At 42.7% G+C, this 72089-nt stretch overlaps 1 protein-coding gene across 1 annotated transcript; it reads left to right on the top strand.

Moving 5' to 3' along the window:
• Positions 1–34591: 34591 nt before the first annotated feature.
• On the top strand, positions 34592–71868 carry sema3aa (sema domain, immunoglobulin domain (Ig), short basic domain, secreted, (semaphorin) 3Aa). Its single transcript, XM_030045867.1, has 17 exons — positions 34592–35284; positions 49301–49461; positions 51095–51157; positions 54412–54531; positions 55540–55630; positions 55724–55843; positions 58805–58947; positions 59168–59282; positions 59407–59476; positions 62152–62296; positions 64014–64233; positions 64837–64928; positions 65073–65114; positions 65301–65458; positions 67688–67755; positions 67876–68024; positions 68710–71868. The coding sequence occupies exons 1-17, from the start codon at positions 35179–35181 to the stop codon at positions 69439–69441; spliced, it is 2595 nt and encodes an 864-aa protein (XP_029901727.1). The 5' UTR covers positions 34592–35178; the 3' UTR covers positions 69442–71868.
• Positions 71869–72089: the final 221 nt, after the last annotated feature.

The raw sequence follows: 72089 nt of genomic DNA, 5'->3' as shown, positions 1-72089 counted from the left end.
GAGCAAACAAGAGAGTAAAAGGGGTGAAATCTGTGTCAATTACTCATGTAGAGACAGGAATCTTTTGAGAGGTGAAACTCTTATGTAATTAATGTTATTTCGCTTCTATTCTGTCTTCTGAGTGGTCAGCGTTTATTGTAATCATATATGACTGCAGTGATATCAAATTCCTTTGCTTATGTTCAATGCAGTTATCTGCATTAAAAGAATGTGGGAGAGGATAGGGGCTGGATTTAGAGGGGAAGGACATACTTGCTCCAGATGTGTTGATATACTGTCAAGTTGCTTGATTAGGCACCATGTCACTCTGTCTGTCTCTTGCTTGTTCTTTCACCCATTCACCTTACCTATAGCCTTTACTTTCCCTCTCTTCTGTTTTACCTCTTTGCATTTCATCCCAGTGAGGGACTCGACCTGTCCCCCCCTGCAAGCAGTTTTCCTGTGTGTCCAAAAAGAGAAAGGGGATCCAGACAATGGAAATGAGCACATTCCAGCTGTTGGTAGCGATCAGCTTGCGCTTACCTCAGCCCAAGATCAGACCGCAGCACAAACACGAAACAGAAACCTGATGCTGATTCCTTTTCAGGAGATTCTCAATTGCTTTTGGCACAGCTTCAGCAGAGGCCTCTCTTTCATGCACACACGCAGATTTATGAAGTTCCAGCACATGATAAAATGTGATGGATTTCCTTTGGCAGAGACAGATTGTGAAAAACAGACAGAGTTTTCTTTGAGAAATACCATAATGACCTTTTTGTTTATATATTATCTTTATTCAGCACCTTCAAGCCTGGATGTCCCAAACGGATAACTGTGTTAGGTCTGTAATGCTTTGTTGTTTGGATAAATCAACATATTCACTTTCAAGACATTTCAACCCCTTTAAACACATGAATTCAATCATCTCCTATTGCGTTATTCATAATACGCCTCTCTACGACTATCTTAAGTTTATATTCACTCTGTGGCTAAGTGTATCTCCATAATGTATCTGGGTTTTCCCCCCTCGTGCAGTTTATGTGTCTAGACACAATTATAATTGTTTGCAATGCCCTTCATTAACAACTTGTATTAGGACTTTCCTGGCAGGAAACAATAGTTAAAATGCCAGCTCAATAGCATGGCACAAATCCACACAAAAGCAGCTGGGCCCACCCAAATCTAGCCCAATTCACAGTAGAGGAAGAAGGCTGTATTTAAGGAGGAACAGTCCAGGCACAGCACAGCCTAACAGTCTTTAAACATTCTCAAGGGAAAATATGCCCACACTTAAAGTCAAGAGTAAGACTCGTCTGGGAAGGGTCTCAGTAAGGCAGAGCAAAGATGTATGATCCTGGTTTTAGTTGCACAAGCATGTCAAGATTCCCCCGATTATCATTCTGCCAAAACCCTGGATGTTATCTGTGAAGACGATGATGACTGACAACCTTGGCAGCTTCTCAAGCTGCCCAATCAGCACAATTGGAATTGAGACTTGGCAACACCTCACAGATTTTTAACATCCCTGTAATCATATTGATTGGCCTTCAGTTCCAAAGGCCCACATTGATTAAATCATAAATAATACGCACGTCTTTGCAAGAGGAATACTCCAAACAGCCGCTGAATATGAAAGGATAAAGTCGGTGGATGGAATCGCTGTGCATTTGGTGGAAGATTGACCAAAGGGCTGGAGTCACCAATGCTAAAACTATAATCTCTACACCAGGGTGCTGTTGGGGTTAGCCCCTTGACTGAATAATCGAAGAGGCGCCAGAAGGAAATGAGAGAATCAGTTTAGGGGGATTGGGTTATCTAAGTAGAAAATTACACTATTGATTTTCATTAAAGCGCCTTGCTGCTTGTAAGAGTGAATTCATTAAGAAGAATTCTTTAGGTTGGTCTATCTGCACGTCTATCTTTCCACACCTTCTCTGTTGCACTTCTTTCATTCTTTAAGTGTGTCTTGCTCTCTGTCTGCCTTATAGCCTCTTTTGTGGATGCTTTCTGGGAAAGTAGTCGTTACTAAACTGTAGCTTTCATCGAGTACTCCTTCATGAAATGCTACAGGTAAACACAGTATATTCCCATAAAAGAAACAAAATGTATATGCATGGAACTTCTAAGCCCTTCTTTGTAAAGCTCTGCTATCATACAGTGCAGAGAAAGTTATCATGACTGCCTGCTTAGGTTTCCAATCTTCAAAGGGTTGACTGGCATTCCTTTGTGTTATTGGGAATATTTTGTGTCGGCGAACATTCCCACCTCTGTGTCCGGTTTCATGTTTCTGTCCATTATGAAACCGCCCTCTTAGTTCAACATGAGTGACAGCACAGTACTAATGCAAGGTTATTCATACTGAAAACAGTGGAGATACCAGATCAAATCTCACCATGTCATTCCCAGCACAACTCGGAGTCTTTTAAAATGTGTTCGTTGTATGAGTGAAGAGGTTGTTATCAAAGAAGTACTCTCAAGATAAAGAGCTATTACAAATACAGTGCATCCTTTGTACTTTTGCCTGCCTGTAAAGCGATCCATAAAAGCCAGTATCAGTTTCACAGTAGCTTCACTTTGTATGATTTCGATCCGGTTTTTGAAGAACCATTGCCACTGAAGGTGATGAGGTTTTTTTTTTTTTTTTTTTTTTTTTTTTTTTTAAATGAAATAGATATATCAGCAACTGAGATTTCACCCAGGACAGGATGTATGGGACAGATAGATAAACAAGTCTTTCATGTGCTTTACCCCCAGCGCCCCTGTAACCTTTGCAAAGCGTTTCCTCAGAGGATTTCAAATACCAATAATTGAACTTGAGTCAAACAGATAGACCTCTTGAGCAGAATGATGAAACAGCACCTTCTGACCTTTGGGATTGTTCAAGTCGCTCTCTATTTTACTATCGCAGCAGGGTGTAAGTCATGATGTCAAGCTCCCTAAGCCAGGGTCCATGCATCTTCCACTACAGATGAACCAGCCCCTCTCAAACCCGTTGACCCCCGCACCAATACAGGTTAACACTGTGGTAATACCAGCGCTGAGGCAGCCTTGGTTGTAGGTATTGAGAGGCAAGCAAGGCAAACAGAAAAGTGTTTGGCTGGGGCATGGGGATCAATGGCAAGGCGGACAGAAGGCCGATGCAATCAGGGAACCGAATGAGCCGGACTCAGAGCCTGCTGAGCCAGCACCAATACAGAGGAGGAGCGAGAGAGGGAGAACGGGAGAGAAAGAGAAAAAGAAAGAGAGAGAGATAGAGAGCTCATTGGGGACTGGGTGCCTTCTACTTGTCCTCTGAGCTGGTGTTTCCAGCAAACACATATCCAAACACAAAAAGCATTCACTTTTTCTCGCACTTTATCTTTTAACCCATACACACTCGTTTAAGCGTGCACACATGAAGTCTCATGCATAGACATACACACACAGCACTCAACCCATGTTGTGGAAGTATTTATTAATCAGGGCCCCCGAGACAGAGATGAATGAATTCCATTTTGATTCCAAAGCAGTTTTCTTTGAGTGTAGAAGGAGCTGCAGCAGGGAAAAAAATAAGCATTTTTCAAATAAATGTCTCTGGTGTTGTTTAGAGAACTGCTGCTAAAGGAGAAAGCTCCCATGTATTTTCAGTTTGAGGTCACTTGGACAACGGTTCTGCAATGTCGTCATTCCTCTGTGTGTGTGTGAGTGCATGTGTGCATGCTTGTGTCCATGTGCTGCGTGCTTATGTTTTTTGTGGTATCCAGTCAATATGTATGTGTTTGTGTATGTGTGTGTGTGGCGGATTCTGCAGAGGCTTGTTAAAGGTGGAGACAAAAGCTCTTTACTTACACACATCAGGAACATGGATGTTCTGCAGCTGCGCTTTCCTGGCCCTGAACAAAAACAATGTTTCAGTATGGGAAAAGTCAACATAGGCGTCTGACAAAGATATGCATTTCATATAAGGTCTCAGATTCAGACACTTTAATTTTCTCGGGGAGCTTTCACTTAAGGGTGGTCTCATGCGGATGCAGTGAGGTCACTTCTTTCATTTATTTCCAATGAAAGCATGGGCAGTGTGGTTATTGTAGACCACAGACAGTAGTAGTTACTGTAAAATCAGTCAAAGACTAAACAGGTCTCTGCTCCAGAACAGGCAAAATGGGTAATATGGGCTCCTCTGTGTGGAATAATACAGGGCTGTTTTCTTTGTGAGACTTATACTGGCTAGCCAACGTGACGGCGTGCTGTTTTCCTGTTAAAGCTTGGTTGAGGTCTCTGTCCTCTGGCTCCATTGTGTATTCAGCCTCATGTGTGAATGGTGGGGGCTTGTCATGAGAAGTTTGTGTGTGTGGGGGTGTGTGTGTGTGTGTGTTCATGGGTATGTGACCTTAAAAATTTGCAACCACATGGGAATTATGTATCTGTGCATCTGCGGTTCGGAGCTCAGTGCCTGATATGCATGTGTTGTAGGCCAGCGCCTGACCTTGTGCAGGAAGAGCCATTGTCGTTCTGACATTTTCTGCGGAAATTAGTATTTATGAACAAAACAGTTTCAGGTCAGATAACCTATGGAGATACTAGGAACCCTAACTAATTATAACTTGAATGACATTCTCCCCCTATTTGACACTTTGACACAAAGAAATCTTAAGTAAACAAGCATATTCTTCAGACTCTTAAGTCAACTTCTCCTGATGTTAATTACCTCCGCCAAGGAGGTTGTTTTTTCCCCGTAGATAGTTTGTCTGCATGTTAGCAGAAAATACTAAAACCAGAACATGAATGTCTGTGAAATTTCGAGGACAGGCAGGCCAAAATACCTCAATGTCGATATTGTGACGATGACTAGTGGTGTTGTCATAACACATATACAGAAGAGATTTTTGATAAACAATCATTAGTAATTTGAACATGATGACCAAGCAGGTATAGAAAAATAATATGATGGCTACAGCAGTCTAATAAGTTCAGAGAAAAGTGTCATCTCTCTGCCCTATGTTGCAGCCTTTAAAACCAGGGCAGGATGACACTTGCGTCAGATCACGATGCTACGATATCCAGAATCCCAGATGATATCTAGTCTCATATGACGATATTGATATTATATTGTTTTATTGCTGAGTCCTAATGTTTAGCCCACTGCTACTTTAAATGTGTGTGTGTGTGTGTAAATATGAGAATATACCTTACAATAATAGACTGTGTGGTATAAGTGAGTATTTTTGCCAAGCGCATTCTATGTATCACAAAATTAATTTACATTTAATAACTAATTAATAACATTTTCTAGAGCTGCTGCATAATGAAAGGTAAACCTACTTTGTGGATCTCTAAAATGCTTGAATTTATTACCTGTTGGTATTCATGAACCACAAACTGTGCCTTTATCTCATGTAAAATCCTCTTGGTAACCTGCACAATATGTCCCAAAGTTATCAATTTTACTATTGAAACAGCTGGGCTGCTTGTGTTGGCTTTCTTGTTTAAATTTTAGAGGATCACTTGTTCATGTTGCTAAATCTGTCCTGGGTCTCAAGAATAAGACAACAATAGCTTTTTTTTGGAGAGGATATTCATGTTGGATTTGTTTTAAATTAAAATTTGGCAAAGTTCACATAACTTTTTTGAACTTTGTTATTCCATCTTAGAGGACTATTAAGACTGTCAACTGGGTTGTATTGACTCTGTGTGTCTGTGTGACTTGTGTGTGTGTGTGTGTGTGTGTGTGTGTGTGTGTGTGTGTGTGTGTGTGTGTGTGTGTGTGTGTGTGTGTGTGTGTGTGTGTGTGTGTATGCGTGCAGGGTTGGATGACCGACTGGGCAGCCTGAAAGCACATTGTGGTAACTCCACTCAGGTCAAACTCTCTCTGGGGACTGGAAGTGGAAAGTGAATGCTGCCAGTTTGGACATCAGGCTATGACAACTGCTCTCAGCAGCATCTCATCTGACAGCCCTATTAGTACAGATGCCAACACACACGAGCCGAAACAGTGGACAGACACACAACAGGATACGCTTAAGGCGATGCCATACTTTAAAACAAAGTAGTTTGTGTGAGAGAAAAAATAACTTCCTACTACTTTGGCCATTGTCTTTGCTTTGTAACACGCAACATGCACACATCACCGATGGACAGTGACAGGGCACACAAGGTGAAGGGTGCTTTTCATAACGTACCTCCTCACGCACATCACCAGCCTCGGACCACAGGGTGAGAGACATTTGTGTTTCATTTCCACTCACATAGTATTTGCCAACAGCTGCCTCTTCCCCACACAGAGGAAATTGAAACATCAAGCCCTTATTATCCAAAATATAATTATTTTCACTTGACATTTACAAAATTGAGATTGGCCACCCTTGGTTGAAGTCTAATTTGGTTTTCATGAAGACTGCATGAATTAAGAAATATTTCCCTTCTCGCTGGTTACACATCAAAAATTACTCACAACTTGGGGCGTTTGGTTGGAGTTGCCTGTGGCACTTAAACATCTTGGTTTTAACATTCTTTTGTGACCTTTTTGCATTGAGGGAGATGGGTTTGGAAATGCCGGCCAAGGATTAGTCAAGTTCCAGCCCTTTTGCATTTCCTTGCGCCTCATGAGATTGTTTTGAGTAGACATTTCCCTAATGATTTCAATTAAATATTGCAATGCAAAAGCACTAAAAGAACCCAGTGCCCCATGCTAAATGATTTATGACACAATCAAAAGAGACAGAAAGGGGGTCAGAGACAACCGCATGGAAACACATAGATGAAATGATGCGAGTAGCCTGTACAGATTCTTTTGGAAGTGGCTTTATTGTGTGTTTTGTTCTTGGTCGGGCCTCTTTTAATTCCTAGGAGTGTGTTGGGTATTGCTTTGCCTGTGAGTTAAGTTCTTTGTGGTTTTAGAACTTGGATCGTGATTTTGTATGCAGGCTTCAATTTGTTTATTCGGTGTTTACTACCAAGATTTTGATTAATGTCTTCAGTTTTATGTCGTTCATCTTTTCTTTTTTGTTCTGCCATTGGTGGCATCTGTGAGGTTTCATTCCAACATCCGCGGGTCAGGAAGTCGTGTGCATTTTCAGTTCTGGACTGTGTGATCAGGTCTTCGTTTCTGCCGCCCTCACCCTCGATCATCTACTCTGGCTTTGATTTGCCTGGCTGACGTTGTTGCGCAGACATCCAGGTGTTTCTCATCAGTTCCGTAAAAAGGAGTTTACTGCTCACCTAAACCTTTCCATACGAGGACGTGCCCTTTTTCCTCTCCTCAGGTTTCAACTTACCAGCACTGATGAACCTTGCACAAAAAGCACAGCGCCATGAGAGCTGGAGTGAAGGCTTTAGAAAGAAACTCTATAGAAAAAGGGGCTGTGAGTTGTTAGAAGTTAGTTATATGTTATGGACACACAGACTACTCATTAGCCTCACACAAGAAAGCCTACTGAACGAACTGAACTGAACTGCATAGTCATACTGCAGCTTTTGATTTCATTGTGAACTTCCTCGTAAATAGTTAAATTTGAAAACATGGTATGGTATGCATCAAACAAAGATCTTGCCTAGCCTTGAAGCTGAGTCTTATGTAACCATGTGCATCAAAAAATGTAACTCATCATATCTCGGCACCATTTTATCTCTCAAGGAAAATCACAGTATTATTCCTGTAACAATCCTGTAGCAACTTATTATATCTCCCTGGTTCTCAATAGTGAGGTTACAGCAACCTTACTGTGCTCTCTCAGGTTATATTACTATAGTATTTTTTTCTGGTATAATTGCAGTTACATGATATTTCAAAGATTTGACATTTCATACATAATATAGCATTCTTTTATAGTAGAATTTATCATAGGATTACTTATTATAAAATCATTTTTCATAATTGATGTGACATCAATGAGGCTTTTCCCATAATAATAACAAAACAATAGTACATCTGTATTTTAGTTAATCTTGTGCCGTTTATCCATGTTTCTGCCATATGTATGAGACATAATTAACCTGCCATATACTTTGATAGTTAGCAGACACCTGTCAATAAAACACGATTAGGTATTGTGAGAGAGGGCACTCAGCCTTCACCGGGACCACTGGCCGGTACTTTGAGCCATTACAAAGCCTGGCTGAATTCACACTTCCCATTTAACAGCCCTTGGCCCCACTTTTGGGGAAATGGGCCCGTCCTTTTCATTAGTGCACCTGGAACAATTTTATTTGGCACGGCTGGAAATATTCAAGGTGCAAGGAAAGAGGACATTTGTGGAACTGTGGTGGAAATGAGTCTCTTGGCTTCCTTATATTGTTCCAAACGATGCCAGAGAACTTTCTCAGTACTTCCCTAAACAGAAATTATTTTCTGTTGCTCAATATGGTTGTTAAACCAACTGAGTTTAGATTCAGGCTGAACAGTTCTGAATAGAGTGAACATTGTTTGGCTGCTGTGGGAGACACAGAGCGTTTTTGGGGCAGTCATTTATGTAAGATGACTGTTTCATGCAGGTCATCCATGGGTTGATATCTTGGCCCCATGCTTTGTTAGAATGATGTGAATTCAGGATGTCAGGCTTTGACATATTCTCCTCCTCCAGTGAGGCCTTTATTGTTGTGTCATGAACGTATTTTTTGGGATGTATGCTATTCTTATCCTCCTCATATCCTTTTCCCTGCTCCCTGGAAGAAGCAAAAGGAATAAAACTAAATCACATCAAAACCTCAAGCAGTGTTTCTTGCTCTACCGTGTTACTCATTTTATTCTTTCCTTTAATTGTACCAAACATACTCCTTTGAAAACCACAAACTCTTTTAAAAAATCATTGGCCAGGCAATGGCATGGCCAGCACTCTTGAAAAAAGCACTGCATACAGTACATGCACATACACACACTCACACGCACACACTCGTATGCACACATCTGGTTTCTGTTTCAAATGCCTTTCCTTATATATTTTTCCCTGGTCATCTTTACACACACAATAGCCTTTTTATCCCATCTAAATCTGGCGCAGCCACTGAGTCCAAATAGGCCAATGAATTGCACCCTCTCATCAGAATAATTAAGCCATTAAGCAGGGAGAGCTGGATGTGTCACAAACTTCTTATGGTGCCCCACATTTCCTCATGCAGCTGAGGTAAAATATTTTAGTTGTGCTTTATGGGAGGTAGGATGGAAAATAGAGAGTCTTCCACGGCCGTGTCATTTCACAAAAAGCAATTACCATCTATCATTTTGAATTCTGTGTCAAGGTGGCCTGGAGTTGATTCTTGTACCACGGGGAGAGAGGTTTGACAGTGACATAAGATCCTGTATTGGCTACAAGCGGGAAAACGGAAGATGAAAGATCCTATTGGACCTAATGGGGGCCATGTTCTGAAATGTAATGCATGGCCATTGACTGTCATTACGCCCTTGAAAAGCCAATAAAACGCTGTAGGACACAAGCCATTATATGTCATTAGAACTCTGCACATAACCTTCATCTTAGCACAGCATTAGGTTGTCCCCCTTTGGCAACTAGCTGTTGGTCTTTGGAACAAAATAAATAAATATATGCAGCATGCTTTTCAGTAAAATGAGGTGCACGTAAACAAATATACATGCATGAGCAGGCAGGCAAACACACAGAGGCAATAACACCATGACACATGCAGAGACTGTTCGGGATGTTTTCACCAAATTTACCACCAACATAACCACAGTGTGCTGTCTCTCCTCCCAGGGTACCCCAAACCAACTCCTCTTTCTCCTCTGCAGTTTGCCAGGTCTCACACTCAGTTCCAGCTCTGTATTGTGCACATGAGGAGCCCAGTTACACTTGACTGTACACACACAATCATCTGCAGTCCAAGCTAAGGGAACTGACAGATCCCACTTCTTTTTTTTCCCCCGCCGTCAGCACAGAACATTCCACAACTCCATAGAGGTGTTGACTAATTAGTCACCTGACCTTTAGGTCAAAGGTCGCCAGGTCCACCTAGCCCAAGGGGTACTCAGTGATATTTTAAGGGTTTCTGATTGTGGATACTTAAAAGGAAAAATACCCTTAAGGGGATGCAGACTGTCTAAGTGCATTACCTGGGTCACATAATGACAGGTGATGGGTACTGAGACAGGGCTGTGTTGTTGTTTTGACCCCTGATGCTCGCCTTCACTGGACTCTCCCAGAGCTCTCAGATCATGGGGATGAACTGTCAGTGATGATGACCTGACTAGAGTCTGTGTCTGATGATGCTAGAGGAAACGGGGCAGGTCCTTCAAAAGATGACCTGAAATAGTTTCTTCAGGCTGGGTTAGGAATTGAAGCATGCTCCCTGCCTGGACTGGAGAGGCCCGGGGGACGGCGAGGGATAATGGCTTACTACAGCACCTACAGCCTAATCACAGCTCCTCCTCTTCCCTTAAGGGTCATAGACAGAGGTTAGACTTGGTTTCCTCAAATAAAAGCAGTAAGAAAGAAAATGACACAGATTGTGCAGGTGGAGTAAGGTAGTTCACAGAAACATCTCACTGCCAAAGACAGAAGCAAACAGAGAAGGAAAAAAAGAGAGGGAAAGAGAGAAAGAGCAGGTGTGCTAAAGGAAAAAAAGACAGTCTTAACCCTTAATGCAATGGTGGGACCCTCATTTACAAGCCCTGGCTTCTTCATTATGAAGCTCTGTCTGTATATCATCCCGTCTTTTTGACAGGTGATACTTGACATGTAAAAATCCATAACATTCCTCGCCAATGATCTCCCACCCTTTCTTTCTTTACTCTCCACCACCCAGGTGGACGATCTTGCTGTACATATGTTGGCTGCTATACATTGAAAGGGTGTTCTCACTCTCTTTGCCCTAAGGGTGTTTCAACATTGTGCAGATGACCTGTCACACCATTAAGCTCACCGATCCTTCAAACAGCATATTCAGGCACTGTCTTGAAAGTGCGGGCTGTGATTTACTTCAAACCTGCTCCATCGCTTATGGCTTTTGGGGTGATAGCCACATAATTCAAATAATTCAGGTATTTGCCAGGATTCAATCTTTGGCACACCCACAAGACACTTGAAAGATAGATGCATCTCTGTGGAGCAGAGACCTGGGCTGATTGTTTAAACTGACTCAGTGTAGCTTGAATGGAACAGTTCATTGCGTGCTGAGACCACAGTTTCAGTGGAGGGAAAAAAAATATATATATATTCCAGTCGCCATTGCAGTGCTGCTGCATCCTTGATAAGTGTCCTTGTTCTTTTGTTACTGCAGCCCCAGCCCCAGTCTTTCTGTGTTGACCGCAGTGCAGTACATTGTTTTATTTTCCTATGGTTGCAGAATACCCGTGTGTGTTTGGCCATTGTCCACCAAATCAATTAATTCTCTGAAGGAAAAACAAAATGAAAAGGAAAACACAACGAATCAAAAAATGAAGGCAGAAGCAGTCATTTTTTTGCATTAAAACACCCTTGATTGTGATATTTAAAATTGTGTTCACAGCATTTCACCCACAGCTCATATAAAGCCAAACAGTGATATTAACATCTCACTTCTTGCTAATGTTTTTTGTTGTGTGCAATATTCAGAATTCATTGTCATCACTGATTATTATCTTTTGGAAAAAATAAGCACATTTTACCGCCACAACCCCTGAATTTGCCTCCCGCTGTTTTAAAATACAAGTTTTAAGCAGTTGCCTTATTGCACAGTGTGGAGGGCCAGCAGGGGGTTTACAGAGTGTGTAAAGCATTAGGAGGCCACACAGACAGTAATAACTCTGCTCCCTCCTGACTGATGGCTCCACTTTATTACCACGACCAGAGAGTGGTGGAGACCCCTCGGGGGACGCATACCTATCTGCATGATTGATGAAGATTTTAGTCACAAAAGAGACCCTGTTCACTTTGGGGAGAAAGTTGCTCACTTTTATTGAGGAGGATCTTCGAGCATCAGTGTTGGGGCCGCATATGAGCAATTAAAGTGCAAGTGGAAAGTCGAGAGTTCACACTGATAAGGCATTCTGGGGGATTGTGGATTTGTAGAAGACAGGCTTCCCAGGGTTATTTGTTTCCTCTCTGTCCACTGAGGATTGAAGTGAATGAGCTCCACTGTGCATGGAGGCTGAGCAGTTAGGAAGTTTGGAAAGTGTGAAAGTAAGTTGAAGGTGCTAAGTTGTCAGCCAGCCGTCAGGCAGTAGAGTGGATGTAATGAGGCGGCTGTGTGTGTGTGTGTGTGTTTGTGTATGTGAGTGCAAGAGAGAAAGGCTTGTGGGTGTGTGTGCATGGATGTGTAAGCCTTTGCGTGTGTGCTCCAAAGTTGCCATTCCGGTCCCTTAACCCCCTTCCCCTTCCCTCCTGTCCCTGATGGCCTTTTATCCCCTTAGCACACACATACACACATATGCACACACAGCACTCAAAAAGCTTTCTTTGTGTGTTTGCAAAGGAAAGAGACTCAAGTAGCTCACCGAACACTGCAGATTTATCAAGCATAGCTATTTTACTGGCTGTGTTTGCCACCACGATCAATACACTTTACAGAAGTCATACAAAACCTTATTTCCTACTTGCACACAGTGGCCTACAGCACTGTCCATCAATAACAGGAAGGCCATCTATCTATAGAAGACTGTCTTGATTGTCATAGTGTTTGAGGTCCTTGAACGGAGGTCACTGCTGGTGTTAGCAAGTGTGCTTTTGCATATCGACAGCGCAGAATGTTTGAAAACATGACTTATCGATTCATATTAGGCTGTTAGATTTGTAAAAGTTCAGCATTGATGGATGGTGGTGCTTTGCTCAAAAACATGTCAGGCTGACTGATGGATGTTCGGCTTGGGTAACATGTCTGTATTGACGGGGAGGGATTGAGGGATTCTGCGTGAAAACATGTGTGCGTATCGATTGGTTGATGCAGATGAACTCTGTGTGAGGGTCAGAGTGAGCCCTCGGGGGGAATGGATGTGTCAGTGTGAATGTCAGCCAAGGTCGGATCAAGTCATTCTGCAACACGTGCATGTATAAGAGCTGGGGGCTGTGTGAATGTGTGTGTGAGTCAGCGCAGTGTAGGGCTTGTGAGTGTGTTTACGTGTTATAATAAACATGAATGCATATTGATCACACACATCAATGCTTGCCACTTCATACTGGAGTGCTTCTGGTGTGAGCACAAAATTTATTTCCTGAATGTTTGTACCAGGGATGTAAGCAGTTATCTAGATACTTGATAACCTATTACAAATTAAAAGTTGGTTAATGCAAACCAACAGCAATTTTCCATTTTAATGTCTGATAGTCTATCTATCTATCTATCTATCTATGCTATGGATTTTTCATGCTAAAATGATATGAAAATTGACATTACACCTCGTAAAACACACTAAGTCAATATTAAACATGAAAACCTACCCAGCAAAGCTTGACTATTGTCCTCATAAACTAGTTTAACATAAGTTTGTCTCCTAACCATGCACACCATGCAGAGAAACCATTGCATGGAGTTGTTTCATAAAGCCCAACAACACTGTAAAGTGTAACTTATGCAGTATTGTTTTAAAATATATAGATGGAACAAGCAGTATGCATAACCACCTTATAAAAGGAAAAAACTTCTATCATCAGTAGCACAGAGGCATCACCTCAGCCATTGGTGCTGACACTCCCTCAGAATAAACCAGCGCACACTGGAAAAAAGTAATCAAATATTATTGGGTTAGAAAAACCAAGTACCAAGTATTTTCTGCCCTATACTGTATGAGTTTAGGTTGGTGCCAAAAATTGTGCAATAAACTGAGAGCACTATTGCATGGCTATCAGGGCCATGGCTTATGGCCATACTAAGATATATTTGCGGAGAAAATGATTTCATAAGGTTGTATACACTGTAATTAAAATGTGAGCAAAATCAAACCACTGAAATCCATCTAAAATGTTGTGTTATTCTCACGATGCACTTAAATTGTCAGAGATGTGGTAAGCCTCACATTTTCCAAATAAATATTTTTCTGACATCTATGCTGCATGATTTTCCCCAGTTGTGTTGGAATAATAAACTGGTGTCTGAAAAAGATAAGTACTGATGGAGGAAAAAGGGACACATGAGGTAGATAAAGAAGGGGGAAAAAAGAGGTCCAGAGAGGAATTTTCCATTAAGTGCTCTGTAAAGTGGAGGCATTTCTCCTTGACTTCTGTAGACACCTCGCATTGTTCCTTGATTCACAAGCACTTCGAGCTGAAAGGAGAATGCCTACCTTCAATGGAAAGGCTGACTTTTTTTTTCCTTTGGTAATTTTAGATAGATGTGAATGTTTGGGGCAAAAACAGTCTTTGTTGCAGTGGCACATGCAGAAAGAAGTATCAAGAACAACATTCCTTTCAAAGCCCCAAAATATATTCATTTTTTATGCCAGTTTTGGATTGAATTTTGTTCTGCATAGTGGGAGAAGTATATGAAAACAGATAGTGTCCTATAAGTCTGTAATAGACATTTTCCTCCATGAAGGAGGCCACGCCTGTCTCTCCCATCCTTCAGTATCAGTGTTTGGAAATCTGAGTCTGGTATAGATTTCCCCTGATATTTGGTCAGTAATTACTAACACAGTAATCCTTGTAAGTAATGTTACAGTTATCATGTTAGTTTTGTCACTATATGGCCATTAGTTTTATCTAGACAAACCTCTAGGCGATGTGAATCTGTTGAATATAGTCATTCGATCCTGATGATCTCACAGAGCGGCCTGTGATAGCCAGATAGCAAAGGTTAACACACTCTCCAATGAATACAGTTCCTGTTTGGATAGCATGTACTGCGTTCCCTGGTGCTTTGGATAATATTGTGACAGTTGGTGTTTATAAAATACCTGCTCCCTCGATCCTGCTCTGCCACAGATCACAATGATTACATTTTGACCCTTCTGTTCAAGCTCACTTTTGTCTTACAAACCTGTAAATACATCTGCATCACATCCCGCACGTTGTGTGTATCTGACCTACAACCCTGGAGCGTGTTGTATTTACTGCACTATATGTCACAGCGGGCTAACCTGTCAACCTGGTCTGAAAAAATAGAAAGAGAGAGAGAGAGAGAGAGTGAAAAGGTGCAGTGCAGTGTACCTCTTATATCCTCACACCTGCACTTTCCATAGAAAAAAAGGGAGCGAGGGAGAGAGAAAAGCAACGGTGGATCACATGTCTTCATGGCTGTCCGACAGTAAATTAAAACGAGGAGCAATTTCCTGAAGCCCAATTAGCAGAAAATTGGTCCTGTCTGTTGGAGTGACTCCCTTGGGAGAAGGGGGGTGGAGGGGATTGCTGAAAGAGAGAGAAAGACACAGAGAGATAGAGAGAGAGGAAAGGTAAGATCTGCACAGACTGCCACATTAGAGTGTGTGAATTGTGTGTGAACTAGAAACGGAGGGAAAGACAGAGAGAGAGACTAAACCAGGAGAAGAATTGACAAGGAAAACATAGAGTGAGACTGCATGGGTGAGACATACAGACAAAAACGCATGGCAGAAAGTGAAAGTGGACTGAATGCAGAGGGAGATTTAGACAGGCAGGGTGAACAAGACGTGTAGGCAAACAGAAAGGAGGGAAACAGGGAAATGAATGGAGGAAATTGGCCCTCTCAGGTATGGTTAGACCCAATGTGAGATTGGAGTCACTTTTACTTACAAAACATCCAACACTTCCTTTCCACCCTTCATTTCAAGTATGTTTGCACTTAAATCAAGAACGACCGCATAACTAATGAGGCATAATGTTTGACTGGGAACCTGCTGAGCCTTAATTCCACCGTAATGGAGAACTGATACGGAGGCAGCACAGTGATGGATGTTGGTATTTGGATGAGGTCCAGTGCCTCCATGAGTATTGCTCTGCATGCACCCTCCCGCTCTGATCGATCCACACACGTTCTGCCTCCGGGGACTTTGGCTTTTGATGGCATTGATGATGGACTTGGGTAGACACAGAACTCGTGTAGGAGGGAACTGGGTCAATGTCAGTCTTGGTTCTGGATCGACCCGTCTCAGCCACCACTCAGTGTTAATGGAAGTCCCCGATCGATGGCAGGCAGAGTCCTGTCATGCCAGCAGAACTCATCAACCCAGCTGAAGGCATTGACCGACAGAGGCCATTGATGAAATCACTCGCTCTGGTAATTAAGTAAACATTTGTCTGAGCCGTTCTCCCTGCTACAATTTACTCCAAGGAGGAAAAACTGAGCCACAATGCAAAGTGGTGCCTCTCAAAAACCTCTCTGGCTGTTTCCATGGTAAATACCCATTTGGGTATTTACACACACCACAGAGGATGATAAGCATCTTTTACAGCTCAAGCTGATTATGTATAATCCAATAGAAACAATGAGATGAAATACTTTAATTACTGACCTTGAGCTTCTTTTACTAACATATTGATGTCAATAATTACATCAGTAATTTTGTAAACAATGCCATAAACCTTTTTTTTTTTCTCTGGACCAGTATTCCTGTAATTTCTCCTAAAATTGGTGACCAAAATAACTTTTGTTGTGTGTATTTCTTCATTTGTTCATTATCAAAATATTGTGGTCATACCATTTCTCGAAATTTAAAAATGATATATTCTCCTATCTATATACCTATAAACCCTTTGTTAAGGACTGGAACCATCATCAGACAAAATCTGTCAACTTATTGCAGTTTCTTTTTGAATAAGATTGAGAGAAATTAGAGAAATTGTCATACACTAAATACAATGACACAGTTTTTTTTTCCATTATTAAAATTATTCAGTTTAATAACTGATTTGGTGTAGTGAGGATTTCTGAAGTCTTTCTAAACGTTTAAGACCAGAGAACGAGGAGGCAAGAATAGTTTCTGTTCTGAGGATCTTAACTGTCTTTTTGGTTCATTCATCCTTTTCCTTTATTTAAATAAATGATGGCTTGTCCCTGTTAATGAAGTTCATGTTATCAAAAAATCATCCCAGTCCTCTGAGGTGGAAAATATTGTGCTCTTATAGAATCAGAGCCAGTCACTATGTGTGTGTGTGTGTGTGTGTGTGTGTGTGTGTGTGTGTGTGTGTGTGTCTGTGTGTGTGTGTGTGTGTGTGTGTATTTAATTTGACAAATATTAAACGCCACATTTCCTCAAAATCCATCACAGTTTGTTGTAGGTGAAATTAATGAGAACATGAGTATGCATGATTAAATCCCCTTTGCAATATGATCCAGGACGAAATGCACAGAATTCTAAATGCCTGAATTCCACTCATTCGAATCAGTTAAGAATGAAAACTGTTATAGTAATAGCACTCGAATGATGAAAGATTAAGTCCCAGCTTTTTTCCTGCTCTCTGTTTTTTCAGACTCTCTGTGTATTCCATTTATTATTATCTTTACCTAAAACTATTTCAAACCTTTGCGCAAATTTAAAACATTTATTTTGCAGTCCAGGAGCAGGTGTTCCATTTATAATATACGGTGTATGGTCATTATAACTATTTTATAATTATGGGTCCTTTGAGGACCCAGCAAATGAGCAACGCATCTCTCCTGTTTCATCTGCCCCCCTGTTCTTTGTTGATAAGATCCAGGTCTGTGTCTTCTCATCCAGTTATCTATCTATCTGTCCATCGCCACCCTGCTCTATTGTTATTAGCTCCAGGCAGGACAAACATGACTTGCTGACCTCTGGCCGTTTGACTTGTCCATTAGAGACCCTCCAAGCAAAGAAGAAACCATGACCCTTTTCACCTGTAGCGCTCAGGGTCAGCGAGCGCCACTGTTTAAACACAATGTGGCAACCCTTCATTCGAAAAGAAAGTATTGTCAGATTCTCCGCTCCTGTTGCCAAGTTTCGTAGCCTTAACCCAACTAAAACTATGGCTACCGGGAAGACAAAGGCAGGATAATCCCAAGTGAAACCAGTTGAAAATTTACCTTTTTTTTTTTTCTTTTTTTTTTAAACCTCCCTGAACCTAAGGATAGAGCTTCTCCTGCACTAGGGGGTTAACTCAATATATAATCACACAGTCAGACTTTCTTCCAAGAACTCACAGAGGGGGCTTGACCTGGATTTTTGTAAAGCTCTAACTCGGGGCGACAGTCCTGCTATTCAGGGGTATCAAGTCTTATCATCTTCTTTTTTTTTTTTTTTTAAGAAGGATCGCTTACTTATGTAAAAGCCCTGGCTTGTAACAATAGGCCTTATTCTCTTGGTGATTGAGGTGAGGCTTTATGCTATAGCCCCTGATGCATAGGAAGGTAATTTCATGGCTCCTTCCTGCAGACACGAATCAGACACAGTGCTCTATTATCAAGCCCTGGGTATTAGGCTCCTAGGTAGGGGATGGAGGTGGAGGGGATGTAAACCTCAAAGTATATGTTTGTGCGTATGTATGTGTGTGTGTGTGTGTGTGTGTGTGTGAGGGAGAGAGAGAGAATGAGAGTCAAATCCTGTATTACATGAGTATATGTGGTCTTCAGCAGTTGCAAGAAGCAGTAGAGAAGGGATGGGGGTTCTGTAGCCGTCTTGCGCGTGATGTATTATGTTGCCAACTGTGCGGCTGCTGCCGTCACATCAAAGAACAATGGGGTGTTTATGTCAAGCCTTGCTGATTTGTTTTTTATTAATGTCTTTCCTCCCTATCTCCCGCACTACCATGCTTTTGGCCTCAGCACATCACTCCCCTTCCCCCAATAATATTAACTTCAAATAGTTCTTTGGACACCACAATCATTTCTTTTGCATTCATCTCCTACTCTTCAGACACACACACACACACACACACACACACACTGTGCAGGGCTCATGCTGTCTCCTGTGTTGGCTGGGGCCTCCCTGAAACGTGCCGTGTATTCTGTGGGATTGGATGGGGCGTACAGGCAGACATTCATTCCCACCTGGGCCCCTATTTCCCCTCAAGCCATTTACACAGTGGAAAAGGTTAATTGCTTGAAACACCAACGCTGTTATTTCAACTGATTCTATAAGCATTGCATTTGATATTAAACAGACAAGAGATTACGGTGCTAATAGCAAACTGTGTGCTGAGGGATTATTTGCACATGAGAATGGGATATGCTCTAATTTGTAGGATCCGTTGTGGAGATAACTTCAGACCGAACTATACTAGAAAAATTACACCAAAGCACTTCCCTACATTTAATATCAGATATTTTGAAAGGCTGGCAGCATAGCATTCATAGCACCATAAAACTTGTGCCCAACATACATAAATACACACCCACGCGCAGAGGGAGACAGAAAGGCAGAGAATTCAAAACAGCTTTAAAGTTGTTAAATCATTTTCTGCTGAAACTGCCTTTACTTTCAGCTGTCCTCGCCTATGAGTGATGGGTCCATGTGCAGAGGGCTGCACTAATCCCTTGTGACCACACTGTATACAGTACGGTCACCCCAGGAAGACCATTAGCATTGTAGCTGTGGGTGATTGGTCTCCGCAGCACTGAGTCAGTGTGGGGATTACTTTGTGGCAGCAAGAGCCTGAAGGAAGGAGAGATGTTGATCAAAGTGGTTGGAGAAGGAAGAAGACTCTTGGAAAGTTAGAAAAACAGAAGGAGATTAACTGAAAGCAAGGCATTTTGACTTAGCAAAGTGAGAAGCTGTTTATAAAGGAAGAAATATCTGACCAAAAACCCTAAAATACTTTAGCACTGTTACAAAAAAACAGCCATGGCTGATGTGCCCTCTAGGCCCATGTTGTTGCCTAGTGGTGCATTTTTCTTATTCCCACAATAACAAGTCAAATGTAAAAAACATGTTATGATATTTCTTAAAACATCAGCGGTAAACATTGGATTTTTATGTCAGTTCCTTAGCATAAAAAACAAGCATCTCTCTCCAGACTCAACATGTTGCATTGGCATTTAACAATCATACAGGGAGAAATCTGCTGTAGAAGAGACACAGATACCAATTTCTTCACTTACGGTAGTGTCAATCAACCAGAATGCAGTGCAGGCATGAGACATGGGGTTTTGAGGGGGAGACTCACTTTTTCATAAATGGAAAAACTGGCTTTCTTGTTCTTATTATGTTCTTATTGATTTCGCTGCTGCTCTCACCAGCTCCACCTACAACCCACAGCTGACTGGGACAAGTTTCGGCACATTACCTGGATGAGTTTGAAAAGGAATTGTGGGGAATGTAGGAAATCACTAACTGATGTAGACGTAGATGAGGCTGACTGAGGGAAAGTGCTCACAAAGGTCATTATAGTAAACTAATTCTAAGACAAGGACTAGGTATTAACAACATAGTTAACTTAAATAAAATTAAAACTATACCTTGTGAAATAAGTTTGTCACACTTTATGATAAAGATCTCTTGGATGTAATTTATAGTCTATTAATTAATGATGAACTAATAATTTATATACATTTCTATAACTAAAAGTGAAATAAAAATAGTTTATGTGAAATGCTTTATTTTTTTCTCTTTTTGCTCATAATCAAGATAAAGAAGAGAATGAAAGTTTATAATATATACAGTTTTTAGCTATTTTCATTCACGCTACAAAAGAGCAAAATACTGCTTCTTAGAGCCCAAAGAGCAGTTCTCGTTTTCTGAGGATTTATGTTAACGTTTATTTTTTGTTTGTTTGTTTTTTTTAGTTAAACGGTCTGGATATAAGTTGTTCTTGTGATTGTGACTGTACTTCCTTTGTGCATCATAAAAACCAGGTGGTCCTGACCTTAAGTTAATTTAGTGTGTATTGAAATACTGATGTAAATGCATTTTTAATAGAACTTATGATTTATGGTTTATTTTACACAATACCTGATGCAAATAGATGTACAACTGCCAGTACTGAAACTTTGTAGGATTTTTGTCAGGCATTGATATTTTCAAAGTAATAACGACAAAAACTAATCTAAACCTAAACATAAAAACTGCCCAAACTCAACGTACATTCAAAACTAAAGCTGAACTTAAGTTGAAATACAACTTGAAAACTCAAATTAAGAAAAAAATTAAGTAAAAATAAGAACTGTAATGACTGTGGTGAGTACACCAAGAAAACATAATTTACAACACTACTTAACAAAATTACTCCTGCAACTAATTGAACATCACAGATTTTGCAGTGTATATAGTCATATAGTGTATGCGCAAACACATTAGGTGTAAGTGGCGTCGGAGAGGCTAGCATCGTCAAACAAATTATACAAAGAGAGAGTGCCTTGTACTTTCAAACACATTACAGTGATTGAGCTGGAGAGGTAGAGTGTGGCATTCTTTAAACACGCTGTGTTTGGAGAGAGGTGGCATATTCAAACACATTATGGATAAGAGAGATGGGGGTTGTGAAGCCAAATGCATTACAGAGTCAGAGAGGTTGAGGGACTGCGACATTTCTAAACACATTACGTTGGAGCAGCAATGGCATGCTTTAACAGAGTGTTGATGGAGAGCGGAGAGAGAGGGGGGTCAAGAGAGTTTCTGTTTTATTTCGCTGAGGTGTGTGTGCATTGTCTGCCCAACGAGTGCTGACTGAGTTTTGACATCAGCTCACCCTGGGTACACAAACAGTGGAAATCTGAGTGATCTGTCTCACCTAATGCACACTCAGAGAGGTTATCCCCTCACACACACATTCATAAATTGACAAATACACACAGATACGCACATATATATGGACAGACATACACAAATAAAGTTACACATTCACATACATGCATTTATGCATTACAAGCACACACAGGTTTTCTTGTGTATTTCAAATTTTAGGCTTTCAATAAAATCAACATGAAGAATCACTCCCAGAAGTACACTCTTGACCCCACAGATAAAGCCCATCATGAAAGATTAAGCTGAGACCCAGCAAAACACTTCAAGACATGTTTCCCCATACTTTATCTTGGCACTGTGTCCAGCCCAATTAACCTTACAAGCAGGCCCTTTTTCATCATGCCAACTCTGAAGCAGCAGGGCTACCTCATCCCTGGCATTTTTCTTTGCTTGGCAACAGAACACCTTGGACAAAGAAGAAAAAATCCAGAAAATGCTCTCCTCTGCTCCTCTCCTCCTGTGGCACCACTCAGGTCGAATCTTTTCAATTAGCCAGGTTGACTTTGCATGGCTAATTAAGTCCTCATCCTTGACGAGCTGTCTGACTTCTCCTCCAAGCCTCTTACAGGAGGCTTACAGCCCTGCAGGGGCCCCTGGCCAGACGGATTGTTGTCCAGCTGGAATGGGATTAGCAGTGCGCCGGGGGCCTGAGGCCCACAGTCCCAGAGCCTTTGTTTGGGTCTGAAGTGTCGACTTGGAAGGGGTGTAGGAGGGAGAGAGGATTGAGGTAATCCCCTCCTCTTCAGGCTCGCTCCCCAGGGGAACGAATCACCAGTGATCCGCTGTAGGCCACCAACCACCACCATCAGAGCCACTGTTTACCCACTGCCGCTTTAGCCCACCCTAACAGGTAGAGGGCCACGACTGAAATCTCCCCCAGCCCTGACATGAATTAATGTATCTTTAGGAGGGTAATCTCCAATGGCTGTGTCTTAAACATTTGTTATTCCCTGAGCTTTTTGTGTCAAAATAGTTAATCTGACACACCAAGGGAGCAATATCTGTGGAATTGGCTGGCTGAATAAGAACCGTCATGCTGTGTTAGAGCAGGTTTTGAAACCCACCCACCTTACAGGGATTTTGTTTGTTGTACCCCAGCAACCCGCAAAAGCAGATTATTATGTAATCAGCCAATTACCATTCTCAAGAATGCAACGAGAAACACCAAATCACAAGATAAAAACAGGAAATAGTAATTATATTAGAAACAAACAGGAGTAGCATTTCCAAAAATTCTGAAATGCCTTGGGGAAAAAAATAAATAAAATCACATTTCTGAACACTGATCAGTACAAATAAACTATATTTTATTCATTGATAAGCATAAAAACACTTGAGGAGTTATATTTCATACATCATCTATTCAGGCATGTTAGCCTTCAGCGCGTAAAAGCTCCTAAAGCCTGACACATATGCCTCAAATGATCCTCATTAGTAGCTGATGAGATGTAAGAGCAGACTAATGACAGGATACTGGCTGTAAACACAATGCACACAGAAACACACCTGTGGCATGCAGGTGTTAGTCGACATGCCCTTGCCATACAGTGTGTACAGTAAGATTATACAGTATTGGTGGGGATAATGACAGAGGATTCAAAAGGTAGGCATTTTGTAAAAGAACATGCCTTGTTTTGTGATGTAGGTTTTGGCTGCATTTTTCCCTTGACAATTGTTGTTTTAAGATAATCCCATATATAGAAGATGAAGACACGTTAATCACAGATAGCATGGCTGTGGAGGTTAAACTTGTCAGTTTTTTAAAATCCTGCAACAAAAGCACACAGTGATTGGCTTGTTTTTAAAGCCTCCACCCTTTTTAAAGGATTAGCTTCACTTGGAAAAAAATCAGAATTCTGTAAATTGTCGGTTTAGTCACTACAAGATCAGGTTTTACAACTTGGAATGGGTGTGTAATTGCTGAAGAACATTGCTTTAAGGAAATTGTGCTGGTCTTTAATGAAAATCCCTATCAGTCAACAAATTTGTTTAATTTGTCAAAGAACATTCCTCAGATGAATGCTGTATTTTTTTGACTGTGTTCCTGCTGAATGCTATCATGAAAGATTTAATGCATTGTAAGGCTCAGCTTGTAGTCTGGCCACCTCTTCTCTTTCCCATGGTGCACCTGTGCCTGTGAGTCAGACTCAGTATTGAGCCAGTACCAACAGGCCGTCTTTCATCGCAGTGTGACAGAAGCACATGAGATTAGAGCAGAATCCACCAAAAACAACCACACTGAGCTGAGGGATAATCCAGAGCCCAAACATCAGAGGGAAACAGGAGGGCACTGCTTCATCTATCATCCAACGAGAATACACCCAGAAGAAAAACACAGGGCCGAGATGCGCTGTCATTGTCCCGACCTCTCTGGCACCAGCAAAAAACAGGATGTGTGATGAGTTTCTATGCCTGAGGTGACTCATGAACCACTGTCCCACCAGCCTGGAACAGTGTAATGTTATCGGAGCAAACAGTGGCTGCATTTATTCACGTTTGCACAAAAGAATTTTTTTGTCTTTTGCTCCCTTTGGAAGTAGACAAGTGAGTGAAAAGTTGGCCCAAGTGCAGCAGCATCAATGAGATGAGCACTGACATGAGGTTCTGAATAGACCGCAGACTTCAGAGCCAGTTGAGTGTAACTGAAGAAAAAGCGTGTGTAATCTCAGCAGTGCTTGTGTGATTATGCGGCATGGTTAGGGAAAGGTGCGCCATTCACCACCCAGGTGACTGATGTGGTTTCTCACATCAGTGTCCTGTGTCTTATTTTACAGTCTCCACAAAGTCTTTACTGCACAGACATGATGCAATGCCAGGACATGTTCAGTACAGGTGTTTGAGACACATAATACATTGGTGTCATCTTTGTCTTCAGTTGTATTGGCTACCAGCACCCCACCACACACACACACACACACACACACACACACACACACACACATGCACAGAGCCCTCCACTCATTCAAACTTAATCTTTAGAACTATACAGTATCTCGTCAAGTTTTTTTATTGGCATGCAAGATGAGCTTACAGTACAGAACACATCAGCCTATGTGTGTGTGTGTGTGCCATTGCATGTGATTGTGAGTGTGTGTAGCAAGTTTGACAGGCCTAGTTCTCACCAGCAGGACCAGAGGCAGTTTTAAAAGCTGCATGCCTTGCGTCAGTTCCCTGAAACGTCAGGCCTGACGGGTCAGAGAAAAGGAGCCTCCGACTGAAGAGGAATGAGACTGATCCTTTGCCAGACAGCCTCAGCTGGGGGCCACCATCCCACCATACTCTTGGCCACAATGTTGATTTTCTAAGAAGCCCCTGCCCCCACATCCCTCCTCCATCCACCCACTATCCACCCTCCCAATCCACTATTACACTCCGTGAATGGCCTGTTAATTTCTGGACATGCACTGATAACAGAATTTCTGGGGAGCGCTCCAAACACACTGTTCTGTGCTGCAATGTGTGTTGTGTTTTGGGCCTGGTGCAAACTAGGATTATTCTATTAGATGGGTATCTGTTTGCCGCTAGTTTGTCAGGATTTTGTCAGAGAAGGAAATGCCGCCCATTTGTGACAGTAAGTAGTGGAAAAACCCAGTGCTCCATATTTGTTCAGCAAATTGAAAGTGTTTGTACGGTTTCTCCCCAGAGTTTTAGGTGCCAGATGCAGGGCTGTTGAGTCTGGATCTGTACGCCTGAGCTCAAGATCATTTTTCCCAGGCCCCAGATGGACTGCATTCTATCGGTCGAATAAAGCATACAAGCACCATACTGACTTATTTATTTTAACAAGGCCTCTACTTCAGTCAAACACATACGATGGACATTTAATTTCAACGAAATCTCCTTTATTTCCTTCTCTCTCTATCCTCCTCTCTTTTTTCTTTTTCTCTCTAGTCAAAAGAAGAGTCTTCAACAGTTGTCAGTGTCATTCCCTCTGATCTCTGGGCATTTTTTTTTTTTTTTTACTCATGGAGACATTCTTTTTAGACATTTACTATAAGACAGTAAAGAGTGATGGGGTGTTTCATTTGACATAATGAAATCTAATCACCTTGTGGACCGTGCTTTGAATCCATGTGTCCGGTGGTTTAATAGTCTGAGTTCTGCAGTTGAACTGTGTGGTTCTCGGTCTTCAGGCTGTCAGGGAAAGCAGTTGAGGAAGGGAATCCTCTACATCATAAGGGTCTGAAGTGTGTGGAAGATGATGAGATGAGTAGTTGGTAGTTCAACTTTATTTTTCCCTTGGGAAAATATCACTCCTAACAGATGTTGGTGAATCCTTTAAACGACTGGAGAGAACTCTCAAGGGGATAGTTAAATATAGTGAGAGAAATACTGGCTGGATTACAGAAATTCACGTTAAATTGTTAGCTGTGTAATGATCTCTACTCTTACATACAGTCATTTTATGTAATATTGTATGTAATAAAATCGCTTTGATGTAGCCACCATAGTGTACAGGCAAACAGAGTTTGCTCTGCAGCATTTGCCTGGCTGTGTTATTTGCCAAGCTAGAGTGAAAGATAATTGGTCACCTAGGAGGCTTTAATGGAGCTGCTTTGATGGAGTCATTTAGTTGCACCGCTTTGCATTTCATCACTTCTGTCTGTCAATTATACTTGATTTACAAGGTGTCTAAGGGACAGAGAAAGTGAAGCATCAATTTGTGAGTGGGTGATTGCACTAGAGAGAGAAGAGATGGCAGGATATATCATTTATTAACATGCTGAGATGTCCTTCAATTATCCCTTGCCGAAATGGAGTGAGTCATTTCAGTCATTGCTCTTATTATGAACGACTTTTCCTGATAACGTATCTTTGAGCTGACAGGATGGTATTGATGGTATTGTAGACAGGTAAATGGCTAAGTGTCTGCATGACTGCATGTATATTGAGCATATGTGACTTAGGTAAGAAGGTGCCTAACTTCAGAAGCCCAAGAGACTTCTCCCAAGTTGTTGTGCTAGTCTTAAAGCCTCTGTACAGGTGGGACTCATCACTTACTATAGGAGCCTGTCACAAGTCTGTGTTTACACAGATGGTTTGTATTCACCCAGGGTCCTATATGAATGCTGTAAAGCTAGTGGAATATGAAGACTGTCTGCATAATGAATGAGTAAGTAATACATGGTAGTTTTGTTCTCAGGGTTACATGACATGGGGTCCCATAAAAGGCTAAAGGGGATAGACATGAACCATTTCACCAGCCAGACACTCGTGACCTATGGCCACAAAGGTTGTTTGGAGTTCCCCAAGGTTGCGTTATAGGCCCTGATAAATTTGAACTAATAATATTGTGGTAATTGCTTTGGGAAAGGGCTGGGACAATAAATAAAAGAAGGTAATTACTTTGTTAAAAATGAGGGTCATAACTCTACCCAGGAATTAGACCTTTTATCTAGGGAAAAGAGAAGGTTAAATAATGACAGGTGATGAAGTTTGGTGTTACCCAAGCAAGACTGCTCAGCTTGCCATGTATCTGTGATGAGTTTTCTTCTTTTGATAAAACAGAGCACTGTTTTCCATCAGCGTGGAAGTGTTCCCCTACTCAAACAGCTGGGGCAAATCACTGTGGCGACATATGTGGCGGTTGAGTCATCCACATGCCACAAGGCATCTGCTATATTATAAGAGGACATTTAGCAACCATGCTTAAAAACACAATTTTGCTTTCAGTGAAAACATCCGGGAGTGATCAGTGTTGGGCTTGTTGCTCAAAAAATACACTGTTCTCGTTCATCATCATCTAAACTGATAATATAATCAATTTACGAATAACTTATATAAACTTCTAACTTCTAACTTAATTACCATGAATGTTTTCAGTATGAATGATCAGAGAAAAAAATAGCATATATATTCAGTGTTTCTGTCATCCTAAAATTCAAAAAATTACTAAAATCAATAGTAATCTGTTACAAAAGATTACACGGTAAAAACATCATCTTCCACCACTGGTAATGACATCCTTGAAAGACAAGAGGAATGACATGATAGTCACTGAGTCATAGTTGCATTATAAATTATGATTCTGCTAAAATATAAACATATGCAGTGTTGTTTTTGCCCAGAGGGCCACTTACGACATTAGTGGAAATGCCATGGCAGCCAGAAGCCTCAGCTAACTTTTCTGCACTTTATCTATTAAACCAGTTGGATATCTATTAAATGCAATTGGTTGTGACATTTCACCGAGAGATATAAGTGCAACTTCCTCACGTGGGATTTCAACATTCTGTCTGACTCAAAAAAAAAAACTTCTTTGACAGTTTGAATGGACCCATCTCTCTCTCTCTCTCTCTCTCTCTCTCTCTCTCTCTCTCTCTCTCTCTCTCTCTCTCTCTCCCTCCCTCTCTCTCCCTCCTTCTCTCTCCCTCTCTCTCTCCTCACCTCTCCTAATTTAACACACATATTCTTGGAAGCGAATGTGAGCCATATTAAATCTGACTCCTCTACCGAGCAGTAATGCGAGCGCCAGCGGTTAGTTTTATATGTTTCACAAGCGTGTAAATATTTAATAGAACAGTGGGATGGAGTGCTGTGTCACTGTGTCTGGCCCGTCAGCCATAGAGACAGACCCTGAGAGAGATACTGAGAGAAAAGCTTGAGTCTCCTCTGACAGGAGAAATTTATGGAGCAGGCTAGAAGATTCATAGACTGGACTTATTCTTAACCGTATTTCTCCGTCACTTCAGCTTATGGTCACAGTCGGATGCTTGGATCGTATGACACAGACATGGATATACAGGCTGTTTATGGTTTCAGAGGATGTTAGTTGGTGTAGACATTTATACCCAACTTGATATGTTGATATGTCAGAAACATGATGGTGACATACGGCATTCTAGACTGAGGAGGGGTGTGTTTGGCATTTTGTCACTGCATGCGTTCGAAATATTTGTGGGGTGTTCAGTTAGATTTATCTTTCTCATATTTAAACCAACATTTTCCATTCATGTTTACACAAACCCAGAGGTCCCGAGCACATATTTCTAGTCCTATGGAGATGCCCTGCCTATTCTAATCAGCTAATGAACTGTGTGTTTGCGCAGAGCCAAAACAAATCATCAAAGCCGGATTAACAAACACTGGCATCAAACTTTCCTATGGACCTCACAGTGGTCTCTGATGTAGGGGAGTGGTATTCATGCCCATTCCCAATTCCCAGTGCAGTGGCCTCACCTCTAAACAAGATCCCAAAGCAATGCTTTCAGTTGTTTCATTAACCCCCTCAAAGCAAATCCCTCCCACTCGATTTGATTAGGTTACATTTTAATTTCAGCCACCAACCAGAGACGTTAATGCTCTTTGAGAGATCTCTCAGATGTCCTATTCACCTTGGCTGGAGGGTGTAGGTGGGAGGTCGGGGGCAGATTTCTGCAAGGCCTAAGCTCCTTGATTGGGTTACATAGAGGGAATAATGAGCTGTTCTGCTGTTGTCTCAGCCCAACTCCTGTGTTAAGCTTCAGCCCCCGTCATACACCCCCAGCCAACCCTCATTCACAAATGGAGTGCTTTACATTTACATATACGACTTAAAGGCACCCTTCAGTTTGGGGATTAGTCCATACCCCTCCTCGTTTTAGTGCTTCTGCTGGTCCTTTCCGCATCAGTGGTGCTTCATGATGAACTAAGTTAAATGACCAAGCAGTCTGTCATCCTGGAGGTAATTCAGCTCTTCAGCTGTACCACCTCACTTGTTGGTTAACTTAACTGATTTGAAAGGCATCTCGAAGTGCTGAAGGATTGTGGTGTGATGTGGTCCTTTCGTGGTTCATAATGTGGTGTATATCGTTACAGTTCACAGAGATTACTACATTATGCAACATGTATAACAGTCTTGAGCGGAAGTGATTGCACCTCTGCTCTGGATATGCTTATATTGTTGCACAACAAGTGCAAGCCAGCCGATGTCGGAACAAACCTCCTCCAGCCTCCTCCCCCACGCTGAACGTCAGTGAAGAGTCACATCAGGAAATGAGCAGATTTTATGAATCAGTGTTACGTTTCAGTTGAATTTCCTCGCTTCCTGTAAATGGTTCCTGATCCGCCTTGTACCTCCGTCATCATATGAGCAGAGCGGACACATCTGTGGGAGCTAACACTCCACAGGAGACTTCCGTCATCAGAAGATGGATGGAAAAGTATCAGCGGTGAATAAATACACCAACAGCCTCCTTGCATCACTCCCTCCCTGCACCAGATGTTCAAGCATGGCAGTGTTTTCTCTCCCAGGGTGCAATGTGGTTACACTTTTGTTTTGTTTATTTATCCTTTCGTTCCCGTACTTGTCTTGAGTGGATGCGGAAACTGGATGTGCATGTGTTCTGTGTGTGCATGTGTTTGTGTGGGTGGAAGGCCTTGCGAAAAGAGATTACCCCAGCTCCGTCATGCACACGATGGGGGTGCGTGACCCCATTGTAAAACAGAAGGTGGACCTCTGACCTTTTGAGAAGTGATGAAATGGAGGGAAACTTCCCATTTCCCTCCACTGAAGTCGCAGAAGGAGAGTTCGTAATGAGCTCGAGAGTGGAGTCTGAATGAAAACGCCACCCTGTCTGAACAGTGAAGTGAGGGCGAAAAGAGCATCCAAGAACAGAAACACGTGTCAGCTCTCGACTGGACCGAGGCTGAAGTAGGTGGATAAATGTGATTTTCTATTGCCTGTCTGAATCTCTGGAGTCTTGACCGAGAATGAGCTCACTCAGTGTGTGTGTGTGTGTGTGTGTGTGTGTGTGTGTGTGTGTGTGTACCTGTCTTACTCTGTCACTCTACCTCCCTCTCTCCAGATGTTTTAATGTCTTCTCTGCTAAAGTTATCTCTTTGGATTTTAGAAACATTAAAATCCCTGGGTTGGTACTTTCACACGCTTGTGGGGACATACAGTATTTCGAGGTCCATACACTGTGACATATATTTCATTGTGTTGCACTCACAGAGGCATTAATGATAGCCTAAACAGATGCATTTTTTGTTGTTTGTTTGCCAATATATTTTCTGCCTAGATGGGTAAATGCTTTATTGTGATATACCCCTTGTGCAATCCCCGTTGAGGATATATTTCTGTTTTACAGCCAGACATGTATAGTGGTGAAGAAATACAGTCCTGCATTTATCGCCTTATCTTATCAGCCTCTTACTCTCCCTTTTACAATAAATTTTATTACTATAACTCATCATTTTGTTGATGTTTCACAGTTTCACTTTCCTCGTTTGTCATCCGTTAATGCATCTTTTATGGTGTCATATGATCTCACATAGACCACTCCATGAACACACAGAGACACTTACACACAGTATACTCCCTCATTCTCTCTCATGCACACACACACACACACACACACTCAGAGTTCCTGTAGGATGTCCCCTTTCCCCACACATGCCAACTAAATAACAGTATGGCCTTGGTTAGCAGTCCACCATCACACACAAGGAAATGAACAAGGTTGCTCCGTCATGATACCAGAACCCCCACTACTAGCTACTGTTTACACTCTGCCTTTATCCCTCCTCTCTTCTTCCCTTACCCCTTCCACCCTTTCCTCATCCCTGTTTCCCGGAGGTGTCAGTGAAGGGGTCATGTGCTGAGTCAGGGGGTGTAGAGCGACCTCACGTAACATGCCGAGGTGGGCGGTTGGGTACAGGAAGTGAATAGGAAGTGGACTTCCCGTAGCAGGAAGGAAATGACGGCCATTTACACCTTGAACTGTATATGTCACTTATCGACACTGTAATTAGTTACTCTGCACTGACAGTGGCAATGGCCTTGGGTACACTGGGTTGGTTAGGATATGAGTGTGGTTTGTAGGCGTATGCTGCGGCAGGGGAAAGGGCAAAGGACAGTGTGTATGAAGCACAGGGTGGGACATTTCCGATGTTCTCTGTAAAATGGACATCAGGGGTCCTGTTAGCATAATCGTTTTTCTCTAACACACACACATAAAACATTAGTAGCACTTTCCATACCTCCAGATGAAGATACACCCGTCATATCAGTAACAGCAAATTTACAACCCCTCAAAACCACACCGCCTATCCCCTATCCCCTATCCGCTGTGTCCTCACATGCAGGGTGTCTCGTGTCCTCGTCTATTTTTACCAGCAGGCGCTGAAAGCCTCTGGAAGCTCCTTGTCAATGGGCATCTCATTCCACCGCCAACGGCGTGTCACCATTTATTAAGTCGTCATTACTCAGGGGCAACTCTGGCTCCCGCTGCTGGGGTGGCAGGGGGTGTCGCAAATAGATCGGTGAGGATAGGTCGCACTGTTGCTGCACTCCCTAAAGGGCAGCCCATAAAGGCGTGTTCCAGCACATCTCACTACCCGGGCGGGGATCGATGCAGGTATTCCGGCTGCCATTAGGTCGGCTAATGCAGAAAAATGGGAGGGAAGTGGCTGATTGGGGCAGAGGTTGGTAGAGAGAGAAGGAGTTAGAGAGAGGGGCTCTTTCATGTGTCTATCCGCACATCTTTTTGTTGTGGGTAAACACGTAAAAAGCCTGTTTAGACTAAAAGGGTGATGACATACAGGGCCATGCACGCCCATGCTTGTGGAAGTGAATACACAATGGGAAACATGGATGCCTACAGGCATGCACATGAATATTTGCCCACACAAATTTAAACATATATGGAGTAAACAAGTGTACCAACCTGCATACACAGAGAGATATTTCAAGTATTAAATTTGAATCTACAAATCAAACAATCAATCAAAAACTTGGTGAGGTGTGATCTTTCCCATGCAGTTATAAATGGATGAGAGTACGCGTTTCATATTACATTCTTTCAGAGGTGCATTATGCAAAATTGGCAAGACAATTTTATTTGTACTTTATTTGCAAGTTAATTACCATTCATACATAAAGCAATTCAAAGTGCTTTGTAGAGGCATAGAAATACATTAAGAAAAATAAAACTGAGAAAAGATGAAAGAGATGAAAAGTTTAAAATCAATAAAAGCAGAAAAAATTAAAAACCATAAAGAAAAAAAACAGCAAGAAAAGATTAAAAACAATAAAAGCAAGAAAAAATTACTTTAAGATTACAAAGTGGTAACATATGGTTTATTTATGTTTTGGCCCTGATTTAAATGAGCCCACTGTTGTAGCAGTCTTTAGGTATTCAGGGAGCAGAGGAACTAAAAGCTGTTTTACCTGGTTTGGTTTGGATTCTGGGAAACACTGAGCAAACCTGAGGGCTCTGAATGCCCCATTAGGTACAAACAAATCAGAGATGTATGTAGGCCCAAGACCATTTAGTGCTTTGTAGACAAGTAATACAATTTCAAAGTGTATTCTTTGAAGCCGGTGCAGTGATTTGAGAGTTGGTATGATGTGCTTCATTTTCTTGGTGTTAGTGATTAAAGGGTTGATTGAGTGAGGACCCTCTAAACTCAACTGATGAATTTGGAATAAGCACATAATTATGATGGTGGAGTGTTTCTCCTTGTCAGGCCAGCTCAATCATTTTATTCCCCTTTTTTTCACATTTATTCCACATTTTTGCCAGTTAAGTCTAAATGCTCCTCGGATCCATCGGCCATCTACAGTTTTTCATTGTGCACCTTTTATTGGAAATTTAGAGAAAAAAAAGAGAGAGAACAAACAAAGTATAAGCAGATTCCTCTTCTCGTCTTGTGTTCATTGTGAAAGGTTCCACAATCTGTCACTGATCATTTGTTCTCTGTAATAGATATGATTTAAAACCTAGTGAAGTACAATACTCAAGCAAAAATGTACTTAAGTAAAAGTAAAATTATTGACTTTAAACAATACTTAAAAAAGTACAGAAACAGCTACTCAGTTTTACAGTAGTGGGTAAATATAATTAGCTACTTCCACCTATGTAAACAAGAATTATGTAAATAAAAATTTTGCCTTTTCTTTTCACCTTATATTGCACACACATATGGTTGTTCACACACACACACACACACACACACACACACACACACTGCCAAAGGCGTAAATACGCAGACACAACATAAGTGCCCGACAACAATAGCAACAATACTTGCAAAAACAAAATGCACAGGAAGCGCTGAAACATGAGGGTACCCCTATATCCCACACATATATGCCCATGTGCACGCACACACACAGACACACACTCTCTCTTTTGCTCTCTGTCTCTGTCTTACACATACACACACACAAGAAGTGTCAAGACCCACACCCCATTTATACCAGGTTCTTTGTCCAGTTCTCAGGTTGTTTTCTCACGATGTTTTGAGGAGTGTGAGCTGACACATTAGCACTCCTGTTTATCAAAGCTTTTATCACCTCACCGCTGCACTCAGTCACACCTCGAGAGGAAGCAGAAGGTGCCCACTCAGTCACACACACGCACATGCACACGCACACACCTGCAGGAGCTAGAGAGGTCGCGAGTTGGGGGAATGTTGCCGACCTGCCTTGCCGATGTGAATGACTTTACCAGAGACAGGATCTGTCCCAGACTACACAGGTTAACTGCCAGCATGTGTTTTCTTAACTGGCAGGTTTCATCTGGATAAGTCAAAAACAAAGTCAAAAACTATACTCCCTAAGGGAAAATCGTGTCTAGTAATTTGTGTCAAATATTCCTTATAACTCTGATTCATAATATCACACAACAGACAGAAACTCTTAGTGTTTTCCCTCTCCTCATGTCTTTCCTGGTATAGGAGCTTATTAATTCATTTCAAGTTTTCTTTGCAAAAACCTTCCTACCCAAGCCTCTTTATAGGTAAGAAGTTCAGTATGTTGGAGGGTGAGCTGGTGAATATTTGTTAATGTGGGTGACAACACCTCTGAGTGAAGAGAGGGAGAGAGCGAGAGAGCGAGAGAGAGAGAGAGCATGATAACCTGGCTGTAGGGGAATTAGAATGAGGGAAATGAGGAATGAATGATTTGAAAAAAGAGAGGAAGAGACTATAAAAACCTGTGCACAGAATGCTTCCTATCCACTACACCGGTTCAGTATTGCTCTCAAGTCATCCCTCCCCCCCTCTCTCTCAGCTGCTCTTCCTCCCCTCCCCTGCCGTGGATGGTTTAGCACACTCTCTCTCTCTCTCTCTGTCTCTCTCTCTCTCCCTCCCTCATTCTCTCTCTCTGTCTCTCTCTCTCTGTCTCTCTCTCTCCCTCTCGCAGTCTGGTGGAGCCGCACACAAGGATTAGAGGGTTGCTGCGAGTGTCTGCTCAAAGAAGGAAAGAGAGAGAAAGAGAAGAAGACAGAGGAAGAGATAAGAAAGAAAGAAAGAAGAAATCTCTTGAAAGGATAGCCCTACTGTTCTGGATAAGTGAGCTGATTTAAGTTTTCTTGCATAGGCGCTGCTTTCTGATCTCACGCACACCAAGCCAGCACCCCTCATTGCTGAGGCTTCACCTGGGGGAGGACACATACATGAGCCAAAGGACTATATAGGCTGGACGTCCACACAGGGAGCCATGTGAGTGCCCCACCACCCCCCACTTCGCACCACAGAAGTCCCCCCCACAACCTGCACTCTGATCTGGGGAGCACAACCAGGATTTTCTCCCCCCCACAAGGAGCCTCCACTTCCAGTGCCTGTGTGGATCTTCACTCCCAGGGAGGGGACTCTCTGGGCTCGGCGTACCCCAGCGCTTGACCACTCATCTTGGGGCACTGGTCGGGGTGTGAGTGCCCCCCTGGTCTGGAGGGCCAGCCAGCCAGCACTCCAGCACCATGGATTACCTGTTTGGGATTGTAGTGCTGCTGTGCGGGGCAGTGCAGGCAGGAAGGGGAGGGGAGCCCAAGCATAACGTACCCAGGCTAAAGCTCTCGTACAAGGGTAAGCCCATTCTCTGTTCTGCCCTGACTCTGGTGCCAGGATTTGTGGGACTGTGGTGGTTGCCGGCGCTTTTAATTTAAATCAGCTCGTTTTGTAGATGTTTTATTTTTTTTTCTTTTAAATTTGTGGACACTCATGATCTTTGCATCCATCCTCTTTGATATTTAGTATCTCTATTTCTGGGGATCTATTTCTGCCGCTCTTGGTCACCACACAGTGTCTACCTCTTTCGTTCACCTTTTTCTGTGTATATTCCTCTCTCCCATAAACTCACTCCTTCCTCCTGACTTACTCTCCCCCTGTCTGTCAGAATTCACTATTCTTCTTCTTACAAATAGTCAGATTGCTTCCATATGCTGAGGAAGGGCCGTTGCCTGAAGTTAAATGTATGTATTGGCCCCTGTACCAATTTTCCCCTTGTGCTGTCCCCTTCTGCTAGTACTATACAGCCCTGTTAAGTGCTCTGAACAGGCAGTAGAGCCTCTGTTTTAATGGCTTCTGTCCCAAAAACTCCAAAAAAAGGGGGGGGAAATCGGCTTCTGTCATGACACAGAGCCTTTCTTTAAGGGGCTGTGCAGGTTTCCTCCGTTCTTGTTACTGTATCTCCAAATGGATCTAGCAGTTAAAGAGTTCTGGTTTTGTTTAAAGGGAGAACTGTATATCCTTAGTGATTTAATGCACGTGCATTAAGGGGATATTTGTGATAGGTTTTACTAGCAGAGAATGAGAGGGAGTTTTGTGTGCTTTTTATATAATGCACGTGTAAGTTTTTGACGTATACAGCAAACATGTTATTCTCTCTCCTTCTGTGTTATTTTGAGGGGAGACTGCGGAGCGCCGGCTCTTCCTCCTCTCCTCCCTCTCTCCCTCTCTCTCTGTCTCTCTGCCTCTCTCTCTCTCTCTCTCTCTCTCTCTCTCTCTCTGTCTCGCCTCCTCTCTCACACCCTACACTAAATCAGGCTCTTTGTAATAGCAGACTTTTCATCTCAGCTAGAAATAACTGGCAACATTTTTGGCATATTTTGGGAGGGTTTTTCTGCTTTTTAATGTCGGTGAGAGAGGCTATTGTGGTTCTTTGTCCTAAAACATGACCGAAAGTATATGGCTGAGAGTGTGGTCTCTCAATTCTTTATTTTCGTCCCATTTTTCTCATAAAGTATGCCCTCTGAAAATTTATGAACAGGCCTATTTGCCTCCCTTATGCGGCTGAAAACAAGGTTATGTGGGTAAAAGTCCCCTTGTCTGTTTGACTGTCACCCAGAGCTTGAAATGATGTAAAACATCATTTCAGTCCATGGGGAAAAGAGAATTTCAGTCTTGAAGGTGGTGAAAATGTGCATCACTGAAATCATTTCCTATCTTAAGCCAAAATGTTTGGTGGAACTTGTGATTAGAGGCCTAGTGTATGACATGTTTCATTCTTAATGCGGATCACAAGCTATAATTTTAGTTTGGAGTTTTTTCATATATCACCCCTTTACACTTATAAGCACATGGTGATGATCGTGTTAGATTGTGGAGTGAGGATGTATTGATGGTGCATCTTAAAGTTGAATAAACTAGTGTAGTGTGCCAGTGTTTTGCCCAGTGGGGATGATTTAAAGTGGTAAGATATAAGATGTTCAGTTGCGATGACAAGCATTTACTGCCACAACAAAAAATGTATCACCACAAAAAGAACCCCAAACTTACCTGTTACAAATCATACATCCCCTGGGCTCCATCATAACATTTCACCCACAATCCAGCCCCAAGGCATGATAAGAAAATCTCAGCCCTTCGTCACATAAAGCCATCTGTCTAAGGAATGTGAGCTCAGTTCCTCCCTGAACTCGTCTCTGATGCCGTTCACTTTCCACTTTGGCAATTTAACATGTTGCTGACAACACTGTAGACAAGAAATATGTCATCAAGCATCAAAGTCCACACTGACTGTGTGAGTGATGGATATGCGTCATCCGACCAGCCCAGGCTAGTAGTCTGTTTGAGAAAGGGTAGCCTTCTCTGCCTGTCATGATAGATGTACTTTTGTGGATATGCAGTTATTTGCACTGAAGTACATGAAAGGCTCCTTGTTTTCATGTGTATGTGAGTGTGTGTCTGTGTGTGTGAATGTTCTTGCCACGTCTTGGTGTGAGGACTCAACACCCTCTCTTGTGATTTCCTCCCCTTAGACTGAAAGTGGTGTCTGCATGTGTGTGTTTGTGTGCTAGCGAGGCGAAATGTGTCAGATCTGACGTGCACTGGGATAATTAGACACCTGCTTTTGTGCATGTATACATGTGTATATGCGTGTGCGCGTGTATATATGCACAAGCGCACGTATCCGCGCCTGTTATTATACAGTATTTGTGCGCGTATGTGGATTTGCATGCAGCCTTCTGTGAGCTTTTGAATCAGTGTTCCTGCAAATATGTGTGATGGCACACTGCTGTTTGCGAGCACTGCTGTGTATATATGCATCATTGTGTGAGCAAGTGTGCGGCGTGCCAGTGTCTTTGTGCGTTAACGCTTGCCAGTGTCTGCATTTGTGTCTCGGCGCTAGAGGGGCCCACAGGTGTTTGATGGCTCTCTTGATGCCTGTCAAGGGACGGTCTCTGTTAACACCCACACACAGGCGGATGGAGGGAGGAAGGGAAGGATGGAGGCACGGTGGGAGCGATGGTGAGAGGGAGGAGATTTGCTTTAATGAAGGAAAAGCTGGCAGACATACAGTAGACTAGGCAGAAGGAAGGGAGGCTGGTCGTTAAGTGAAGTGTCACTCATCCCCTCTCCCTCTGCGAAGCCGGCATAGTAATTAAGTCAAATAAACGACAAGGAGAAATCCTCCTGGGAAGGACAGTCAAGCAAGCGCCGAGCAACTGAGCGAGCAAGGCCCTTGAGTAGGACAATCACACGAGCGCAGAGCGAGTGAGCGGATGAGGCCGTCGAGTCGGACAACCGCAAGAGCACACATACACGCAAGGGCCCGCGATTTAGGCAGTCAAATGAACACCAAACGTCAGAGCAGGGTCCCATGAAATGATTCTCAAATGAGCACAGAAGACGCCCCTCCAGGGACACATCGTCAGACAAGCGCAAAGTGAGCAATTTTCCTCTGCTGGAAAGGACAGCCAAACGACTGCAGAGCGAGCAGTTTGGTTAAGGGGACCGAGGAATGGAGGCAGGTAGATAGAATGACCTCTCAGGGGACGGCTGGCGCGGCAAGTGCAGAGTAAATGATTTCCCAGTGGGGTCAGTTAGTAATTCAAAAAGAAGGATCTGGCTTCACAGGGACAGAACGATGATCACAGAGTTAATGATTTTCCCTCCACTTTGAGGCTAAAGTCGCTCTCGCTTCCCTCGCCTTGACAAGTGGCATAAGGAGTGAAAGAGACATTTAAGGTGAAACTTTAGTGTAAGTTAAAATGATCTTATTTTACAGCAGTGGTTCTAAGCTTATTGATACTGTTTAATGTTAAAAGCCTATTCATTGCACCAACAAATGAAAATCAATATTGTGACCAGTAAATATACCAAAACACAGGAAATGTGATTCCCTACTTAAAGCAAAGGACCATTACTTTGACCACCATATAGAAATCATTATTTTAGATGCTGATGTTTTTATATAGCACAGCCTCAGCTATCTGATTTCCTTTTGAAAACACATGTCACCATGATGACTACCGCAGTACAGCAGGCATATGAGGCTACAGGGACAAAAAAGCGATACACTTCCATGGATCGATGCATACCTGCACACAACCACATACCTGAACATGACCCCTGCACAGCACGCAGCCACCAAGCAGCCATCAGGAGAAACGCTGACCCCTAAAGTTCGAGTGATGCATGTACAGCACGCCCTGAAATCAAAGACAGTGTGGGAGAGGGCCGTGGGACTGTAAAAGTTGACCCTATTGTGAGCCTTAAAAAAGAGCCAGCGAGCCAACGGCGGCGCATCAGAACTTAAGAGGCCTCGTTAAACAACCTGATAATTACCCTCGGCCGGGTAATTATGGAGCCTATAACCTCTTAATGTTGTCCCAGCCGCCCCATGCCGGCTGAATGGGTGGAACTGAGGAAGAAAGAGAGAGCAAGACTGAGAGAGAGACAAGGAATTTGGAATTGGCTTACAACCCTTCAAAATAGACACTTGGTGTGGAACCACAACGCAGTCTGGACTGCGCCCCATAATAAGCCTGTCTCTACGTATTTGTGTGTGGGTGTGTGTGTGTGTGTGTGTGTGTGTGTCCCTGCCTTTGAATATACTATATGTGTTGCATGTGCAGCGGTGCATCAGCGTATCTTCTATGCATACTTTTTTTTTTATGTCTGCATGTATCTTACAACATAGTACCCCCTATCTCTCTTTCTCTCTCTCTCTCTCGCTCTCTCTCTCCTCCTCCCCCTCCTCCTCCTCCTCCTCTCTGTCCGTTCTGTGGGCTGGGGCTGACAGAGCGGATGTAGATAATTACAAGGTGTTCTCCCAACGTGCCAATACTGGAGATGTCTGCCTTCATCCCGCTCTCTCTCTCTTTCTGTCACTCTCTTTCGAACTCTCTCGTTCTCTTTTTCCTCCCCTCTCTCCCCCCTCTCTTGCTTCTCATGGAACCACAACACCACAGACCTTAAGTACAGTCTCCATGTAGGCTCTATGTTTGTGCGTGCACATGTGTGTGTCAGTGTCTGTGTGTGTGTGTGTGTGTGTTTGTATTTTCTTTGCTTGTCTCCTTTTCCTTTCTCTTTGATTGCGGCTCAGTTGATACATATCTTTTGGCTATCCCTCTCTTCAACTCAGTCTGTTTGGATACACACACCCACCCACACACACACACACACACACGCACACACACTGGATGTACCCGCATCTCTTTCCTCCCACAAGAAGGCTGCATTCCACTACCATGTCTTGTCCAGTAACCCATGTTTTGCAGTGACTTGCGTTTCAACTATGCCCCTATCCCACCCAGAATATATTGCATTACAATACACTGACTAACATATATGAGTGTTGGGCAAACCCACCATCCTACTCCGCAAGTTGATTGATGGCATAGTAAAGTTTATTCTGTGTGAGTTTTGTGAGTGTGAGTGTGTGTGTATGTGTGTTTGCATATGCGAGTGTGTATGCATGTGTGTGCGCACACCCCTGTCTGCTTACATGTTTTTGCTGACACGCAGCGCCCCGCAAGTAATTATGCAGTGACACCACTGCATTTGCAAAACAAAAAGCCATTCATCAAGTCACTGAAAAATATGTCGTATGTTTTTGTTGCAGTTTTAAGCCTGCATATGAATCCAAGGGGGGGAAGACTCTGATTTTAATAGCATCGTGGATGACGTGTATTACCAAAAATATTTTTTTGCACGATTTAAATCGATGCTGAAACAAAGAAGAGTGATTAGAGTTGTTGCAATAAGTTTGCTACCATCATCTACTGTGCAAAAAAGTGTAGCGTAGTTTGCGAGTTTGATGGCCTTTTACTAGCATCTCTATGTAGTTTGCTTTCCAAGTTGATGTGTTTTAGGTAGAATGCCATGCATTTCCAAAGATGGGCTTTTAAGTGTTTATCAATAGTTCCTTAACTACATTGCTGTTCGCCGTAATAGTGTCCGTTAAAATGAAACAGATCATCAGCATCATTGTGGATGTGTGCTCATAAGCTGCAATTGGAGGGGAACATAGGGTAAGCAGTGAGGGTATGTGTGTGTGTGTGTGTGTGTGTGTGTGTGTGTGTGTGTGTATGTGTGTGTGTGTGTGTGTGTGTGTGTGTGTGTGTGTTTGTGTGGGTTTGTGTTTTGTGCACTCTAGTGTATGAAATTGCATACATTTCAGTGTCAGCATGTGTACATTTTTGTGCCTGTGTGTACATAAGTGCTGCATCTGCATGCACAGAAAAATATCCTGTGTCCTGCATACATCTGTGTGTGTTTGTGTGTGTGTGTGTTTGGGGAGCGGGACACTTGTGTTCTAGACGCAAGCTTGGGTTACAGCGTGGTGGAGATTGCTGCACGGTGGGTATGAATGGGTCCTGCCACCTGCTATGTCTTGTCAGTCAGATGGAGAGAGGGAGCACCATTCACTCCGAGCAGAGTCATGTTACAAACGAGGGGAACATCTCCACAGAAAGAGACTGAAGGACAGACGGACAGATAGATTGACAAAGAAAGAGAGACACAAACAAAAGCAAAAACATAGAACATATATTGATTTTTGCACAAAAACTACCTACTTACAGAGGTCCAGTGATTTCCAATAATTGTGGAGATCATTTTATGATTTTAATCCTGTGTGAATTTGCCTTCTCTGTAACTTGCAATGAAGAAATTCTTGCAAGAATTATGTACCATATTCTGGTGAAGTCAGATGTTGCCTAATCCTGTGCACTGTCGTACAATTTCATGTTGCTCCTCTAGTTTCCCTCTTCGTCATGAAAAATTAAAGCAGTCGTGGAATCGGTAGAGAAGTATTTTGTATGCGTTCATGGCAGAAAAAAGTTTTACTTTTCTTAATCAGGAAAGGACAAAGTGTCAAATCTTGACCTCACATTTATATCCAGGGTACTGGTAATTTCAGTGAATGCCATTTTCATTCGTTAATGACCAGAGGTTTCCCTATGTGAATTGAGCTAAAGCGAGCATCTGTATCTGTGCCCGTAGATCTGTTTCCGAGCGTCAGTGCATTTGCATCTACGGCACAGTATGCCCAAGACTTGTTCAGATCTCTAGCCATGCCTTATTAATCTCTAATGAGATGGCAGAGTTGGAGTTGAGCTCCACGGCACAGCTGACAGGCTGCGCGAACAGACAGGGTCTCCAGACATGACCACGCTCGCCACAGCCAAGTTCCTCCTCGAGTCCATCCATCAAACTGCCTCATGATAGCACTATCTCTCCCCTTCAGCGCGGCTTTGTGGCTGCGGGGATGGGACGTTGTGATTTTGTGTGTGTGCTTCCCTCTGCAGATCTGTGCCTGTGTATGCGTCTAAGTGTGTTTGCTCATATTCAAAAAAGTTGGATGAGTCCTGTGTGTATTTGCATGCAAAAGTGTAGATTTGCAAGCGCGCGTGTGTGTGTGTGTGTGTGTGTGTGTGTGTGTGTGTGTTTTCTTGAGAGTAATCAGAACCAGAGACAGAGCAGCCTGGTTATACCGAGAGCATTTAGTGGTGTGTGAGTGGGCCTCTTGCCGTCTGTGGTCGCAGGGCTGGTGGAAAACCTCTCTCTGTGGTCCAGCCGTCCAATGACAGCAGGAGACACACACTAATGAAACGGTTCCATATTTTAAAGCTTTTGTTGTATGTGTGCGCGTTTTTCTTTTTCTGTTTTCTTTTTTTTTTTTTCATTCTCTGTGCTTGTGTTTCTGCTTAGCTCGCCATTACTGTCTTAACTCTCGTAGTTTCTCATTTTTCTCCTCTGTCCACTTCTCTCTCTGTTTTTCTTTTCCTCCGTCAGTTTTATATTGTTCCCCTTTCTCATTCTGCCCATCTCTCTTTCTCTCTCTTTCTGTCTTTCCCACTGTGGATTAAGGCAGAACAAAAATGTTGTGTGGTGACTCGGAAATCTAGTATTTGGGTAGAGAGATGGATGGTGCTGTACGGTGAAATTGAACTCATATTTAGACCACTCATATAGATGACTTGTGGTTTGGGATGTGGTTTTGCTTTCTCTTGTTAGTCCCTCTGATTCACATCCTATGGTTGAGCACAGGGCCACTCTCAGAGCAGAGTTGTCATCATACAGAATATGGTATTAAATTGTCTCTTAAGATGGAATACATGCCTATGAGTTACAGCCATGAGTCACTTCAGTTAAAAAATAGTGTGCGTTCATTTCAAGCTGTAGGAGAGAAGGAGTCAGACACAACTCACTCTTTCTTTCACTCACTTCTGAGGTGCATTTCATTATGGATTCAGTGTGAAGCCACTTACACGTTTACATTGGGCATGAATAATATGAATAATCAACCCACACACACTTTATTCACACACACACACATCCTCCATCTCCTGGTGCTACACACACACAGTACAGTGCTTTTTATTCTCACCCTGTGTCACACAGTTCATGGCACCTCGTGCATGCGGTAGTACATTTCCTGTCGGAGTTGTCCGTCAACCAAACCTGAATGAGAAATCCCATGGCCCAGGTTGTGTTATACAGATGGTTACCATGGAGACCAACCCACACCTGCAACTGTGCTTAGAAAAGGAGACAGAGAGAAAGGGGGGGTGTGAACTTTTGAGGCTTGTGTGGATATCCTTGGGCTCAGGATAACATTTGAACACTTTGTTGAGTAAAGCTCTCAGCAAATTTCCATGGAGTGGCCGCCTCGTCTTTTTTTTTTTTTTTTTTCTGACACCTGTGTTGTGTGGTGGAGGCCGGCGCGAGAGCAGCGAAATCTGCACCGCGCCACACACAGAGAAAAGAGGACACGTTCGGAGGCAGGGTTAGAAAAGAGAGAGGTTTACATGCCAAACCAAACCGTTGGAGATATTACAGTGCGTCTTTACTGTTCTGAAGCTGGCCTTGTATTTGAAAGATAAACATTTGTACTTGGCTGAGCCAGTTCTTTTTCAGCTGTCGTTTTCCTTTCAAATTATGTCTTTCTTCCTGCCTGACAATTTAGATGTCCACTTGCTGTTACTCTTTTGTACCACACAGATTGACACACACACATGTGACCAATAGGGATGCAACTAAACATTATTTTCATTATTGATTTTTTTTTCAAATAATAAATGGTTAATCCTTTCATCTATTATGTCATGATTCATCATATCTATCACAAGTTACAGATGTACCCAACATGATGTCTTAAAATTGCACACTTAGTATGATCGGCAGACGATCTGAATTATTCCTTTAATACTGAGTTGAAACAGAAAAAAAGCAAGCAAAGCTTACCATTTATGAAACTATACCCAGCACATTTGGTGTTTTTCTTTGATAAAACAACAAAAAAAAGTATGTGATTATCAAAATTACAGTCTTCTTGACATTCTATGTCAACTGACTAATCGATTAATGCACTAATCATTTCAGGACCAATGTCTATGCATTTGCACAATAACTCACACTTGCACACTGAAAAGCAGAGAAAAACACCCTTTGGGTCTGAGTAATGCACCGTCTGCCAGCAGCAGGAGAAAAAGGAGGCAATATCAAAGGACAGGAAATGAACAAGTTAAATGTCATTTAAACACCTGCTTATACATATTGAAAACATCTTTCTTGTAAAACCTTAACTGTATATACGAACACATGAAACACTTGAAAGGTGTTACATTAGTTTAATGGAATATTACCCATCTGTTAAGTCACAGTCGAGTGTTTTCCTCCGTCGGGCAAAGGCTTTTATGTTTTGTGTCACTCAAACATACACATACACAAATGCTCAAACACACATACACACACAAACTCAGATAAACATAATTTAATGCCCTGTCGCCTTTCTTTCATGCAGTTTCATTATTCTGCTATTGCGTGGCGCGTAGGCGTCTAAAACGCCTGTCTGTTTGGAGAATGGGGGAGTGAAGTGCACTCCACAGACAATTGCACTTGAGTTTTGAATGTGGCTCTCTTTTTTTCTGGGGGCTTTTTAAGACAAGAGCCAGGTTATTTCCATAATGGTGTATGACAGAGGGACAGATGATAATTTATTTGAATGAATTTCTTGTGTTTGCCTGTTACAAGGGCTGTCCTTGAATATGCACCCTGTATGTATGGGGTGAACATAAAGATGCACATGTACATAAGCACCCTCATAGCACATAGATGTACAGAATGAACACACAAACAGCAAGTGTGTGTGTGTGTGCGTGTGTATGTGTGTGTGTGTGTGTGTGTGTGTGTGTGTGTGGGCATGTTTCCATATGTGCCCAGGTGTGCGAGTCTTTATGCGCGCACTTTTGTGCTTGAAAGCGAGAAAGTGTGAGTGAAGGACGGCAGGCAGACAGAGGTTGTGTATAACAAGAAGGTCTGTGTGCTGCTGGAGGGAGGGGGGGGGGGCAGGGGAGACTGAGCAGACTGTGTGTAGTGATGAGCGTGTGTGTATTTGTGAGGTGTGTGAGGTGAATGGAATGTGAATTCATGCACGCAAGTATATATACATATATATACACACACACATATACATATGTTTAAATTTGTATGTTTGTGTGTCCAGTGTTTAGTGTAAGCTGAATGTGTGTGGTGAGTGGTGTGTGTGCCTGCGTTTGCATGTGTGTGTGTGTGTGTGTGTGTCAGGGGGTACAGGGACAGGGAGTGTGTGAGAGGTGGAAGCTGCTGAGTGCGCTCACTGTTCCACCGGTTCGTGCTGCCTAAGCAGAAATACTGATTGGATTACAACTTGGTCTGGGAAGTGGTGTGTGTAAGTGTGTGTGTGTGTGTGTGTGTGTGTATGTGTGCACAGGGAGACTTGATGCGGTGCAAACATTTAGTTCAGTATTAATATATGCGTGTCGTAGTTTGAGGGTGTGGTGAATGTGCTTGTTTGCATTTTAAAGCCAGAGCGAGGCAGTTGTGCTCTACCAGGGAATTCATGTACAACCTGCTTTGCGTGCAAGTGTGTGTGTGTGTTTGTGTGTGTGTGTGGGTGAGGGGTATCAGTGTGTGTGTACACATACATGTCTTGTGTTTGCATATACATTTGCAGTGACTATGTATGCAGCGTCCTTGTTTGCTGACTATATTCTGTATGAGCGGTGCTGTCGGCTCTCCGTGTGCATGTTCGTTTCCAAACGAGCGTGTCTCTGTTTTAGTTGGAGGTCCTTAGGTCCTCACGCCCCAGTTCCCTCGATTCTCTAAACCACAGTAGATCCCAGTGCAGATAAAGCCTCCCTGTGTATATTTGTGTGTGCATTTGTGTGTGTGCGTAGGCCACCTTGTCTTTGTCAGAGATCGCCATGTGTTGAAGTATGTGCGTGTGTTTTCTCTTCGCCCCATCTGGGGGAAACCTTTCGTGACGGACCTCGGTGGCTGCCATTTCGGATCACATTCCTGGCTCCCGGGTCCGGCTCCAGCCTCTCACTTTAGAGACGATCCGGGTCGTCACATCCAGAGCCAAAATGGCACTGAGGACGACTTGAGAAAAACCTCTCCTAACCAGAAACAGAGAGGACAGGGGAAAGTGTTTGCTTCGCAGCCTCTGGTTTGCTCATTTTTCATTCTCTGTTTCTCTTTCAGTCTTACCATCTGACAATCTTTTTTTCTCTGCTTTTATTCTCAACAGCTTTCAATACACTATGAGGTCTAAATGTTATAAAGTCTAAAACCATTTCTTTTTCCATTTCATTCCCGTTTTTATGCCTACTTTGGCCTCCTGCCACGTCCATTTCTTTTTCCTTTACTTCATAGTTGAAACATAAGAAGACTTTCTCCAGCATCCTTTCGACTGGAAATCGCATTTCCTTACTTGCCCTCTCGAACTCATTTCCTGGCCATGGGATGTCATGTCTGATTGGTCAGTTGAGCACAAAGGCTTATCTGATTGGCTGCCCCATGATAACAAAATAGCTGAGAGCCACTGACAGCACCTTTTAGCTTTGTGGATCAGCACAGCGAATTGCCTGCTGGTCAATGTGCTTGCAGAGATGACCATGTATATAATATGTACATGCCAGTGTGCTAGCATGCATGGAATGACCTGTATAAATTGTCACACCCATATAAACCTATGCGGATAAACAGCACTATGCATTCGTCGGCCCACACCCACCTTCTCCGTTTCCAATTTCGCCTAAACCAAAATCCAACCGACGCAGATGAGCTGCAGTCGTCTTTATTAGGTGACAGCCGCTCCCTCTCGCAGTCCTCATCCACCCCACCCGTCCTTGATACAGAGAAAAGGTTGACACATCACTTCGTTCTTTCATCCCTCCATCTATCCCCTCTTTTTTCAGCCCATGATCTTACCTGGTGTGAGCGGGCCCAGATGGCTCCTATAGCAGCCCGTCAATCAAACCTGTGGGGGGAGAGCAGGGAGATCACAGTTCACTGGCCTGTGTGTGTGTGTGTGTGTGAGAGACTGTGTAAATGTTTATGCGCTTGTCTGCTTTTCAGTATAAATCATTGTGTCTCCGCGTACGTACATGCCATGTGATCATGTGTTGGACATAGATGATGATGGATGATGTTGTACGATGGTGGTGCTGATACTCATAGTTTATCGTGGTGCCAATGTAAAGCACATGTCGACTATCTTATAGCCTAAATAAAGGCAGATGGTCGCAGCCTGGGGTGAATTCATTCTCAATTCAAAATGTGAATCACTATTATTCTTATTTTAGGAGTTTAAGCTGTTCAGACCAGCCTATAGTAAGAAAAAAGGCTCCTGTTGACACTAGTTATGAAAGTCAAATGTGTGATCTTTTGGTCTCAGCCACTGCCTTACCAAACCCTGTTGCTATTCAGTGGTTAATGATATAGCAGCCTTCCTCAGTATTATTCTTGAATTTCACTAAAGAGAGATTCTTTTCAAATTATGGCTCTTAAAGAAAAACACACATCCTGAATAGGTTAACTTGAGAATGGAAGCAGCCCCTTGTTGCAATGTAACAAAATATGGGTGGCTGAAATCCACTCGTGCACACTAGCTAAAAAAGATGGATTGTGTGCATTTTGCACTGTGACTTTGTAAGGATATTATGATACACAGACTAGTGAACCTGCTTGAACTTTAGCATATTGGGCACGCTCAAATTGTGCACATATTAATATTTACATGTAAGTGTATAGGTTAACTAGGTCTAGGTAGTGGGTGTTTTTTGTTAATATAATACTGAAGTATATCTCTGTGGTGTCTTTTCTGGGTTAATGGTGCTCATCTTTGCTAATTAAAGTTTAACTGCATTTGTCAGAGGTGAGTGGCTATTGTGTAGCCCGAGTTTAAAAATGTGTGATGCAGAAAGACCTGCAGTGGTTTTCTCAATGAATCATTTGTTACCGAGCACGCTGTAGTACTGTTGTACTTTCAGTACACCTGGATAGGGCACCGCTTTGAAGCGCATGTACAGTCATACTCACTTTTATGTTAATTCACATAATAACCAACATACGGCTAAATGCCACAGACACGCACAAAGTGTCCCCCCCCGGCCCTGACTCCATATGAATTATTCAAACAATCACACGGCTGAACAGTCTGAACTGTGTCTTCTGATTGGGTCATGCTGTGTTCACCTCGGCAGTCTCACGCCATATGTGACTGACGTGTGTCTGCATATAAGTGTGCACATGTGTGTGTCTATGTCATAGTATAGAATAGAGGCAAAACTGAAAGCAGTGTCTAATTTCATAGAATCACACATTCTTTACGAGGGAGGCACCTTTTGTTTTCTTTGTTTCTTTGTTTGGATTAGGACAAAACCAGCAGTTTATTTTTCTCCGTTCATAAAGTCCAGCACTAACATACTTTTGTATTAAACTGTTTGATATAGTAGTCTTTCCTGGACATTTTATAAATAATGAAAGAACACCCCAAAATATTTTTTAACTTTTTTGTTTTTCACAAGGTGCTGCCAATTTCTTTTATTGTTTGTTATTACATCTTCGGCCCCTTGGAAGCTGTTTGCAGAACTTCCACACTGTAGACATTTTCTATATTTCCTGCATCTTCAGTGTAAATTCAACGCAGTGTTCACTAACCCACATAAATAGCTAGCCCCTATGTTCATTTTCCTTTACCCGATAAGTTGAAGCAGTTGGCTGTTAAAATAATATTACTTCTGGCTGTGATATTCAAATTCTAGCTAAACCTATGTTGACTGTTTATCATTTTGCAAATGCATTACAGTTCTTGACACGAGAGGATCTCGCAATTAAAAGGCTGAATTTAAGTACAAGCTCATTGATTACCCCAGTGCTATGCAATACGTGTAGTTTTAGTTCAGTGTCTTTGAGAAGTGCTTTTGTATGTCTGCTATACTGTGTGATTGTGTGATACTTTGCTCGTCTTTCTCTTTATCTGCTTTTAAATCTTTCCATGTGTTCATAAATCAACACTCACTCTGTGGTCTCCTCCTTCTCTTCCAGAGATGTTAGAGTCCAGTAACCTCATAACCTTCAATGGCTTGGCCAACAGCTCAAGCTACGACACTTTCCTATTGGATGAGGAGCGAGGGAGGCTATTGGTTGGAGCCGAGGACCATATCTTCTCATTCGACCTGGTCAACATCAACAGAGACCACAAGCAGGTAGGATTCAAACACACTCAGCTTTAATGACTGAGTGTGTGTTGGTGACTGTGAGTTTCAGTGGAGTTCTGGTTGTCCATATAGTCTGCTGTGGAAAAGATACTGATGGAATGTGGTGAAGGTTTTTACTTGGTTAGGTTTGATTTGCAAGGTGTCCTTTGACCATCTATCTGTTTCTCTCTTCTCTTCTCTTCTCTTCTCTTCTCTTCTCTTCTCTTCTCTTCTCTTCTCTTCTCTTCTCTTCTCTTCTCTTCTCTTCTCTTCTCTTCTCCTCTCTTCTTTCTTCCCTCCCCCGCTGCCTCTCCCTGTTCCCTCTGGAGTCCATTACCCCCTTCTCCATCCCTCCCTCTGTCTCTCCTTGTCCAGACAGGGCTGTTCATAATTCCATTACTCCACCTGGACTAGGTTAACAGTCTTTTTATCTGATTCAAACTGCTATCACAGACACACAAGATTGACACAGACTTGCCTGCAGGCGGCAAAGAGCTGAGCAGAGGAACCAAAGTGCTGAAAAATACATAGTCAATGCAGAGAGAAAGAGAAAGAGAGAGTCTTAGAATTCTTCTTGCCCTTGGCTCGGATGTGTTTTTTTTTTTTCTTTTTCACTCTTTTATTCAGATCTCGCCGTCATTAGAAGATAAGGGCCAAAAAGCAGTGATTAAGCAAATCTAATGTAATTACCCTGAAATGTGCATTGCAGATTCCCCAGAGAGGAAAACTCAGCTGATCTAGAAGGGAGATAAAGTTTAGCAGTGTAATAAGGAATGCGGAGAGTTTGTGTGTGTGAGTGTGTGGGGGAGCGTGTGTGTGTGTGTGTGTGTGTTCCCGCATGCACATGCACTGCATTTGCATGTGTTTTTGTACTCTGAGTATATCCACACCTGTGTGGCCACACACAAAAAAAGTTAACTCAGTGGCGTCCACGCTTTGTGCGCATGGTTATTTCTCAGTCTATTTCAGCTCACACATGCAGACACACTCACGATGCGTTTGCATGTCACACTGGAGGTCACAGATGGACCTCAAGGGCAGGAGACAGGAATCATCTCTCTGACACTGAGTGATATGTCTCCCAAAACAAAAGGTAAAGAAAGGAATAAAATGCAAAGTAAAACCATATGCTGAACTATTTGCTGAAGATAGGAGCTAAAATTTTCAAATGACACACAATAGCCAGAAGCCACATGCAAGATAAATATTTAGGGCAGTATTCCTGCTTATTCCAACACACCCTGTCTGGTTTTACATAAACATAGTAGATTGAATGTTTTCAATTCACCCTCTGACAATGTGCCCACACACACCTGAACCTCCTCGGTTCCACTTTGATGCAATATCTCTTCAGTAAAGAAACAATCCCTCATTCATCATTTGCGCATCACTGACAGTATGACCAGGAATGCAGTGGTAAATAAAGAAACTGGTAAATTGTGAGCCACATTCCCTACGAATTCATAAATTGAACATTTATTATGCAAACAGTTGTAGTTAGTCCAGTCATTCTGCTGGAAGGACACCAATCCTGCTCTCCACTGATTCACTCCATTGACACACTCATCTTCCTCTTACACGGCATGAAAGTTTCTCCTCTCGTGTTCCAGTGAATTCTGACTGTGTCTCTCATTCCCCACAGATTGCGTGGCCTGCAACCCCCTCCAAGAGGGATGAATGCAAGTGGGCAGGGAAAGATCTTGGGGTGAGTTGCCTTGATAATGATGACATCATCGCTTAATTTCTTCCATTCATCTCTCTCTGGGATGTAGCTTATTTTGGTAACATGCAACAATACAGCGTGATCACCTGGATACAGTGCACTAACTATAAATTACATGTCCTGAGTGATGAGCTCTACCCAATGTTGAAAAATGAAATGAGGGAGAATATCAATTAAAGATGAGTATTATTTTATAAGAACTGAGCCTCATTAGCACTGTAGAGGTAAGAGGGTACATTACCTCAGTAGGACATCATGTCTCTGGCATTTGTCCCCTCCTCCACACATACACACGCACGCACACACTCACAAACAGTGTTACACTTGTTAGGTCAGAGTGAGGCGTACACCATGTGTCAGTGGCACAAGGGCAACAACGCTTTACCTCAGCGGTTATTTGCTCACTGTGATCTGCATGCACAGTTTTAAATGGGGAGTGTGTTTATGTGTGTGTTCCAGCATGTGCCTTTGTGTTTTGCTTGCGTGTGTCCACGCGCACATATTTATGTGGGAGTGCACTGTTTGAGCTCTCGTTATCTGGTGCCGACTGTTAGCTCACATGTGCTGCTCGTGCGCAAATTTGCCGAACACGCGTACAACGCCGGCCCTTGTTTGCGCGTGCGAGTGCGTTGCTGTGTGTCATCTTTACATTGCTGTTTGGATTTGGCCCTCCCTGTATTCTATCTGATCTTAATTTCACGGCTGGTTGAGTCTGCAGTGTAGGGCAGAGGAGGGGAGAGGAAGGTTTAGGATTATCCAGAATTACATAGTCTGCTCACTAAATCACAGAGGTTCCACTCGGCTGTAACTTTCTGCCAGCTTTTTGGCTTTAACACACACACACACACACATGCATAGACACTCGCACAAACACAGTCGCAACCACACAACACCCTGAAACGCTCGCGCACTGCGGAAAGGCAATGTGTTTTGGCAGCGCGAAGACACACAAAACACAATGATGAGGTATTTGCGTGCTGTGAAAATGTTTACCCTTGAAAATGAGGCGGTGAGAGGAGAGACGGAGCGCAGCGCGAAGAGGCCTTGATTAGGACATTACTAAAGCATTCAGAGCTCCCAAAGTGATGCATTTCTCCAAACCGCACTTTACAGCCACAGAACAAATGTAACAGCTGCCCCCTCCAAAATGCCTGATGGCTGTATCATTCTCCTTGGCAAGATGAGCGTGTAACATGACTCAGATTGTTGCGTTTGATTCAGCTCACAAAAAAGATTCAGATACAAGTGTGTGGATTTTGGATTTGCGATGAAGCGCCTGAATGAGTCCACGCCTCGTGCCTCGGTGTCATTTCCTGTTATTTGTCCAGCTATGACAGATATCAAAAGGAAAATAATATGGCCAAGGTTATTCTACTTTTTCAACACATTTTCCAGTTTCAATTACAGACCTCATTATAAACTCAAAAATCACTCAACTCATCTAAATATATACAAACCCACACTGAAATCTGTCCACCCATTTCGCCCATGGAAAGTCATCAGTTTTACCCGGTCCAAAGAGAGTCATTAATTTTATCCAATAATGACTCCTTTATCCTCTGTGGGTGTAGTGGTTTTCACATAATAACATGGTTTGTGATCAGGGAAACCATTTTTCACCTGGGGCAAGACAGAGCAGCATGTTTGAGTGACTTTCATAACTACCGTCTGTCAGTGTTTAGGTGCAACCTACCTACCACATAGCTAATGAGTCTAACATGAAGAGTGCCATGTGAAAAGCTAAACAGAGTTGACATAGGGGGGAATTAATGGGAGTGGGTGAAATAAAATGCACATAATAAGAGTGAGAATGATGTAGGGGGGACGTTTGCTTCCACTGTTGGTTCCTCAACAGTAGGAAACACAGAGGGTAAAGTCATTATGCTACACACACCCAGACACTGTTGCACACAAACAAGGTTACTTCAGCTGATGCTCAGATCAGCCGCTAGACGTAATGCAATGAGCGTGCTCTTCCTCTGTGTAACCAGTGATGGTCCTGTGGTTAAACTTTATGAACTTGTTGGAACCGTGGGTTAATGATAACGAGGATGGTTGAAAGAATTTAGGGAGGAGTGCTTGAACGCAGCTCGGTTAGAAACCACGAGCATCGTCCAGCATGATGTTTATTCCACCTTGTAACCAGATATCATCCAGACTGTGTCAGATTTAATCTCAAGAAGACCACTGAAAAGAAGAATGATGTTCTGAATATCAGGAAATTAAATTTCTAGGAAAATATATGCACCATGTGATCCTGGGGTTGATTTTGGATTGAACTGGAAAATGGCGTCACTCCACCCTACATTCAGTGACCCCTTTATATCCATTTATGTCTCACATGAGGGACATCATTGAAGCATCAAACTGAAATGTTTGTGAGATTTAGGGGTTTTCAGACAGGACCAACACATATTGTTGATACAGATGGTCCTTCTGTATTTTCATACTGACCTGCTAAAGAGATATGCATATGTGTGAAGGAAAAGAAGGAGAATTTGTGTGCGCGTGCATGCACGTGTACACTCATGAATGTGTGTTTGTGTGATTGCTTGTGATGTGTGTGCGTTTTCCCTGTGCAGATGTGTGCTTATTTAATAGGTGGACATTCAGGACATGTATTTGGAATTAAGCAAACCCCAGCCTAATGTCTTAAACACATGTGCCCAAAGTCTTCAAGGCTGTTAATAACCCTCCTAGATTAACCAATCCTGTTCATTAGCACTGTAATAAACAGTCTCACAGCACTGGGACTATCAACATGTGCTGGGGATCCAACCAAAACACCCTCAGTAAATCCAAACATATGGATCATTACTGATCTGAGGTGGATTTTCCTGATTCAACTTACAGGTGGGATTTCCTTGAACTTGACTCAGTCTCACAAGTCATTTCCAAAGCAACTGGAAAGTCCCTGCTCTTAAATGGAACTCCTCCAGAGCCTTCTCTCTATAAAAAGTTTTACATTTTATTAAAGGATGAAGCTTTATTCAAACTTTATGGTATGAATAGGTGGTTTTGGGATTATTGCTAACATTTGCAAGCTTTTTCATAAAGAACAAAAGGTTTCAAATGGCTTGTAAAGCAATATTCTACAATGAGCTGGGTAGTACACTTTGTTCAGGAGGATTATTACAAATGCAGACAGACATACACAAATGTATTCAAATCTGTGCCTGCTGCAGATTTATCTAGCAGTTGAATTTTTGATGTGCCTTCTCTCTTTTCTTTTCTAGAAAGAGTGTTCTAACTTCATCCGAGTCCTGCAACCGTACAACCAGACGCACCTGTACATCTGTGGCACAGGGGCCTTCCACCCAATCTGTGCTTATCTAGAAATGGGCAAAAGAGCAGAGGTAATGTGTTTTTGGTGCATGGATGTTGGTACACAAAGTGTTACAGGCTAACAGTGCCACTAGTTATATGTCAGTGCAAAAAGGTAATTAACCTCCATTTTTGTTAATTTACCCATTAATGTGTCATTAAATATGACACAAACTTGAAAGTCAGTGTCTGCTAGAGAAAGACCAGTGTTAGTTCCCTTTATTGTTACAACACTGACTACACCCTGTGTGTGTGTGCGTATGTGTGTGTGTGTGTGTGTGTGTGTGTCTTAATTGGTGCACACTCTGACACATGCAGAAATGTACTCTGTGTCTCACACGCATGCACACACAAGCGTGCACACACACACACACAATACTGCTGTCAAGCACAGCAGCATTCATTCCCTTCAGTGATTCTCATCAATGTTTTTCTTTTGTGCAGAGGCAAAGAGCGGTCATTACATGGTCCGACATCAGTCGTCGGAAATTAAACAACCTCTCCCTTACATAAAAGTTTAATCAGTCATCTTGATAAAGGTCTACAGGTTAATCAATGTACCAGCATGGGCTCAGCAGTCCAACAATGGGGAGGGGAATGAGTGTATGCGCCATGCTGGTTGGCAGCATAGACTGCCCTGCATGTGTTCACTAGAATTTAAAATTGTGTTGTCAGTCATTGATTCATAAAACAGGAATGAATAAGAACTCTATTTTTTACTTGTTGTTTTTTTTTAAATATTCAAATACTGCAATGGCAATCTGCTCCTATCTTGTATTATTTTACACCATTTTCTGTTCAATGCAAAGCTACAGTCACTATTGATGACTGATAACTAAAGCTCAGCTGGGTTAGATGGAGCAGTGTGAAAATCTTCTGTGTATTGTTGGTCATTTCAGGTTGTGGTGCATCTCAACAAAATTAGCTTGCTATACAAAGAATATGTAGTCATTTGAGACAGAGCTTGTAAATGTACTTTTAGCATGGCTTAATTGGGTGTCCGGTGGCCTCGTTTTGAACTTTGACCCTTTCCACCCCAGGACAACATCTTTCGACTGGCATCGCATTTCGAGAATGGCCGCGGAAAAAGCCCCTATGACCCAAAGATGCTGTCAGCCTCACTCCTGATTGGTGAGTTTGGGCTTTGTTATGACTGGTTGTCAGGAAGTACATGTTTATTGCAGGACTGATAATCTGTTCCTAACTATCCCTTCTCATTGGCAGATGGAGAGCTGTACTCTGGCACATCTGCGGACTTCATGGGAAGAGACTTTGCTATCTTCCGTACCCTAGGAGATCATCATCCAATCAGGACTGAGCAGCATGATTCAAGATGGCTCAATGGTAAAGAAAGATTGTAAATACATTTGAGGAAGTTTCTTAGTCTTGGCAAGGTGTGAATTTGTGAGCATAGAAGGTACGACAATGGCAGGAAACAAGCCTTTGTGGAAATCTTCATGTTCCCTTCCAGAACACATTGTCCTGATGAAGGATGAAATTTGTCATGTGTGACCTAGTTTTTTTGTCAAATCATTGTTGTTTATGTTCTGCCTCAAGGAATCTCAGTTTTACTTGGTGTTTCACCATTCATGTTCTCATCAAATATGGAAAATCTTCTGCAATTTGAGGAGTCCATTTTCATCTGCACTAAAAGCAAAAATGAATATTTCACATTTCAGTCATGGAACAAACATCGATCAACACAAAATTGCAAGACCCTCTCATCAAAATGGCATTTGTCGTTTAGTAAGACATTACACCTTTGATAATTTGCCCAGCCTTTTAGAATACTGCAGTGTCCTATGTTAGCCATACAATACAAATGAACCCCCATAATGGGCCAGTTTTTTGAAAAAGAAAAGCATTGAGCAGTTGAATGGACTTTGAAGCATTAAGTCTTTTAAAACCTTTCACAAGCCTTGACTCTCCAATCATCTCCATTCAAGTACAGACATCGATATCACAGCCCCATTCACAAAGTCATTGGATTTGCTCGTGCTAGTAAGATTAGCGCAGCAGTGAGGGTTATTGACTGTTCAGTCTGTCTGGCTATCTGTCGGCACCGTGGAGGACTTAGGGAGCCACAAAAGGTCAGTTTGAACCTTTCCCTCCAGCCGGCCCGTCCTTTTTCCCCGCTTTCCCACAGAACTAATCCGCTCTCAGCTGTTTTCCTGTGGCAGAGTCAAATTCCTCACAGTCCACCACCCTCCCCCAGTGCGCACCCTCCAAACACACACACACACACACAAACACTCATCTCTGTAGTGCTGATTGCTGTGACATATTCATAAAGAGCGATTTAAAAGGGAAAAGGTATTGTTCCCACGTTAATCCCCATCTATCTATTCACCCTGTTCAAACAAATACGTCAGGGACTGCATCCATTCGCCTCGGCAAAAAGCGACAAAGGAGGATTGTAATTGCATGGATTACCGGGATGGGGATATTCTGTTGAGCCTTTATCAACAAGGTTACATGGTACTCAGATGTAACAAGAGAGAAACTTGGGAATGAATCCTTAATAGCTGTTGATTCTAAAATGAGAATGTACTTCAAAAGGATTTAGGGTTAAATCCTGGATTTGGCTCGGCTAAATTTGATTCATGGGATGCATTTACACAGTTCTCCATCTTTTAACACTCACTGACATGGAGGTTGGATTGTATCTCCATTGAATAAAGTGGCCTTTTGTTCAGAATTAAAGCTGGAATCTGGATTTTTTTTTTTTTCCCACTACTAAATAGTTATTTTATTCTTTTTGATTGTGCGTCAGGTCATGCAATACAAATTGGCAATATTACCACAGTTTTAGATGCTCTCCATAGACCGCTATGGAAGGGTTTAACTGGGAAGGATAAACATGGAAAAATCTTGGCTGACCAGGAAGTGACACGTCATACACATCAAAATCTAACTTCAGTAAAACTGGATTGGTATCCAGGCTAGCCACATTGGTTACTGGCTCACTAGCTAGCATCTTTGGCAGATAAGCGTTAAAGACCGGCACCAACACAACTTTCAAAGGCTGCAGTAAACTAAGCTAACTATCCAACACAGAGGTTACCTTCGCTGTGTAGCTGATCATGAGCTAGTGGTGATCAGCTACCCAGACGTGTCAGCCGACCCAAAGAGCTTACACTGAAAACTGTTTTTTTTTTTTTTTTTTTTTTTTTTTTTTGCCATCCTGATTGATTTGCTAGTGCCACACACTGTTGGCTGCTGATACTGTTATTTATACCATCAAAAGTTACAGTCATTGAGAGCCAAATTACCTGACCTAATGATGCCATTTTAGTGGAATCGGAATCATTTACTGTTGATCAAAGGGCATCTAAGGAACAATGGCTGCTACACCCTCTTTGCTATAGTCTGCATCCCGTCACCACAGTGGAAGGCAAAGCACGGAAATCTGGGAAATCCTGGATTTCATCTATAAATGTAATGAATTGTATGACCTCAATGGCAACACTTGTGGCAGTGAGCGCATACACAGTTGAATTTATGTCTACGCTGAATGGCACACACTCAATATAAGTGTATAACTGTGTGTGTGGTAGACATGATTAATACCAAAGGTCTCGCACCCACACCACACGTATAAATCTGCTTCCTACTTTGGCCACACTCTCCCTTTTCACAGCTACTCTATATCCTACCAAATGGCCATAGAGGCGTAACATGGCACTACTTGTTTCTCACACCGGCTAACCCCCTAGCTCTTAGACACGGGCTCGTTTTACGTGGGCGACGCCTCAGTGACTGCAACTACTTTTCCTCAACCTTTATGCCCCTCAGGCTTGGGATATCCAAGCCTAAGGCCTTGGATTGCCCATTTAGTTTTGATTTCCTCTTGTGCCCAAAGCTGAGATAGATTTATTCAAGTATTACCCGGTACAATCAGAGCCATGTGTGCTCGTGAGGATGTGGTCTGGAGACAGGAGTTAGGTGGGATTAGGACTTGGAGTGCTTAGTTGGGGTAAAGAGAGATACTGTAACACCAGAGTGTAAAGAGCATGGCTGGTATTACTGGGCCGTGACTGGAGAATATCACGGTGGATTGTTTTCCGAGGTGTAAAATAGAGGTGACAGGATTCTCTCCGGGACAGTGGTTAGGTTGTAAAATGATGTTTGTGTAGGTGGGTGCAGGATTCTGTGCAGGGTGTATGCACAAATTATTTATGAATGTTTTAGCGAGTGCTTTAAATTACTGTCATGTAGCACATATTCAGAGTATGTGATATTTCTCTGCTTTTTTTCTATGTATGTGTATGCATGTCTCTCTGTGTGTGTGTGTGTGTCCTCAAGATCCCAGATTTGTGGGTGTAAACTTGATCCCAGAGAGTGACAACCCTGAGGACGATAAGATCTTCCTGTTTTTCAAAGAGAACGCCATGGATGGAGAGCATACTGGCAAGGCTACCATCGCCAGGATAGGACAACTGTGTAAGGTAACAACACAAACACACAAACACACTCGCAAACTAACATACACCCCTGAAATGAAAGAATAGAAATCTCACATCACACTCGAATGAAGCTGTTAATAAATAATCTGACATTTTCCTGAATTTCTGTCATATGCACAAATATGTATATATTCTCTCTAGATATTCTCTTGCATATGCAATGATGTTATTACAAGTGTGTGTGTGTGTGTCTGTTATTCAGAATGACATGGGAGGTCACAGGAGTCTGGTGAACAAATGGACCACTTTCCTCAAAGCCCGACTAATGTGCTCAGTGCCTGGGGCTAATGGCATCGATACACACTTTGACGAGCTACGTAAGTCCGCTTATGTGTGTGTGTTTGTGTGTGTGTAGGAGAGAATTTGACAGAATGAGATTCCCTTTCAATTGTTCTGCTCATGAGAGATCATTTACATGTTCTTGTTGTTTTGTATTTTCAGAGGATGTGTTTCTCATGAGCTCCAAGGATCCAAAGAATCCAGTCATCTATGCTGTTTTCACCACATCAAGGTACATTCATATCCGAGCCTGTTTATTAGGACCTACAAATGTGCATTAAACGGCTCAAACTCTCAAGCAATATGCAGAATGTTGACTCCTGAAATTTGCTGGTAATATCATATCTGTTTTGCTGATTTCTTGCTACGAGTTCAGAGAGAGTTGATATATTCGATGGGCAACCGTCCCGGACAAGTTATTTCCTCTTTATTTGAAAAACATACATGCTCCCTATTTTCCTTTCATGAATTCCGTCTTTTTATGTTCTTTAATCCATCTATCCATTCATCTATCTGTAATTTCCTAACCATTTGTAATGACTCGGACGGATGTGAACCACCAGGCGTGCCTTGCCAAATTCCCAGACAGCGCTCCTGTCTCATAATCCACTTAAAGGTGTCTTACGGTTGCTTTCCCTCGTCTGGTACCCCCGCCCCAAGTCTCGCTCTCAGATAAAAGATTGCTTTTAGCTGATTCCCTGTTCCCCGCTACCTGTCCCCTTTTTCATTGAAACCTTGGCAGAGGCTGGTAGGGAAATCAGATTATGGAACAGGAGGGAGCGGGGGAAACATGATATTCGCTCAGCAGGAACGCATGTCTCTCCCCTGGCCACCGCCCCAGCCTTGAATGGGGGGTTTGAGAGGCCGGGTGTGGTTCTATTGAAGCGTATGGTGAGGTTAAGGCGCGGGGCGAGGCAGATAAGTGAGTTGAAATGGTACAGATGGTGGCACTTATCATGATGATGATGAATTTGCATTCTGGAGGGGTGGAATCTGTGTCCGCTAGTGTCTCTGAACCACTTTGAAAAGAGGACAAACACTTCACCATCAATCACTGCTAATGATAAGACAGGCTGAATAGAATGACGGCACTAGCTAAGGCACACTGGCAGACGCCTTGCATCACTAGGCCCGTATGGGTTTTCTCAGCTTTCTGGAACGTATTCAAATCAAGGGGTCGGTGTTGTGTGGTGGGCGTGCACACGCGCACCCACATGCGCGCCTGCATGTACACACACACGCACACATGCACGTTTTAAAATTCAATTACGGGGCTTTGAGGAATTAGAGTGGTTTAATTGGTTTTCTAAGTGGCCGGTTTTCAGAGATGAATAGAGCGGAGATTCAGAGGGACCGGCTTTTAATATCGACGCTTAATGAGGCACATAGAAGCTGCCACTGACAGATCAGTGTTTGATTGTGCTCCTGTTCGTGGGCGTGTTTCGTGGGCGTGTGTGCGTCTGCGCGTCTGTGTGTGTTTTTGTGAGCTGCATGTATATGGCTGTGTGTGCCTGTGCGAGCATGTGCGTGCATGAGACAAGGTGAACTGAATGTGTGTGTCTCTCTCCGTCTGTCTCTCCCTCTCTCTGTGTGTATCTGCACAGGCACACATTTGCCCTTCTCCTCAGGCGCAGATATTGGAGTGTGTTTTTATGCCCCCTCAGTTAATTGAATTTCTCTGTAATTAACATTTACAAATGGTAATCCATTCATCTTCCATTCTTCAGTGACTACTGTTGGTTGTTTCTATGCCACCCACATGACTGCTTAGTGTGATACAACCTGCAGTCAGCACAACAAAGGACGTCCCTGCAGTACTTCTCAGTGTTCACCTGTTATTGAGGCATTTGGTTTACTTGAAATATAAGAGGTCTCTGTCCATAGTAACATCCAACATATCCAAAACAAAACAAAAATAAAAATGACACTTCCAAAATTATTTATAGCAAATTAACATTACATTCGTCTTAAGGATGAATTACATTCATCTTAAGGACGAATGTAAGGAAGGAGATTGTTTTTAACAGTGCAATTTGCAGTGGGTAATCGGTAATGAAAAGGATGATCTACTGCTTAGATTTTTCTTTCCCACACTGGATATACCACATGGGTTTGGAGCTGAACTCCTCTCAGATGCTGACCGATTTAGAAGCAAGTCTTCATCCAAATAAGTATTCATGAACTTGATGCTTGCAGTGCTCAAATATTGTTATGCACTTTGTCATGAGTGTCATACAGATGCTTAATAGCTCTGGTGGAATATATATCTTGGAATATTCCTGAGGAACTCCCAAATTCTTAACTTTAATGAGTCATGGCTCAAATTGCTGTCTTTTGGCTGACCTGGGACAAAACACAGTTTGAAAGAAAATCTGCACCAATTCCTCTTTGCATGATTGATTGACCTTGCCTGGATGGGACCTTGCCTGGCTAATAAGTGCAAAACCCACCCATCTGGCTGTCCAAGCAAGCTCAAGCAAACGCTCACAAAATATTGGCAGAGATTTCAAATAAGCCCTGAACCAGGTCTCCTGTTTTGTTGGGGGCGTGCCCAAATTCCTGTCCATTCTCAGGAGGCTGGAAGCGATCAGAGGGAAGTTCCAATCTGTCATCCCATACTTAAATGATGACAACGTTTCTCCCCTCTGTCTTTTGTGTGTTGAAGGGTCATTTTGTTGTCTTTCTGCAGCATTTCACAAGTACCCTAATCCTTGTCTTGTGACCAATCATTTATGAATTCTGTCTGTCTGGCTCCCTCTGGGGTCTTTCTTTATTCTGTGCTTTATTTCACCGACTTCTCCCTCCCTTCTTTCAACCTCGCCCTCTTTCCTTTTGTCTAACGCCCTTCTCCGTTTCTCTCTGCTGTCTCCTCCTCCTCCTCTTCCACCCCCTCTTCTGTCCCCCCAGTAACATCTTTAAAGGCTCGGCAGTGTGTATGTACAACATGGCAGACATCAGGAGGGTCTTCCTGGGTCCATATGCCCACAGAGATGGACCCAACTACCAGTGGGTGCCCTTCCAAGGGAGGGTTCCTTACCCACGCCCAGGAACTGTAAGTCTTCATTTATGTTGTAAAAGCAGGATCACAGACAATTGATGAAGTTAGAGCCATTGCACCATATTCAATACATAATTTTTGCAATGGTGCCTCATATCTTTTAGATTGTGCTTTCAAATGGAGATAATTACATTATTTAAAAACTGTATTTACATTGAAGCATACTCCATAAAGAGGAAGGTACAATTTTACCATCCCCTATCTTAGTTAGTTAGTTCCATAAGTATTTGGACGAAGTATTCATAATTTTGCCCTTATACACAACCAGAGTGGATTTGAAATGGAGTAATCAAAATGTGATTGAAGTGCAGACTTTTAGCTTTAATTTAAGGGGCTGAACAAAAATATGGCATTAACCTTTTAGGAATTACAGTTTTTTTCCCTCGTTATTCCACAACAAATTAAGACAATAAAAGCCCTGGAGTTCATTCCAAGTGTTTGCATTTACATTTGGTAGCTGTTTATCAGAACCCTCAACATGTGATCCAAAGATAGCAGACTGATAGCACCAAGTTTAGGAGTCGCCAAATCAACGGTTTGGTGTATCCTGAAAAAGAAGGAATGCACTGGTAAGCTCAGCAACACCAAAAGGCCTGGAAGACCACAGAAGACATCACAAGTGGATGAAAAACCCATTCACAACATCTAGGGAAGTCAAAAACACTCTGGAGGAGGTAGGCGTATCATAGTATTTATTTTCTCACAAACATCCCTTGACTGTAGATTTGGACAGAGGGTTTACACCAAGCTGCAAACCACTGGTGTCACTCAAAAGCAGGAAGACTAGATTAGACTTTGCAAAAAACATTGAAAAAAGCCTGCCCAATTCTGGAGCACAGTTCTTTGGACAGATGAAACAAAGATTAACTTGTACCAGAATGATGGGAAGAGCAAAGTGTGGAGAATTAAAGGAGCAGCTCATGAACCAGAGTATAGCACATCATCTGTCCAGTATGGTGGAGGCAGTGTTATGGCATGGGCATGTATGGCTGCTCCTGGAACTGGGTCACTAGTGTTTATTGACGATGTGACTGTTGATGGAAGTAGTCAGATGAATTCTGATGTTTATAGGGCTATGCTATCTGCTCAAATTCAGCCAAATGCCACAAAACTGATAGGACGGCACTTCACAGAGCAGATGGACAATGACCCAAAACACACTGCGAATGCAACCCAAGAGTTACTGAGACCAAAGTAGTGGAATATTCTTCAATAGCCAAGTCAGTCCCCAGACCTCATATCAACCCAGCTGAGCTGCTTTTCACTTGTTGAGGACGAAACTGAAGACAGCTGCAGTAAAGGTCCGGCAGAGCTTCTCAAGAGAGGAAATCAGAATTTGGTGATTTTTCCTTCAGGCTGCAAAGGATTTTCCTTCAAATATTTAATATAATTCTTGTCATTAGAGTTATGTATGTTATGTATAGTTTGTCTAATTACTTTTGAGCCTCTGAAAATGGGGTGACAATGTATAAAACTGGCTGTAATTCCTAAAAGGTTAATGCCATATTTTTGTCCAAACCCTTAAAGTAAAGCTGAAAGTCTGCACTTCAATCACATCTTGATTACTCCATTTCAAATCCACTGTGGTGGTATGCAAGGGCAAAATTATTAATATTGTGTTACTGTCCAATGTCCAATGTGTATATATCATATTAGATAAACAAAGGTTATCAAACATTGCCATTTATTTACATTTTGGTCTCATTCTCAGTGCCCCAGTAAGACATTCGGCGGTTTCGACTCCACCAAAGACCTACCTGATGATGTCATCACCTTCGCCAGGGGCCACCCGGCCATGTACAACCCAGTACACCCAGTGGGGGGCCGTCCCATTGTGGTGCGGACAGACGTGGACTACCAGTTCTCCCAGCTGGTGGTGGACAGAGTGGAGGCAGAGGACGGGCAGTACGATGTCATGTTCATCGGTACAGGTACTCAGCTTTGCAAATTACAGTGTTTCAGCTAATTTCTCCCCGTTATAACATGCATGTTTTTCAAGCAAGGTCATATACTGTAAAATGTTTTCTCTTCTGATTGGTAGATTTCTGAGTGAAGTTTGTTTGTTGAAGAATTATCCAGATAAGCTGGAGTTACATTGTATCAATTTTTTTAGCTGCCTGCTGACAAACACAGCAGTTGTATGGATACTGTGTAAACATTTTCCATATTGCTGATACAGTCTGACTTATCTTTGTTCATATAAATTGTGGGAAATTTTACAAATAAAACAAATGAAATTCAATTTTGATCCTCAAGATGCATATATAGATAAATCTAGTGCTTAAAATATATTTCAGTGGTAAACAAAGTTTTTGCTTCATATTAAAAATATTTCAGAGTAAATAAATCTCTTGAATCCACTTACTTTCTGTGTAAACAAAGCAAATGGTGGAAGTTTCAGCAGAAGATGCCAGTTATGGGTTGGGACTTCAAATAATACATTCCCTCACTGAAAAATTAAATTAAACTAATAAAGGAGGTTTATACGTAACCATAAAAGAGTTGTACATACATGGCTGTCTTCTGTCTCTCAGACATGGGTACAGTGCTGAAGGTGGTCACCATCCCCAGAGAGAGCTGGCATGACCTGGAAGAGGTGGTACTGGAGGAGATGACTGTCTTCAGGGTATGTCATTCACTCACCAGAGTGAAACTAGATACTGTGAAGCTGAACTCTTATTGGGACTGCTTGTGTTAAACCGAACTATGCAATAAGCAATACATCCAAAATGCCAATGCATATGGTGATAAATGTGCTTGTTTTGTGCAGGAGCCCACTCCCATTACCGCTATGGAGCTGTCCACCAAGCAGGTAAGTTTTCACACACCATCTGTCCAACAAGAGTGCAAGTCCAAGTATATTTATTTTAAAGTATGCTAGGCCATTAAGCAAATGAGACCAACTTTCCCACGGAGAATCAAGCTTTCATTGTCTTCACTCTGAGCCGCACCTAAACACTCAATTCTTCCGTCTTTACTGTTCATTTGGCTCCTACAGCAACAGTTGTACCTTGGCTCTGCGCTGGGCGTATCACAGATGCCTTTGCACCGCTGTGAGGTGTATGGGAAAGCCTGTGCTGAGTGCTGTCTGGCCAGAGATCCATACTGCGCCTGGGACGGCACCGAGTGTTCGAGATACTTTCCCACTGCCAAGAGGTAGGAGCACACACACACAAACCAAATGTTTTTCTTTAACCTTTATTTATCCATGGAGGGTTTGCTGAGCGTGCATGCGTCTTTTCAGCAACACCCTGCCTCAGTTTTATGCCGTCACACACAGCCACGCCTGGGAGCTGTCCAGTGCAGCCACAATCTACTGTTGAACAGCTCCAGTGGAGCATTTGGGTTTAAATGCCTTGCTCTAGGGCACCCTGACTGTAGTTGCTGATGAAAGGGAGAGTGTTACTCATCGATTTTCCCCAGCCAAATCCTCCCAGCTGGTCTTTGACAACCTTGCGTCTCTAACCTCTAGGCAACTTCTGCCCCATTTGCAAAGTGCTGTGGATCCAGTGCACTCGATGTACATGGGCAGAGTACACGCCAAAACATCCAAACATGGAAGTAATCTTGAAAGCAAATTACACAGGCACAAAAATGCAGTAATTAAACGTGTGCACACACGCACACGCAGGCTAAGTGAGTGCTGCATTGCATTCCACAGCCAAGACGTAAAATCAGGCACCCTGGCTTACCGCTGCAGCCAGTAACAGAGTTGTGATCACCTCACGTTACAGCCAAGATGTACAAAAACACGCACACACATGCAAATTCACATGCTCACATATACACACCAAATTATAGCCAACAGGAGCTGTCTGACCACTGCACCCTGTAGCCAAGAGGTATGAACATACACACCCTCAAATTACCCTCTGCTGCATCCAGCGGGATTAGGCTGACCGCTGTGGCCCTCACACACACATACACACACATATACACACACATGGCACTACGCCCCTACATTTCATTCATCCAGAACTTCTCACACCAGCAGAATTAGGCCAGTGGGTATACTCGAGCTGGGCAGGGTTACAGAGGAGGTGGCACACCCCATGGTTAAGGCCAGGTCCGGCTCCTCTCAGCTCTCTGCTCCACTCCAAATATTTTCCCTCCCACTCTCTCCCGAATGAGAACCAGACACCGGGCCCCGCACGTGCTCAGACAGCCAAAAAGACAGGAATGTGAGCCCAGGAAATCTATGGAAGATGGATATGTGTGTGTGTGCGTGTGTGTGTGTGTGTGTGTGTGTGCGTGCGTGTAAGAGAAAGAGACTGAGTAAAAAGAGACAGAGAGACGAGTATTCAAATATGTATGAAACACAAAGAGAAATAATGATGGGAGGAAATGTGTACCCATACTTTGGTTGCAAAGGAACAAGAGAGAATTTGAGAAGAGGGACATGACTACACACACACACACACACACACACACACACACACACAAACTGACCATTCTCCTTCCTAATCCCTCCATTTCATTCCATCTGTTTCTTCTTTACCTCTAGCTACTCCACTTTTTTCCTCTCCCTCTCTCCCTCCTTAGTTTTTTTTCTTTCCAACCCTTCTACACAGGAGACACCGCACCTTTGGCTTACCTCGCTTCTTTGTGCTTTGATTTTTACAGCAACACATCAAAGATTTTATCCATGACCATGAACCAAGACAACTAGGAACAGGGGAGACACATTTGCAGTTAGCCAGTAAAGCCGGGCTGTGAAAATGCCTCGCCGTCGCAGTAAAAAGCTGAATGACATGGAGGGCTTTCATGTCAGACGAACAGAATGAGGCTGTTTTACAGGAGATTTCAAGGGCGAGAGATTACTTTATGTGTTTCATAATACCGGCTCATCAAAAGGCATTGCACTACAGGTTTCTTACAGTCTGCTAGGGTTTAGTTGCTCTTTCAGCCATGTGATTTAACAGTGGAATGAAGGCAGAGCAAACACTGAAGCTGAATATACAGTAGGATACCACTAGGTAACATTGCCCCCTACTGGCTAAACATAAGTAGCACAGAGCTCTGCATGAGAGTTCATTGACTATTTTCTAGAGCGCATGTTGCTTCAATCAGTTAGTGTGACCTTTATCGATCCATTTGAGCATTTATTTTAGAAATCCCCAGCTTCATACAGTGACTCAAAACTGTAGTTCTTTGTACGGCTGCCCAGTGCATAAAGTCTGTTACAGCTTAGCAGCTGTGGTTAAACACCTTGCTCAAGGGCATCTTAAAGTAAGGTACTGATTGGAAAAAGTCTGGTTTTTGAATTTGAATTTGATTTGAATGTGTGACTGTCTTGTTTCCAGGCCATTTTTTTTCTAACCGTTACATTCCCGAGTCCCTCATTAAAGGCGTCGCTTTCATCACGGCATCATGTTCTCTTCACAGGCGAACCAGACGGCAGGACATCAGGAATGGAGACCCTCTCTCCCAGTGCTCAGATCTTCAGCATCATGGTATTTTAATGACTTAACAAACAAACACACACACACACTCACACACATGCAATTCTCCCCTCTCCATCACCACAGACCTCTCATTTTCCCATCTGTGTGTATGTGTCTGCGTGTGAATAGATGACATGGACGGGCTGGGAGGCAGTGTGGAGGACAGGAGTGTGTACGGCGTGGAGAACAGCAGTATGTTCCTGGAGTGCAGCCCCAAGTCTCAGAGAGCCCTCATCTACTGGCAGCTGCAGAGGCCCAACGACGATCGCAAGCATGAGGTGTGTGTGTGTGTGTGTGTGTGTGTGTGCTTATGAAGTCTTACAGATGTGTATAATAATAATAATAATAATAATACATATTTCTGAGACCATAATCCAGAATTTTATTGCACAAGCCAATGTCACCTATAGATTGGCCTTCCAGTATGAATTATGAATATTTTATTGTTAATATCAGGAAAAAACATGGTTACAAGTAAATATAATCAGAGATATATGTTTGTGCAAATGAACAGGTATTTCACAGCACCTAGCTTTAATGGCCCATCTGCATGTAGTTATACTTCACAGGACAGAGCTGACACTAATTAGATTTCTGCAGGCAGACAAACATTCTCTCACTGCTGAGGGAAACACCGTTCCTCCTTGTTATCATCTTCTGACCTATAACCCACAACTTATTTGACCTTTGACATTGGTGACCTAGAAGGGGTCAAAATACATTAAACTTAAAGAGCAAAGATGCTTTGTTCCAGTCCCATGGCAGGCTGAGGCCACCAAATTAAAAAATAATAATAATAAAACTCTCCCTTTGCCTCCTACAAAACATACAATAAAACATATTCCTTATTGTCTTAACTTGCACTAAACTGAACTAAATCTGTTTTTGTGTTCTATCCACTTTGCCCTTTTTCTCTCTCTTTCTCTCTCTTTGCCTCCATCTCTGTCTTTCCCCGTCTTGCAGATCAAGCTAGATGAGCGTGTGCTCCGTACAGAGCAGGGCCTGCTGATCCGCAGTCTCGCTCAGTCCGACACAGGCATCTACCACTGCCACGCCGTGGAACACGGGTTCATCCAGCCCCTGCTGCGCCTCAACCTCCAAGTCATCCCCACCCAGAAGCTGGGTGACATCTTACCTGGACTTACCGGCGCAGGCGGTGGGATAGGTCACTCAGCCAAACACAGGCTGTGGTACCGAGACTTCCTGTCTCTCCTTGACCACCCAGACCTCAACAGTGTGGAGGAGTTCTGCGACCGTGTTTGGAGGAAAGAGCGCAAACAGAAGAGGACAAAAGTACCCGGCAGTAACGGTCAGGGCAAACCTGACAGCACTGGTGTTCCCAGCTCTGTGCTGAGGCCCAAAGCCCTGCCTCCCAACGCCCAGAAGCAGCAGGGCAGTCCGCCACAGAGCAGCCCAAGGGTCCAGGCTGGAGTTACAGCAGCGGAAGGGGCAGCACGGAGCCAAAACCCCCAGAGAGGCCCCCCAAACCTGGGTTCGGCGAGCGGTCAGGCACCTAAGGTCAACCAGAGGGCCCAGAATGGCCAGAAGGCACAGAGCAGCCTGTCCGGGTCCCAAGTTGCGGGGGGCTCTCGGGCGAGCACCCAGCACACAGCCAAGTGGAGACGGATGCAGGAAAACAAGAAGGGACGCAACAGGAGGACCCATGAGCTCCAAAGACCTCCGCGCAGCGTCTGAGAGCACCTGAGCGCACGGATGCACACATACAACCAGATTTACTCACACACACACACACACACATGCTGTACATGCACACTGACAAGCACAAACCCATGCATCCACACACGCATCACACATAGACGTTCTGTTGATTGTGTATCCAGTGACCCATCCAGTGAATTCTCTGTAACTGCAGCCGCAACATAAACCCATTCATGACAGAAAATAGGTTGAAAAACATAAACTCGCCGACATACAGTTGCAGTAAAGAAGGCTGTCATTGATAGACATACATACACAAACGCACACAACCTGTGAAGAGGACTCTGAGGACAAACAGGGCTGAAAAACTGGAATGCATACTGTAAATGTGTGAGGACATGGCTGCTTGCCTGGGATGTTTCCTGGCAGACACATAGCCCTCCTGTACATAAGCTACTAAAAAAAGACTGGGACTAAAATGGAGCCCTTCATGTTTAGTGAGGATATTATGTGTTCCATATACACTATAATAGCTACTTGTTAAGCAGATGGACTTAATACACTGACAGGACATAATTCTGGAGACGTTTATAGATATATGGACATTTGAGGAAGCAGAAATGTACATTCGCTGCAACCCACCCTCTTTGACCTGAGCATGTGAACCGCAAGATTGTGTAAAAAAAGAAAAAACAAAACAAAAAAAAAAAAACTCTGAACTGTCTATCAGGAACCCGCCATCTAGTCTTTCAAGTCATTCAAGTGGCAACAGAGCAACAACAGCATCTTTTCAAGGAGGGAACTGTGCTTTGGATCACAGTTTGGAGAGTCACCAAGAGTACTTTAGGCGCACACACACACACACACACACACACACACACAGTTTGCGCTTTTCGGGCAAAAGTTCAGTGGTCGAAAAAGAGGCTGGTTTACTTTGTCGGGCCAGTGATCCACATCAGCGCCCCTCATGTCTGGAAATGAATAGAAGCATTATTACATGCAAAACTGCAAAGTCATGCCTTGGTGCAGGAAAAAAAAATGTGCTGCATCATGACCCTCTCCACCCAAGGCTGGGAAAGCGTTGTGCATGTTGTTGTCAATCAATGTTTCAATAAGCTAGTTCTTGCCAGTTATTTTATGGAATTCTAGAGGCTTTGTTTGTTTTGTTTGTTTTTACACCCTATCTAAAAAAATGTTACATTTTTCTTTTATATTTACTTTCTTTTCCACTCAAACCAGTGCTTCTGTTTTTGGGCAAAAATGCAAGCAACATTGTAGTCTCATTTCGCATTATCCCTTTTGTTCCCAAGCATTCTGTGTTAAGTTATTATGTTTTTGTTTTGTTTTGTTTTGTTTTGTTTTTTGTTTTTTGTTTTTTTTTTTGTTTTTTTTTTTCAGGGATTGATAGACTTTGGGCACGAATTCCAGTTGTAGGCTATGCTAAAACTCAGTCTTAATTAGACTGCCAGTTGTTCTGTGTACATATAAACAACAAACTTAACTCTTTGTGTATGTACATATATACAGTACAAGAACACCACTTGATTATTATTTATTGCTCATTGTTTTGTGAAAGGGTTGCATTTATTTTTGATATTATGGTATTTTTGGCTCATCAATATTGGAGAATAATGGCAACAGTAACTAAAATGACTTCAATGGACCAACTTGCTGCGTCTGTGTCAAGGAATCCCTTTTTGGGGATCGCACGCGTCGAAAATGATTTACGTTCAGGAGCATGTGAGTACTGGGGTTTGTGTCACTGATCAAATCCAAGTCTTGATAGAAATCCCGACAATGATAAGCACAATTCTGTCATTTTGCTGCATAGCAGATTTTCTCTCTCTTTTGCCTTTCGTAACGGGTGATGTCATGCCTTTTTTTCTTTTGTCCCCAAAACCCATTCGACATTTCATTCATTCATCCAGTAGCCATTATATGTAAAATAATACCCAAAACTGAAAAACATTAGCTGTGAATCTCTGTAAGAAATAGTGCGGAAAAATGTTAAAACTAGTCTGAGGAGAAGACGCGTTATACTGCATGTGAATGCTACCTACAGTAAGTGCATCTTTTTTATCGTCTCTTTACGTGTTTTGTGTGAGAGGTAAAGTTCCCTGAAGCAAGGTGTGAATTACTTTTGTCCTTTTGCCAAAACAGTGACACCACCGCCTTGAGATACTCTGGCCAAAAACTGATCGAGAACCAAGCTCCTTAATCTTTTTATTTGACAGGGTTACCCCCGTCCCGTCTCCCCGTCCCCTCAATACATGACAAGAGTGATGTGTCGATGCAATAAATTACAGCAGATCGGTGTTCTCTACGGAAACTCAAAAGTTTGTTGTGTCCCTACTTCCGGTCTCTCCCTCAGAGTTAGAAAAGTGAGAGAGCTGAGAGTTATCACTGCTGTAACAAGGTTCTTTCTGGCATGCATTCAGTTGTCTAAATAAACATCTCCTTTAAAAAAAAAAAAAATCCCTTTGTTCTTCTTTCAGCTGACAGCCGTCTGCACACAGTGTACTCTGGCATACACAACCAGATTTCCTGTCAACAAAAATGGCTTGACTTACTAACAACTGATGCATATGCTTTTTAGTACACAGGATTTCTTCAGCGGCGGAGCCCTGGTGCTCAAAGAGAGAACAGCCATCAGATAAAGAGCAGTGCCATATGGTCTGCAAGTG

Source organism: Myripristis murdjan, chromosome 23 (assembly GCF_902150065.1).
Source record: "Myripristis murdjan chromosome 23, fMyrMur1.1, whole genome shotgun sequence".
NCBI lineage: Eukaryota > Metazoa > Chordata > Actinopteri > Holocentriformes > Holocentridae > Myripristis > Myripristis murdjan.
The sequence above is the reverse complement of the archived record's forward strand: the minus strand, read 5'-3'. Positions and strand labels throughout refer to the sequence as shown.

Coding starts and splice junctions, on each gene's coding strand:
- sema3aa (XM_030045867.1), top strand. CDS start 35,179: ATGGATTACCTGTTTGGGATTGTAGTGCTGCTGTGCGGGGCAGTGCAG. Junction 51,158..54,411: donor GGGCAGGGAAAGATCTTGGG/GTGAGTTGCCTT, acceptor TTTCTTTTCTAG/AAAGAGTGTTCTAACTTCAT. Junction 58,948..59,167: donor GGATAGGACAACTGTGTAAG/GTAACAACACAA, acceptor TCTGTTATTCAG/AATGACATGGGAGGTCACAG.